The following is a 71,663-nucleotide window of genomic DNA, read 5'->3' as shown; positions in this document are numbered from 1 at the left end:
CCATGAGGTTTACATAACATACCTAGTTAGAACATGCTCTTTTAAATTCACAACAACTTTCATTAGACACAGAAACACTTTTACACCACCTTCTATATATTGTGCTTTTGATGTCGAAATTTACATCTTTTTTACACTGTATATTCCTTAGAACAGGGATTCCTGGCCTTAGACCAGGGGCCGGCCTTCGAGGGACGGGGTTGCCCAACCCAGCATTGAGTTTCCGGCCAGTGAGTGAAGGTTGCCGTGTACTGAGAGCCATTCACCATTGCTGGTGTCGCCCCTGAGCTCAGCCTCCTGTCAGATCAGAGGCGGCATTAGGCTCTCCTGGGAGTACAGACCCTTCTGTGAACTTCTTTGTGGTTCATGGAACCACATGTTAGGGGCCCGGCCCGGTAAAGAACAAATGCTCCTGGAAGGGTTCTTTGAAAAGAAGCAAGACCCAGTGACCCAGTGATGAGGCAACAGAGGGCTGTAAGACTTCTAAAAATAAAGCTGCACTTTAACTACTAAGTCCCCCTATTACAGGTTCGTTGCCATTGGAGATTCGTATTCTCTGAGTCTGTTTTATATTGTATATGGCGACTGCTGTGCGAAGAAACCTGGAAATGTTTAACACTGTTTTCCCACATGGAACAGTAGCACCCTTGATTAAAAGACAAACCTCTGCAAATCATTAGAGCCACACCTCATCAAATGTGTCTGCTCTGAGAGCCTCATTCTCATGGCTAACTGCATTGCTAAAAGCTAAGAAGTCCTTTACTAACGGTGAGAGGACTGATCTTGCCTGATGGCAAGGACATTTGTCATGGAGTTTAAGAGATGCTGCTGTTGAAAGGTGACATGTGTTCCTCTCCTGGGTAGCACAGTAACTAAAGGGACTGAGGGCCTGGCTTAGCCTCTCGGGGTCCAATTGTTAGGGTTAAGAGTCATCGTGCGCGCAATTCAGGTTACAAGTATACTAGTACAGGCAAAAGGCAGCAACTCTTGTTTTGGTGTGATATAATTTTAGGAGGATGGGGATGTGGAGATGTTAGTACACCTTTTATTGTCAACCAAAACCAAAGCTACAGGTCTATCCAAGTCTTTGAATGACTGCATATCAGAGAAACTGAATTGGTCATTTATTTGTTGTTGTTGTTGGTATATTCACAGATACAGCAACTGCCATGCCTGGAGAGCTTTTAGATTGTACCACTCTGGCCCAAGGTTGCTTTTGAACATGAATCGATGCACTGTGTCATCCATATAGAAATGCTGACTGGCCAACAAGAATCACTTGAACGTAACGATATTTTATAAGACATGGTTAAAATTAACAACACAGTAAACTAATGCCCTTAACTTGCATTTGTTGTACAGCTCTGTAGGAGATGGACACAGAGCACGTGTGAGTAGGACATGAAACTTGATTAGTTACGAGGCCAAGGGCTCAGCAGATCTCATCACTTCAGGAGAGAATGACAGCTGTGCTAAGTTAGCAGAGAAAGAGGCTGCAATTATGGGCCTAAAGAGAGAATGCTGAGGTTCTTGACGTGTCAAACATTAGCACTGGTTTTGAAAGAGACTGCCCTGGGCCTTCGTCTCCAGCTGGTGCATACTCACTGATCTCAGCTGCCAATAATCTGAACGTTACTTCCAACCCACAAAAGACCCCTGAGCTGGAGAGGAAGAGACCTTGGGCCCACCTGTGAATAAGCCAGGTGAATCAGTGTTGTCCTTGCTAGAGGAGGCTCAGCTGCTTGAAATCACACATGGTGCTGGCTTAACAGTGTGTCTGAGACAGCCCCGAGCCTCCGTGTGTCCTGGATTAAAGTGAAGGTGAAATGTCCTGCCGCGGCCACAACAGCACTGAAAAGCTGCTTCTGTTGCTGAGGTGCTAACTTCGTGAAGCGGGGTTTCCTGGAGTGACTGGAACTATACTTAGACGTGGCGTGGCTGGGGTGAGATCACACATCGGGGCCACTGTCTCCCGCCGCCCCCAGAAGAGACTGTGTAGGTGCAGGAGAAACAAGCTCGGGGCCTCAGCGCCCAGTGACGCTGCAGTGTGAGACAGTGCAGTGTGATCGTGATGGGAATGAAGCTACAATAAGCGGAATGAGCTGAGGTCACCTGAACCCCCTCCGCATCCGCGGTTTTCCTCCAGAAAACCAGTCTCTGATGCAAAAATGTTGGGCATTTCTGCCTTAGAAAATTATTGAAGCTATTATTATATTTAATCATTTTGTTTTTAAGCATTTTCACTAAAGAAAGAAGTGAGTGACGTGCCACCATTGCAGTGCCACGGAATCTTCAATTTGATTATGCACTTATTTTTACCAGTGAGTTTCAAACTTTCCTGTTTTCTTCTTACTAATTGGCACCTTTTTCTTCCAACTTGGATTTCCTTTAGCATTTCTTATAAGGCAGTGGTGGTGATGAATTCCCTCAGCTCTTACTGTTTTCTGGCTGTAAGATTTCAGCTGAAAAATCTGCTGATACCCACATTAGTGTTCGTGGCATAATTATTTTCTCTTGCAACTTAATATATGTATTAATGTAAAACTCATTAGAGACATTTGAGCATTTGTATCTTCTCTCAAATCTGAGAAGTTTTCCCAACGTGCAACGTAGTTAGTTGTTTAAGTTTTCTGATCTTTGCTATTTTTCTGGAGACATTATCTACATCTGTTTGATGGTATTCTATGGTGCCCGTAGGCTTTCTTCAATGTATGTGGTTTTCTTTCTGTTCTTCTGATTAGGTAATTGCAAATAAACTGTCTTCAAACTCTCTGTTCCTTTCCTTTACTTGATGGGATCTGTGTTTGACGCTCTGCATGGGATTCTCCAGTTCAGTCCTGGTGGTCTTTCACTCACGAATTTCTGTCGGATCTTTTCCATGCTGCTTATTTATTGTTGTACCTCTAATTTTGCTGTATATTGTTTTCATGATCTCATGTCCTTGTCCATATTTATGCCCAGGTAGCTAATTTAATTTCAGGTGTTTTTAGATCCTTCCTAGGTAGTTCATGTATTTTCATTTTTAGAGAGTCAGGTACTGGTGATTTAGTTCTTTTGGGAGTAGAAACTCAGTGGAGTTCATGTTGTGGATTTGCCAGTCGCCAGAATAGAGATGAAATTTAAACTGTGTGGTCCCAGGTGGTGTAACTGAAAGATTTATGCATACAGGAAACAGATTAACCATAATGAGTCTCAGCTCGGTTTCTTGAGCAGCTCCTTCTCTAAGAAGTCTACAAGTATACCTAAAAGTGTACCTTCGAGGGTCTTGCAGGAGACAGAAATCATAAGGTATTTGAACAGAGAAAATGTGATATAAGTAATTATTAACCAGTAAAGATGCTCAGCTACTAAAAGGAGTGAATATGATCTTTACTTATTTATTTTTACTTATTCAATACTGTGAATCAACCTCTGGACCTTAAATGAACATAAATTTTAACTGTCCAGAAATTGCATGTGCAAATTCCACCTAGACTGAGGGGAGGAATTGACGAAGGAAGCCCTTCCCTTAATGCTGATATTTAGATTGCTTTCAAGAGACTGTGACTACTGTAGAAAAAATGTGACCTGGAAATAGACATGGGGTGAGCAGAGAGGATGCTTCAGGGGTGGTGCCGTAGGGGAGGAGGTGAAGGGCTCCAGCAGCTGCAGCAAAGCCCTGGTGGGTAGTGTGGGGCTGGAGAGTGCAGACGGAGCTTCCAAAACCTCCAGCTACAGCTACTCCGAAATGCATGCCACTGGGGAGACCATGGTTCAAAAGCACAGCTGGAGCTCTTCTGTGAGGACCACCAGTGCTCCAGACTGACCAGTAAAGGAGGACCCCGACCCTGAAGACAAATCTTTCCTGCATTTACCACCTCACAGCATCACCCCGGTGCCCTCTATTGCAAAGCCTACCGTTCCACGAACTGGCATTGCAGAGCAGCACCTAGGACTCAGCTGCAGGATCATGAGGAGCACGTGGAAGGGTGGGTTTGCAGTGAAGAGACACAGACTGCTAGGCGGTGACTGGTGGAGGAGGCTGTGCGTAGGTACCCTGGTAGACAGCCTGGGCTGCACTCCCAGCTGACAAACCGCCAGCTCCATGAAGGATCCGTTTTGTTTGTCTGTCTCAGTTAAGCCTGTATGGTCCACTCCAGCAGACGTCTGACAACCACATAAGAGACTGCAATCCAGAAATACCTGGCTGAGCCTGGGCAATCGGAACCATGGGGGTAGTAGTGAGGGGCTGCCTTACGTTATCATGCTTTGAGACACTTTGGTATGTAGTGATAGACAAATGGGGCAGAGATATCTGCTACCTTTACAGGAGGATCCTCAAATGCCATTTCCAGAAGGCTCCAATGAGTTCAACCACATGCCATAGAGAAAATAAAGAAGTAGAGGCAGACTGGTAGGGGGAGGAGAGCGGGCACAGAAACTATACTGGCGTGAGAGAAGAGTGATTTAACGTCTTTTTTATGACCTCGCCTTCTGTTAGTTGTGTTCCTACTTCTCAGACAGCCCAGCCGTAACATTTGCTACCCGTATTGCCTTTCCTGTCATTTCCTCACAGGTCCGCGTCACGGCCGTCTTTTACTCTCGGCCTGCACCCCGAGGTAGTCAGCTCACCTCTCCCGCCGTGTGCAGGACTGTTTGCACGCTTACAACATCTACATTCTCTCCTTCGGTATCGCTTTTCTCTGAGCTGCAGATATCAAATCCAGTTCCCGTTTGACACTTGCACATGTTCATCCCTAATTACTTACGTCCAGGTGGAGTCATGAGATCCCCTTGCACACTTCTTCCTCTTTGCTTCCTCTAGTGAACGAGCCTGTGTGTACTTAGTCATCCCAACCAGAGCCCCGGAAACGGCCCTTTACACATCTGTCTTTCCCACCGTTCACATCTTGTCATTACCAAACCTGGGTTTACCCCACCGCCTACACCCCCCGAATGACTCTATTTTTTCCATTTCCACGGTCACTAGCCAGTCTAAATATTTTCATTTCTAGCCTCCTCTGCCATAGCATCTTCTGTATTCTTTTCCTCAACTGCCCTAGCTGTCATCCAGTCTGCAAGTGGACTGTCAGTGATTTCACTTTAAAAGTTACAAATATGAACGTATTTAAAAAAGCCCCAAAGTCTGTTAAAAGCCCCAAAGTCACTTTTCCTTGCTCCTTGTGTCAATCTTAGCATCTCTAACATGTCCCCAGTGGTCCCCAAGTTCTCCTCTATTTGTTTCATCCTGCCCATCTCTGGTTCCTTATATCCCTTTTCTGTTGCCATGCAGTAGCGTCCTTCCAGACAGCTCAGCTTCTTCTGGCTTGACGTACGTATCCTTGGAGGAGGGGACAGTAACCCGGTCCAGACCAGCTGTTCCCTTTCCTCATCCACAGGACGCCCTTTCTTCTCCGTGTGTGAACTCCGTGAGTGGCATTATTGTTTGCCTGCCCTGCCACATGAAATTGCCCACCAAGGCCAAGAGCCTGTCTGTGTCAGGGCTTGGGATGGCACCTAGCAATGATCATGGAGAAAAAGACGACTGGTGAATCGTTAAATAAATAAGGACCCAAAATAGCAAGGATTTAAATTTCATCATCAACTTGCTATTTCAGAATGTGAGGCCTATGCCCACTCAAGTAAATAAAAATTCAATTTTTCTCCGCAGTGGACAAGGAGAATTCTATTTATACTTAGTCATAGGAGCGTTGGAAAATACTCTCTTTGTGAAAGAACACATTCAGTGGTGGGAAACTGCTTTCTGCGGGGCTGGAAAAAAAGCTTTAATACAAAAGTATAAGCTTTTGGGCTTATAAAGTCATTACATCAACCTTTCCCCAAATAATTTACCCCATGTATGTGGAATAAATAGATTAAAAAATGAAAACATAAAGACCGACCTTGTGGTGGGGGAGAAGAACATCTGTCTCATTTTAGAAAAGCGTTCCCCGGGTTTCCTGTCTTCTCGCTGTCATCGTGGGGGGCGCCTGCCCCTCCTAGCAGTGAGCACGTGTTTGCTGTCACGTTTGATGAGCAGACAGAAGAGCAGGCAATCAGCATTCATGGATTAGCATGGGCCAGGCAGGTACTGGGTCTTTCTGCGCAAAATCTCATTTAGATCTTCGTAAAGGAAATTTTGATGAGTGATAATGAAGATTATTGTGATTGTCTCTTTGAAGTTGCTGGACTTCTCTGTCAGTTTCCCGTGGGGTTTGGATGAGCAGGGGGTACAGAGTGAGGAACGTGGTGGCCCCTGGTCACGTGGTTTGGGCTGAAGCAGAAGCCAAGTGTCCCCCTGGGGTAAGGCTGAGCTTGGTGTCAGGATGGCCCAGGAAGAAAAGGACTCTTGAGTTTCCAGTGACTCTGACCTGTATTAGTGCTACAGCATCACATTTGAAGGTAAACAGAGCCCTGAGCATTTCCACTCAGAAATGACGTTCTAGAATTTTTTCCTCACAATGAGCAAAGAGCTCTAGGCCTGCTCAGGCAGAATTGAAATAATTTGTTCAAGGTGTGTCGCTAATGAAGGGGTGAAACTGGAATTCAAACCCAGGTCTCCTGCATCAAGACCCACTCAGTGCTGCGGGTCTGAAGTCACCTCCAGTCACCGAGGGGAGCCATCCAAAGCGTCCCACTTTCTTGGGGCTCGCTTCAGAACGGTGGAACCTCAGGTCCTCCATAGTTTCCTTGTTTTGTCTGTGTGACTAGTTTATGTCTTCCAAGTGTCGTCGTTGTGGTGACGTGGGGAACAAACCTCAGAGGGCAGAGCAGAGCGCCAGAAGATGAGTTTAGGGACCTCTGAGACAGTACAAGGGCAAGGACGCTGTGTCAGGGCTGGACGATGGGGCCCGCTCTGGGTGGCTTTTAAAGTTTGCAGTGGTTCATAAGACAAGAATGAGTCCAAGAAAACTCCAAGGACTTCGGCTTGCACAACTCGAATGGGGAGTACTGCACATGGCAGCCCTTCCTCTGTAAGGCTTCCCTGAGTTTAGACACCACATCATCACTTTTTTATTCTGAATCGTAATGTTTAGTTTCTTTGTCCCTTACACCACTAGACTTTGTGTATGTGAAGTAGCCCTTGGTCCTGTTCACCACTCTAATACCTAACGTATGTTGCAAAAGCAGAGAAAAAAGAAATGGTTGCATTGGATTAAAAATTATAGAATAAATAAATATTTAAACCTTATAGAAATAATTTAAGAGATACAATGCCAATTAATTGGTGTTGAAAAGATGAAAGTTATGAACATTACCATAAGACAAAAAGGATAATAATTTTGGGAGTGAGGACCATGGCTAAAGCTACAAGCAGTGTATTTGGTTGATTGACTATGTCAATCTGAGGAGTCTGGAAGCTAAATCGGCCCAGCAGTTCCACACTCAGGGTGTAGAAGACCCCTCCTTGGGCGGGCGAGTGTTACACAGAAAACCAGGAAAGCGAGGGAGGGCTGCAGGCTTCGCCTCCAGCTTGGACCTTGTCTCCTGGCTTCCTCACAGAGCACAGACCCTGGCCTCCTTACAGATGCTTCAGCCTTCCTGGGTAGACGTCTGTCACAGACCCTTCAGCCTGCAGACAGGGACTTGCACGGACCCCGCAGTGAGCTCCAGACCTCCGACTGAAACCTCCGCTCTCCGCTGTCCAGAGGCCCTCTGCACGCATCCACGCCTGACTCTAAGGCTGACCATCGTAAGCCTGTCTGGTACTCTCTTATGCATGTGTAAATCTTGTGCCATATTTGCTTCTCTAGAAAAACACTGACTGGTTCAATTAATGAGCAAAATGTATGCATAATAAATATGTGAAAAGCTGTTCAACATCACTGGTCATTCGAGATGCAACTTAAAACAATGCTGAGATTCTGTCTCATACCAGAAAGAATCAACCAATAGCAAGAAATCAACCAGTAACAAATGCTGGTGAGGCTGTGGAGAAAGAGGGACTATTCTCCACTGCTGGGGGGGAGTGGAGACTTGTGGTATCAGGGGGAAATTAGTGTGAAGACTTCTCAAAAAACTAGGACTGGAGTTCCCATTCAACCCAGCTATTCCCCTTCTGGGTATCTTCCCAAAAGAATTGAAAACATCACACCACAGTGATATATGTGTGCCCATGTTTATAGCAGCACAGTTTGTAATAGCCAGATCTTGGACACAGCCCAAATGCCCATTAACTGAGGAATGGATAAAAAAGATGTGTTTTTTTTATACAATGGAGTCAGTCCTATTCAGCTTTTATTTATTTGTTTTTTTTAAATTTTATTTAAGGAGGAAAAAAAAGCAGAGAAAGGGTACAAGTTATACATATTTACAGAAAAAATAAACAGTAGGAAATCACTAGTTAATGGATTACATATTGTCATCCTAGAAATAATTGTTCAAGTCACAAAATTAAAGCTTGTAAAGTGGACATTCCAACAGTGAGACTGCAAACAGTTCCGTTCAATGATCCAATAAAACTCAGTGATATCATTTTCTATCTTATACATGCAGTTAGTCCTATTCAGCTTTAAAGAAGGATAAACCTGAGATATTTCTAGGTAATAGTTGCACCTTGGGACCATACTCTTAAGTAAAATAAATCAGACGCACATGAGTAAATATTGCATTATTCCTCTGGTATGAGAAACCAAAAGTGTCATTAAAGACCAAAATAGATATTATGAAATAGGAAGGAAATGTTCAAATGGGAAAGGGCACTGGGAAGGGGGAGAGAAAAAATGGAAAAAGAAGGGAAAAATGGAAACAAAGCTTTTCTAAATAAGAACAGGAAGAGGGGTGAAGAGAGGAGAGGGGCAGTGGGGAAGAAAGAGAATCGAGATACATCATGTCCAGGGACAAGGTGTGCATGATCCTCAGGTATCATGACGTTTACGTACCAGTAAAATTCATTAATTTTTTAAAAATTTAAAAGAGAACTTTCTCTACTATTTTTGCATCGATTCCACAGTCTAAAATTATCTCAAAATAAAACAGTAAAAACATATTTGCTCAATAATTCTTTTTGTGGTTCAGAGCCTTTGCACTGAACTGCATTTCCAGATCTTTTGTTTTACTTTTAATTCCCAGGTGGTGCAGGCTGGACTCAAACTTGTGATCTTTGTGCCTCGCAGGGTGCTGGGATGACATGGACACATATTTTAACTGAGATCATAAGATTGTCTCTTGTTTTTTTCTGACATTTTTGAATACCTTCAGTCAGATTATTTACATCAGTTTTTCCTTCTTCTCGTCTACATTTTCCTCGTTTTTCTTCTAACTTACAATCATGCTGTTTCCCACCCCGATGATAAATTGTCTGTATTTCAGCTGCCCCCTAATGCCTGCCCTGCAGAGCGGCTCTCCTGATGTACCTGCAACCGATTCCTGTACACGTGGAGATATCAAGCTAAGTGTTACTCTTCTCACCGGTACCCCCGAGTGCCTATTGGTTAAACCAAAGAAGCCGTATGTGTCTTTAGCTACGTATGAGACGTTTTAAAATAACAAAGCTAAATAAAATCTTAAACGCCGCCCAACATTCCCAAGTACAAACAAGTCGAGGCTGGTATCCTGACCTGCTTGATGCTGGCTTCCACCAAGGAATGCAGAGCATTTTCTGGTGATGAATTGTGGTGATTAAGCTTGGCACTTGGGCAAAGACTGTGGCTTATTTTTATGAAGGGATAAAATATTGAGGCCTGCTCTTGGGTACTTCATCCAACACTTACAATAAGCTGGCACCGGCAGGGGAGATGGAGTCTGTCTTCTGAATTCCATTTTCTTGCTTTCATTAAGAGTTCAAGCCATTCTTTTTTTTTTTTTTTTTTTTAGATTTTAGAATATCTTGATAGTCCAGTGGTGAACGATCAGAGAGGGCAGCAGAAGGGGAGGTCTTACCCCAGTCCAGCTCCCAGGTGGAGTTCAGTGAAATGCACAGGTGGGTTAGGAGTTGCTGGTTTCTCAGGATGAGCGGCTTGGGTCTTTTGCTCAGGAAGTGGCTTACAGCTCAGGCCAGCAGCCTGTTCCTTCTTGTTCTCCAGAAGACAGGCTGTGTTTCTTTCCTTCAAAGGGAATAGTTGGATCAGCCTACATTGAAAATTCTCCGGTAACCTGCCATAGACTAAGAACTCTTCAGTACAGTCAATATTTTTTAAATGCTAAAGATAGGAAATGATTTTTTAAAAAAAACTCAGTGAATTTGTTCCCCAGGGAAGACTTATTTTCTTCCCACCCCACACTGGTTTATACTAAGGAGTCCTTATCTTAAGAATGTTGACCATAGGAGTGAGCCAATGCAAGCTGACTCCAGACGGAAGAAATGGATACGGATTTCTCAGGACCCATCCGGTGCACCTACCTTTGATCTCACAGCAGTTGGGCATCCTGCATGCTTCTCAGAGATCAGTGTGTCAAGGGCTGTGTTTTCCTTTTGCTCTTGTCAGAGTAGAGGTATTTCAACCTGATAATTCCAAAGCAAACCCTCTCTTACATTTAGATAGGAAGTTAATATACCATCAGAGCAGAGTATATAGAAATAAAGGAAATCTATAAGAAACTACACAGGTGCATTTTAAAATCCAGTCCAAGCAGACTGAAGATAAATAAAAGACAACTGGTAATCTTGTTAAAAATACAGATTTCTTGGGTCTAGCAGCTGATATTACAAGTCAGAATTCCAACCCATAGCTCAGCAAGGAAATTGCCAACCTGAAGGATGCAGAGACTGAATTGCCTAGTGATTTATGACTTTGGAAAATATATTTTGTTTACTCAACCTGTCCTCCATTTCCCTTCATTTGTCTGTTTTTTCAGTGTACTCATGCTAAATTTCTCCGTAAATCCCTGCTGTGTGTGAGGAATGGAGCTACAGGATAGGTGTTCATAATTATATGTTACAGTAATGCATACTCCTGGCCTAAAGGGATCTCTGGTCAGAGAGGAAGATGTATAACGCTTCCGAGGTTGGTGAAGATTTTTAAAAACAAGTTAGTTTTGATCTGGGTTTTAAAGAATAAGTCTGAATTATCCAGGTGGAACAAAATTGGATAAAAAAGATTATTTGGGGAGAAAGTATGTGCCAAGACCCCAGAAACTCAAATTAACTACCCAGCCACCCACCCAACCAACCACTGAAACAACCACCTAGCCACCCATCCAACTAACCACAAAACCACTCACCCACCCAACAAACCACCCAACCCCAACCACCCACCCACTCAACGGATCACACAACCAACCAATCACTCAACCACCCACCCACCTAACCTCTCAACCCACCCAAACAGCCACCTAAACCACCCACCCATCCACGCAACCAACCATGCAGCCACTCACCCCACCCACCTGAACAACCACCTAACTGCCTACCCAAACAACCACCCACCCACTCAGCCAACCAACCACTCACCCACTCAACCACCCATTCACCCACCCAACCAACCATGATGCAACCATGATGCAAGGGCACAGGAGAGCGCTGTGTGGTGGAGAGTGAGGTTGGTGACTCAGGACAGGCCTCTCCATGAGGCGATCATGTGTCTCTGCCAGCGGCAGTCTTGGTTCAGACCTGTCACCCACATTCGGATTCATTTTATAGTGCTCTCTTTCCCCTCCCGAAAGGCAGTGCACCAGCACTGGCTAAAACACTGTATGGCTGTCCGCTTCCAGCGAATGCAGAGGGGTCTGTCGAGACACTGAATTGATCAGGTTTCTGGCTTGATGATCTCTGCAGTATAGAGAAAATAGATGGCATAGGGATAGGACTGGTGAGGAATAATGTTTGGAGAACAATTACATGAAGCAGATAGTCGCAGCAGGGGAGATCAGAAAGAAATGAATTCTGAAAATACTAGGAATTAGAGGGGCTTCATCACTTATCATGATCTTGGACAATTACTTAATGTTTTCTTCCTTTGCTTACAAAACATAAAAGTTTCCCCTCTAATCCTTACACTTTGGGAGGCTGAGGCAGGAGGATTGCAAGGTTGAGCCCAGTTTGGGGAATTTGGTGACTTAACAAGGCTGGGCATGTAGCTCAGCCAGGTGTTCAGATGCAGGGGCACGCGCCTTGGTTTTGTTGGCTCAGAAAGTAGGGCATCTTTGAAGGAAAATGTCTGTGTGTTTTGTATGTTTGAATGCGCTCCATCCTTCACCGTGATCCCCCCTCCATCTCATCTTGTCCTTCTCAATCCCTCTTTGATCCTTTTTCTCACTTTGGGCTTCTGTCTTCTGCATGACTGCCTCTCACGATGATCCCGGAGCCTGGAACTTCTGTGTGTGGTCTCAGGCTCTCTGAAAACCATCGCCTCCTCACCAAGGTGAGTCCTGTGTCTAAGTCCACGCCTTCCTGGAGGTGAGACACATTTTTCCCTCTCCTCTTCGTGTGGCTCACCTGTTAAACCGCTGGGCAAGCTGACTGCACCGATCTGAATTTCCATCTTCTCTAAGGACCGCTTTGTTTCTTCCAGCCCAGAGGCAGCTCCACCCTTCCCATCTCCCCAGCCCTGTAACACCAGTGACTGAAGTCCCTTTCTGTGGTTCTTTTTACTTCTGCACATCTGACCCTACTACCTAGATCAGTAAGTCCTGATCAGGAAATCTATGTCCTTCTTCTTGTTCTTCTACTATTCTTCTTCTTCTTCCTCTTCCTCTTCCTCTTCCTCTTCCTCTTCCTAAGGGTCTTGCAGTGCAGTTCAGGCTGGAATTGAGCTCTCTTTGTAGCCCAGGCTGGTCTCTCACTTGCAATGATCCTCCTGCCTCAACCTCCTGAGTGCTAGGATTATAAGCATATGCCACCACATCTGGCTTAGGAAATCTGTCTTAGATACTCTTATATCATTCATCAAATCTAGTATAAACTTTAAAGCAGAGTTAACTATGAAACATTTTAATTATATGAGAACTATGACCTTTTCTACATAATAAATACTTTCTAAAATACCATCCAGAGAAACATTATTAACCCTTGTCCTAGGCTTTTCTATTCTGGGTGGCTTCTGGGTATCACGACTGCCTGCTTTCTCCATTGGTCCTCTGTGGCCTTGTGGTGAGACTGTCTGAGAACTGGGGAGAGGTTATTTTCTCACGTAGAAAGTGGGGATCAGAAGCACTGGGTCATGCTGGTCCTCTGAGTTGTCATAAAGCCAAATAGAACAGAGTCTTACAGTTTTCACCAAATGCATTGTGTGACTACACACACGTTTCAGGCCAATTAATAAAATTTTAAAAATAGCTTCTCTGTAGTCAATATCCACCTGATATCCTTTCTAATTTGATCAACAGTGTCACTTCTCTAGCCTAATGAGTGTCCACCCTAAAATCCACAGATGACTTACATTCCTGGCTCACTTCTAAGTGAAAGTCCAAGAAGAAAAATTATCAAAGTCATTCTAGAAGTTTAGGATTCTAGATATTTTACTTTTTCTCAATTTTCAGAGATGACTGAGCCAGGCCATCACAGGTACTGGTGGGACAGTCAGTCTGGTGTACCTGCGTGGCTCCAATGTCTCCCTGGCACATCAGGCCCTGGTGCAGTGACAGTGTGGGGTTTTCAGAGGCAGGCAGGCCCTGAGAACTGCTTCGTCATTAATGCAACCAAGAGGCTGAATGGAATGTTTGGTGAGCATGTTGATTAGCTTTCTACTGCTGTGGCAAAACATATGAGATCAACTATTTACGAAGAGGAAAAGGTCATTTTGGCCCAGATTTCAAAGGTTCCAGTCCCTGGTTGCTTGGCCCTCTTTCTTGGGCCAGTGATGGGTCAGTGCCTTGTGGTGAAAGCATGTGGCAGAGGGTGTCTGTGCACCTGGTGACACCAGGAAGCAAAAGAAAGAGGAGCAGACTGGGGTCCCCGTATCCCCTTCAAGGCCACAGCCCCAGTATTGTAGCTCCCTTCCAAGGAGCCCCATTAGCTCAGGTCTTTGGAACAGCAGCCCGGAACAGACTGAGATACTTTTCATCTTTAACATTAGCCTACAATCATAAAAACACCGCAGCTTCTGCTTTTGTTTCCTCCTTTTTAAAACACTAGGTTTTTAGAACAATTTGACATTCATAGCAAAGAAATTTTCCATGAGCCTCTTGAGCCCCGATGCATAGCGCACCCTGTTGTCACCTCTCTGCACCCAATGACACACCTACTGCAAGCCATGAACCCACTCTGACGACTCTCCCAGTCACCCAGAGTCCCTCGCTGACACGAGGGTTCCCTTGGCACTTCGTGTCCCATGGATTTGGCAACATGGAATAACTTGCACCCAAAAGGATCAGTGCTGTGCGGAGTCCTGCACGGACTCCTGAAAGGAACTCTGTCTCCCCCTCCAGCCTGTGCCAACCAGGATTTTACTCGGGTTAAACACTTCATACATTTTTCAGAGTTTTGCCTGGCACAGGATGTTAGCTAGCTGGGATCAAGTGCTATGGAGCATTCCTTTGGACTGGCTTTTCTTCCCTTACATTACTAATATGCGTTGTTTGAGCTTCCTAACTTTTCCTGGTTTGCAAATGCATTCCCTTTTAGCACTGAATCGCATTTCATTGTCCAGATGTTCAGCCAATCACCCACCGAATGACTGCTCCCCACATTTTGGCAGTGAGGAATGAAGTTGCCATAAATATCCACGTGGAGGTTTCTGGTGTCGACGTAAGTTTTCAGCTCCTTTGGATAAATACTGAGGAGGGCAGTTGCTGGATCGTGTGGTAGGAATGTTTAGTTTGGTAAGAAGTTATCAAATTGTCTTTCAAAGAGGATGTACTATTTTGCCGTGAAGATTTCCTGTGGTGTCCTGTTCTGGATTTTCACCACTATAATAGGTGTGTGGTGAAATCTTATTTTTGTTTTGACTTGTGTTTCCCTGATGACCTAAGATTTGGACCACCACTTATGCTTATTTGCAGTCTCTGTCTTCTTTAGTAAGGTGCATCTTCAAACTTTGTCTCTTGTAAAATCCAGCTTGTGTTTCTCATGATTAGTTTTTTATGACTTCTTCCTTCATCTGGACAACAGCTCTCTATTAGATTTATCTTTTGCAAACGATGCTCCTAGGTCATGGTTTATTTCTTATTCACTTGACATTATCTCACACAGAGCAGAAGTTTTTCATTTTACTGAGGTCTGGCTTACTGATGATTTCTCTCATGGATCACGCCTTTCGTGCTGTATCTAAAAGGTCATTGTCAAACCCGGAGGCAGCTAGACTTTCTCCCCTGTTCTTTCTCAGGAGCCTTAGAGTTTCGCACTTTACAATAGGCCTTGCTCTGGTGTTGGCATGGTTGTCTCCCGAGGCTCCGGGGTGGGAGGTGTGGTCATCGGAGTGGTGGTAGAAGGTGGGGACCATGAGGAGGTCGCTCCTGGCCCCCTCTGTTCTCTGTCACTGTGGTGCAGTCAGATGAGGGTGTCCGCATCACAGTTAGTACTGTGCTTTTTGAGCTGTGAGCTTAATAAACCTGTTTTCTCTATAAGAACCTAGCCTAAGAAATTTTAGTATAGTAACGAAAATGGCTAATACTGGTCTATTCCTTATTTTTGTTAATTTTTGTGGAAGGTGTAGGAGCCCTGCCTAGATTTTTTACAATTATCAGCATCATCATTATTTTTACTGCTGCATGTGGAGATCCAGTTGTTCCAACCCCATTTACTGCAGACTATCTTTTCTCCATTTATTGCCTGTGCCTTTCGTCAACGGTCAGTTAATGTTATGGATTAAAATCTGGTGGTCAACTTAATGCCAGCTGGATTACATCAGCATGGTGCTGAGCATAGATGCTCTGCCTGAGGAAAGTTGCCAGCATAAATAGAGATGTAGAGAAGAAGAAGCTAGGCATTGAGGGCACTGTGGGTTCTCATACATGTTGCTGTTTGGGCCATTGGTTCTCCTGAAGAAGCTCTGGTCCTCACATCGAGCATCGCTTCCTGGCTCTGGAGGGGAAGACATGTGCTGCTTGGTCTCCGGGATGAACTCGTCACGCCGGCTTCCTGTCATGTACCCGACTGTGCTTGTCATCAGAGGAGCTCGGGCCTCCGTGTCACTGAGGACAGCTGTGGTTCCTTTCAGGACAGCCCTGGTCTTGTTGTGAGTGTGACTTCTGAGTTCCAGTGTAGAATCTTCAACTCACCAGGACAGCTCCTTCACCCCGCTGGCATGGACTTTCTGGCTTCCACTGCTGACCTTTGGGCTTCCCAGCAGGGATCCGTAAAAGAGACTGGTGTGAGTCCTTCTTGTGGGCTCTGGACCTCCAAGTGGACTCATGGAGGCATTGTCCTGAGCTCTGGGTCTTCATCTGGACTCATTTGGGACATTGCTGTGGCATCCAGGCCCGTGGCTGAATATTCTATGTCTTTAGTGTTGTGGGTAGGTTTCCTGCATTTTCTTGTGCTAACTCTGGGTAACCATCATAAAATAACATTACAAACTCCATGCTCTGATTTCGGTTGTTCTCTGCACAACCCCTGACTACAACAGCTGAGCCCCTATCTGTGTATCTGTTTCTGGATTCTCTGCTGCTCGGCTTACCTGTCTTCTTTGCACACCCACATTCTCCAGCCGCCGTCACTACACAGCAGGTCTTGAGGTCAGGCGATGTGCATTGTGAAGCTTTGTTTTTCCCCTCCATGTTGAGCCAGGTGTTTCAGAATTTTTTTCTTCCCCATATAAACTTCAAACTTATTGACAGCCCCAAAATAAGTGTCTGTGATTCTGACTGAGACTGCTTTGAATAAGTCAAGTTGAGAGGAACTGACATTTTTATCATATTGAGTCTTCCTAGCTATGCACACAGAATATCTCCTTTTATGTAATTCTTCTTTATTACATCTGAGCTTTATAGCTTTCCTCATACTGATATGTACAGATTACTGCTATATTTATCATTTTGGGGTGCTAGCTCAAACAGTATTATGTTTGTTATTTCCAAATCAATTTTATTGTTGGTATATGGCCAAGCATGTGATTTTTATATATTAATTCTTGCATTTTCAACACTGGTATAAGCATCTATTACTCTAAAAGTGATTGTATTGCTTTTTTTCTGATTTTCTACATAGTGAGATTGGTTAACAAAGGCACGACTGCATAACTTTTAATTCCTGTCTTGTTTTATTTCATTACCTAAGACTTCTAGAATGCTGAGGAAAGGCACGGGGAGGAGTGATATGCCAGCTCTGCTCCTGACCTTAGTGAAGCTTCTAGCTCGTCGCCGACATGCTGCTTTGCTATTGCAAATAATGCAAGGTAAACCAACAATTGAAGTATAACCTCCTCTTCTACTGGAGCTAGGATAGTGGGTGTGTAAGCACATTAACCTTCCTTTTATGTGATCTTTTTATACAAAGGAAAATATTAGCATGATAAAAAAGGAGCATATTTAGTCTACAAGGGATTGGATGAATAAGGAAAGTTTCTCTGAGAATATCACTTCGACCAGTTTGCAGAGCCAGCAGAAGTGCTTTCTAGGCAGAGAGAATGGTCCAGGAAAGGCTCCAAGGTGGAGAAAATCTTGACAAGTTCAAGAAACACAAAGAGGTCACTGTTGAGGCGTCTGAGAAACCTCTGTCCCTTCCTCTTGAATGGAAACCTGCTTGCTAAGCTTTGTTGGGCCTCAGTTGTGACATCTAACTCAGATCTCCTCCCCTCTGACATAGGCCAACCTCCATCCCTGGGGCCTGTATGCAAATCAGGTAATTATGCAACAAAGTGGTCTCATTTAGTGGAGGCAAGCATGTTAAATATTATCCACTTTCCTTTGAGTTTTATTTACAAATTGGAATCTTTGCCTTTGGTTTATAACCTCATGCAGATTTGAAGGTTTTGTAAACACCCTGCTTGGTTCTGATTTACTTATATTTAACTCATTACCATATCAGTCTTTTGCAGTAGTTTGAAGTTTCAGAAGCCTCATGGGATTTATTTGCTTAAGAAAACAATGGTTTAGCTTTTAAAAGCCCTTTTAACTTTTTCATCTTTAGAACTGGAAATTATGATTTCATAAATATAAATAAATGAAAAATCTCATTATAGCTCAATTTGCAACATAAAAATTCATAATGCTTGTGTAAGTTTCAAGTTAGCCAAATAGATTCACACATCCGTAATGCAGGCAAATCAAACCAGCAACATGGCAGTGGCTTCATTTATATAGTACAGGAGAGATGCACTCTGCTCCTCTCTTCTCTTTGCCTTAATGCAGGAAGTTACTGACTTTTAGAGACTTTTAAAAAATCATCATCAAATCTAAGTTACCATGTGGATACATGTTCTGAAGCCCACTTTATTGGTGAAGGTACTTTGTATTAAAAGTGATAGGTAACCCATTGAGGCTAGGCTTATGCAAAGGAGAAATTAGTTTATAGGACTGGAAAAGCCAAAGGTCTGAGCAGATTCAGGTCTAACAGGACACTGAGAGTGAGATTTAGAGTCTTGAACTGTCACAGAACTCTCGTCTTGCTGTCCCGAAGCACTGGGTACCTTCCTTGTTTCTATCTCAAGGTCAACAGGTTTTAAATGAGTTGAAGTCAAGTGCTTCCAGGTTCCCTGCAAGTCTGACGAGGGGTTCAGAGTGCGTGCACAGGTTCCTTGCTCAGTAATTAATTCCAAATGTCCCAGATTTCTGATTGGGCCAGGAGATCTCCCTGGAGACAAGCACTGGGCGTAGAGGACGTGGTCCTCTGACTGGCCCATCCTGTGGTGTAAGCTTCACTTGGAACTAAGGGTTTGAGTGAGTTTCACCCGACACCAGGACAGAGACAGAAATGACATTCCCTGCAATGTTTATTGGTGTGTGTTGGTTATTCAGATTAATGGGTTTCGCTCTGGCAGCACAGAACATACCCGAGTCTCCCCATCACCCCCTTCCCTACCCTCTCCCCGAATTTCACATTTTGGGGGATATCTATCTATCATCTATCTCAATCATATCCATGTACCCGTGTCTTCTATTACCCGCCCTGACACCCCTTCCTCCTTCCTGTACCTCCTCCCTCTTATCTAGTAATAGTCCTCTTTCTCCTTTCCTTTCATCCTTTTTAGGGTCCACAGTTTGGGGAGACCATGTGGTATTTGTCTTTCTGAGTCTGACTTATTTTGCTCAATTTGATGATTGAGGATTTTCCTGCAAATGACAAAATTTTGTTCTTTCTTACAGCTGAGTACTTCTCCACTGGGTATGGTTGCTGCATTCCTTTATCGGTTCATCTCTTGGTGGACTCCCAGGCTGGTTGCATGCCTCAGCCATTGCACATGGCGCCACTGTAAGCACGGTGGGTGGATATCCTTGTGGTATGCTGATGTAGCTCCTTCGGATATATCACAAGTGGTACAGTGCTTGTCTTAGTCTTTGGAAGAACCTCCACGTTGATTTCCACAGTGGCTGTACTGATTTAAATTCTCACAGTGCCGAAGGCTTCCTTTATGCCTTTCCAGAGTCCGTCCTTTTTGTATTCTTGATGATAGCCATTCTCACTGGGCTAAGAGGCATCTCAGTGTAGTTCGATTTGCATTTCTTTCATGGTTAAAGATGTTGAACATTTTCTCGTATACTTATTGGCCACTTGTACTTCCTCTTTGAGAACTATCTTTTCAATTCTTTTGCCCATTTACTGATTGGGCTATTTAATTTTTTTGGTTTTTTGAGGTCTTTGTGTTTTCTAAGTCTTAACCCTCTATACGAAATGAGGTATTTTTCCTAGAAGATAGTGAATATTGGATGGTGAAATGAAGAATGCAATAAACAAATCCAAATGACAGTGTCCAGACTGAAATGTTCACAAATAAATAAGTATCCATAGAGCACCGCTCATGCAACACTGGATCTCATAATGAGAAAAACAAAATCGCAGCCTGGATAGAAGTTGTGGCTTTGTCGTAAATCACCTAGTGGATGTGGCCAAATCCCTCTGCTTCTGTACCTCAGTATCCTCATTTCTACAAGGAGGGATTGAATTCAGTGTTCTTTCCAAGTTTTTTTCCAGCTCTGAAATGGTAATGATCCAAGCTTGCCAAACGAGAATGGGAAGATTCTCCTGGCTTAGGGTTTCATGGAAAAGCGAACGGAAGCAGGCCCAGGTGCAGGGCAGAAGGAGAAGCCAGTGGACCCCAAACCGTAGAGCAGAGGAAGCTCCAAGGAGCCTCCAGGGACGGAGGTCAAGTCCAGGACAGGACGTCTCCCTGTGAGCTGAGGAGCACCCTCCAGTCGCTGGGTCCCGCCTGGAGTCCACAAGCTGTAACCGTGGTGATAGTTGCCATAGAGAGGGATAAATAGACTGTTGTTTGGTGCAATTACTTGGTTCCTGCAAGAAAGTTTCACACTCAAAATAAATATTATATATGGCTCCCATTGGCAGTGCCTGATCCAGAAATAAGAACATACAGTGTATTTTCTGAGGTGTTAGAAGGGTTACAGTGATGCACGTCCATAATAGCCCAACAAGAATCCTTGAAAGTCATGTGGATTTTGGAATTCAAATTTTCTTTGGATTAAAAAAAACAGACACAAGATATATGCCAAATATTTTATTACCTACACAGAGGTACAATGCAGCACACTGTACTCATGCATATTTAGCAATATTTCTGCATTGAAATCTATGAGTTTTATTGAGAAATAAAGAACAAATCGTTTCTCTTTAGCACTAATTGGGTCAGATTTCTAGATTTTGCAGTTTAGTGGATAAAGAACTGTGGACTAGTCGGTACTAGAGTTAATTAAGATCAGAGAATCTTGGATAAGGGAGAGAGAGCGAGAGACAGACAAACACACATAGAGAGACAGATAGACCCTAAGTATCTGGATATCATTAAATAAGTTGAATTGGTTTAATTTATTAAAGTCATGATATATGCAATTTATCTTCTTCTCTTCTTGCTCTGTGGAAGTGGCTATTTCATAACTGTCCATGAAATGAAGATATGATTTCCATTTTGGGAATGATGGCTGTGTTCTCACCTCAGTGTCCCAGTCTTTCTAGCTGAATGGCTCACATTGACTCATGGATAACTCTATAGTGTTTGATGGACTGTGTACTCTCTGAATCTCCTTTTACTGATCTTCATCAAGCTGCCTTGATTGTAAATCTCAGGATGAACCTTATTGATTTCTTTCTTGGGCTACTTTCTTCCACTTGTTATTTTTGTGTTGGAATTTCTCTTCTTTTGCTCTTCTGTATATTTTTCATTGGCCAGTCTATAGACCCCACTTACTGTGCAAGTCAGCTTTCCTTCACTGTAACAAAATACCTGAGGTAATCAAAAAGAGGAAAGGTTTATCTTGGCTCACAATGTTGTAAGCTGTAGTCCATGGCCAGAGGACTTATTGAGTTTGGGCCTGTGGTAAGACAAAAATTCATGGCAGAGATGCTTTGCCAGGGAAGCTTCTCATCTCATGCCAGCTAGGAAGCAAAGAGAGAGCGTGAGAGCAGAGCCAGGGTTTCCAGTAACCTTTATAAGGACATTTGCCCAGTGATCCTACCCTGAGCTCCACCAGCTAAAGTTTCCATCACTTCCCAAAGTGCCACAGGCTGGGAATTATGCTTTCTTCTAATATGGGCCTTCAGAGACACTCACAATCCAAATTCCAGCGCCTACCTAGGTTTCCTGGCCCAGCATATACTTTGTGCTTGCATCTTCCCACCTATCTCTCTAATTGATAGGATTTTCTAATCAGGATCTATGGTTGGGAGACAGCTCTCAAATCAGTTGTGATAAGGAGTTTCAAATCAAATGTGTTCTATCCCCTTCCCTGCTCCCACCTCCTACACACACACCCAGAGAGAGAGAGAGAGAGAGAGAGAGAGAGAGAGAGAGAGAGAGCCTTAGTAAAAGGAGCCACCATCCATACTCAAGAAAGATTCTGGTCATTAACTTCTATCAATTATACCTAGTTTTCATCTTTCTTATGTATTTCTCCATTGTCGACTTTGTCACTGTCTTACTTTGAATTTCCGCCATCCTTTGGTGAGATCACACACTCCTAGGTTCTTCCCTCCGTCACCCTATTATCCATTCTCCCCATCCTGCTAATAAGACTTTCTTAAAAAGTCTAACCAAGTCAGGACTCAACTCTAATAAAACTATGGCTTTCCTCACCCTCAAGATTGCTAAACTCCCTAGATAAACACTGTACTACAGGATATCTGGCCCCTAATTTGTAGGCTAAGTTTTGGTTACCCTCCTGCCCCCTACCAAGTTACAGGAGATTATTTTTAGTACTTTCAACATGCTCAAACCTTATTTGCCTCATTCTTTGCACCTGGAAGTCTCATTCTCTAAAATTATGCATCCCTTCAAATACCTAATTAATTTATATTTATGATTCAAACTCAGGTTAACATCTGTTCCCCCAAGAAGCTTTTCTGGTTGTGCCCAGCTGGAATTAGTATCCTCACTGCACATGTATGGGGGTGATTTTGTGATCTATCAGAGCCTACTTTATAAGGATCTATCAGTGCTTTCTTTTACAGGATTTCAACTCTCTGTGAGCAGAGGCCAGGACGTTCATATCCTCTTTATCCACAATAACCCATAATATCTCTCAGGAAACATTCATTGAATGAAGGAATGAGTGAATATCCTTCCCCTCATCTCCCACCTATTAAGGTTCTGATGGAGCATTCAATATGCTTTTCTTTTCCTGAAGTGTAGCTCTTGACACATGAAGCCTGGAAAATGCTGCTGGGTTCTTTCTTGATTCACGCTACTGGTTGTCATTCAGGATAAGTGAGGTTACACTGCAGTGACAAAACATCCCTTATCTCAGAGCTCACGTGGCCCGAACCTATTGCATGGGATTCATGCAACATGAGCTGTCTCAGTCATTTTTTGGCTGCTGAGATATAATACCCAACGCGGGCAAATTAAAGGAAGAGAGGTTTATTTTGGTTAAGATTTCAGGTCATAGTCGGCTGGCTTGAAGGCTAGAGGGCACAGCACAGGGGCCTGGCGGAGCAGAGCTGCTCACCGCATGGAGAACAGGAAGAGAGTGCAGGGCGGGTGGGGGAGAGAGGAACCCTTCCAGATCATGCGCACTGTGACCCTGATTCCCACCAGACCCATGTCACAGCAAGTCAGCGGGAAGTCCCCGTGCTCACAGGAGATCCACACCATAACCCAGAGGTAGGAAACATTTGTAATATTTGACAGCCAATGGAATTTTAGATGTGAAGGCTTTCAGCTCACATTTCTACATTTAGGGCTCCACATTTATGAGGACAAGCACAGAGTTTAACATCATGAGTTAAAAAGCAACTTCTAAATCAATATCAATGTTTTCCGGTTTACAACTTCTACATCAGCCTCTGAAGCCTTAATTCTTTGAGCCTCTAAATCTTTTAAAATTGCATTACTTAACTGTATGCATTTATGGAGTACAGTGTGATAATGTGACCCATGCATACAATGTGTAATGGCCACAGCAGGGTAGTATTTCCATCTGTCCCACTACTGTTAAAAACTGTTGATTAATGAATGCAATTATATATATTTATAGGGTACAGTGTAACATTGAAACACGTGTATGCAACATACACTGATCAGTTTGGGAAAGTTAATGTTTCTGCCGCCTTTCATCACTTCCGGTTTGGAGGCTCCGGGATACTCACAGAGTACCAGTGCCTTGTGAAGACCGAGCCCCCATTCTCTGTAGAACACTGGAACCCCTTCACTCAGGCTGTCCGCTCTTTGGCGCCTGCTTCCCGCCACGTTCCCCTCCCTGCCCGCTGCCCAGCCTCTGAGTCTCTAAGTCTTGAACACTTCCCCTGAAAACCACAGTACTCCACCATCACAGGAATCCATCCCTTTCTGTCTTCCTCCCTCGCTTTCTCTCTCCTCCCAACCCCTGACCAGCTCATCTTACTGGCTTGTTACACTAGCTACTTCCTGTCCTCAATTTCTCTTCCTTTATTCATCTGTCATCTTGTTCCTGGAATAACCTGATAAAAGTAGTCCTTTGGGTCACGTTTCTGCAGCACGTTTCTGCAGAGTGAAATATTAAACCTTCAGTTTCTTACCAAGGCCCGTTACACTCTGTCCCCCTACACAGTGACCTTACATTCTCAGACTTCCCCTGTGAAGGGCCTCAGGTCTAGCTACAGACCCTCTGAGCGTCCTGCTTCCTGTCTGCACTGCTTCTATACAGATGTCATGAAACTGTACCCCAGAATCCCTGTCACATAGCTTCTGACAGCCAGCCAAGTCAGCCCTTAATATGACTGTGGCAATTTGGTAGAAACGCAGGCCACATCTTTGGATAGGCAGCAGTCCCGTGCTAACCTCAGGGTGGGAGGCCAGGCTGATCCTTCATTCTTCCAGATTTGCTGAGACTGAAGAGTCCACTAACGCACAGATGCCCGTCGTCCAGATTGCAAAATTAGACCCACATTCAGTTCTTTGCAATGAGTAACTGCAGTGAAACAGGCAAACAGAAACGCAAAGTGACAGTATCTTGCAGTTAGAAAGAATCTGCCTTTTTAGCTGCCAGGGTCTCCTCAGGGCTGACTGCATTTCTTGTTTAACATTAGAATTCGCAAAACCTTTCGGTTCCCTCTGGGTGGAGCAGTGCATTATAAATCCAACGTATTTGCAATTATTAAAACGGTCAGAGGATATTACACCATTCGCTGGCATGCTTGCTGAGAACAAGGGTGGTACACGGCTCTACCCTTTTTTTTTGCATTCTGATTTAAATTATTGGAAATGGGGCTATAAAGATGATGTTATACTGTATAAAGAATACTGGAGCTGGGTGTGGCAGAACGCTCTTGTCATCCGAGCGCTTGGGAAGCTGACATGGGATGATTGCCATGAATTCCAGGCCAGCCCGGGCTGCACAGCAAATGCTATCTCAAAAAAAAAAAGTCCCGGACAAGGGCCTGCAAACCTAGCTTCCGAGACCTCTTTGGACAAGTGTTGTCATCCCTGAGCATCAGGTTATTTCTCAGTCATATGTGAATGTCTGCCTTCTTAGGGGACAGTAATAAATTTAAAAAAAATTGTGCAAGTGCTTTGTGTCCACTGATGGCTTTATTTCTCCATGTAACTTATACAGACACAATACGAGCTATGCGAATCAGCTAAGAAGAAACTTATCCCATTATGTATCTGCTGAAAATGTTGCTCACGAATCAAAGTGAGTTCCCAAGAGATAATGATTATTTATACTCAGAGGCAGCTGCCACTAAAGGTATAAAAACACTTTCTGCTATTTATTATTTTTGTTTTTGGCATTCCTGAAGAGAAGGAAGGCATATAGAGGGAAAGGGATTTCATATAACAAAGGAAATCTGAGGTCTATGACAATTTCAAGGGTGAAGGATAATAAAATTTCTTTCACCTGGGATAAAAGGCAGAATTATCTGGGCTAATATCTGTGTAACCAGAATGAAAGAAAGGCTCAGCCATTGCTATGGGTGATACATTGTGTCAACTTGAGACATTTAGAAGTTAACTGAGAGATTCAGCAGGGGCCCAGGATCTTTACTTTGTAAATATCCTCAGTCTGTGTGAGAGGAGGGCCCAGTGGTAGTGTGAGTGCTGCACCCACCCTGGGGGCAAAGGGTGGTCTGTGTACAATGTAAGCGAGGACAAGAGTGTTACTCCTCACCTCCCTCTCTGCTCTGGCTGCCTTTGCTGGCTGCTGCCTTGAAGTGTTGCCCCAGTGCCAGGCCACCCTGCCTTGGAGCCAGCTGATTATGGACTGAAACCTCCACAAACAGTGAGCTAAATAAACCTTTCCTTCCTTAATTTTGGGTGTCAGGTGTTTTGTCCCAGTAACAAATGACTAAGTAACTAGAGTAACTAAGACAGCCACCTTTGTAGAGAAGTCATGGGTTACAATCTGGTTGGTTTGGTGAAAATAATGAACCCCAAAAGATGACAGTGGCACCTCTTACAATAAATTTCTTTGCTCAGTGAGAGCACAGCATGCTCAGGTTGACTCAGAGATGGGACGACTTCTCCACACCTCAGCAGTAGGCCAAGATGGGAAACTGGCTCTCAAAACTGTCTGGTCCTGGAATCATCTGATCACAGGAGGAAAAGAGCTGTGACCTCCCACTCAGAAGGCAGAGACAAAAGGAAAGCCGGCCGCAGTGTGCAGATTTTCTTTTTCTTTCTGCACGAAATGAATTATGAATTGCACATGCATTCTGCTGGTCAGCACGAGCGCTGCGAAGATTTCTCAGGAATCAGTGGAGAGCGGTGTCCAACCTTAATGGAAGGAGGAACAGTGTTATACATGGAGCCCGGTTTGTATTTTCCAAAATTCTATTTTAATTACCGATGAAAAATATTGAAAGGGGTTGGAAATGTGCCCCTTGGTTGTAGCACCTTGAGTGTCTCAAGGATGTGAAAGGCACCAGTGTTTTCGTCCCCTATCCACACCGCGCCCCATCACACCCTGCAGAAACACGTTCTGAGTACATTCTGATTACATTATTGCTTTTAATGATTAAGCCTTGGCCGGTGCCTTCAAAGGGGTCACAGGCCTCAGCGCATTCTTAGAACAGCATGTTACACATGGCCTTAGAATTCGGGAAGGAGACAAGAGGGACAACAGTTCTGTAGTTTCCCACCCTTAAGCAGCTGCCTGTAAAATCTACAGTGTACTCCGCGCGCCCTCTCCTGGTTAAATGTAAGAACAGCTAAAAGAACGGCCTTGGACATCTCCGTGAGCGCTGCTGACCTTTGACTAATCTGAACTTAATAAACATGGAAATGACTCAGCGATCGAAAGAGAAAAGTCAGGAGGCAGGTAGACAATTCTCGCATGTGACTCTGTGATATGAATATAAGCCCCGAATCATGGATTCCATGGAAAGCACCCTCAGGCTGGACTGAAGTATTGCTCTGTGGTCACTGCATGAGAAAGTTTGATCAACTGCTATCTATCAAGAGTGACCAGAGCTTGTGTGGGTGTTGGGCGGGTTCAGCTTGGGATGCATGAGCTTTGTGACAGACCCGAATGGAACACACTGGTGGTGTGTTTGGGCTCTTTCATCTTTACACCTCACAGCCTGGAGTCCTTTGGGGTACTCCAGGAGAAGATGCAGACTGGGACCTAACCGAAGACCCACTGAGGACATTCTGGTTTTCTACTGTAAAAAATGCAATATTAGTTGACCAAAGTTATAACTGTGATAAAGCCTAGAGGGTGTGGATCTGCCACGGGTGCAGAATGAGGCCTTTAAAAGCCCTTTGGATCTGGGATAGTCCACTGATTGGATCAGTGTGAGGAAGATGCACTCAAGGATACGGGATCCAGACAGCTGGGGGTTCCAGACAGAAGACCCGCCAGGGTGTGGGTGGCACCAGCGGAGCAGCTGGCTGCCTGCATGTTCTAAAAGGGAACGGAGGGAAGAGGTCTTGCTTCCGTTTCCTCTGAGGAGCTCTAGCATTTACCGTGAATGTTGGCTCCTGGCTTCCAGCTCCCAGGGAATGGGAGGACCCTTCGGCCTCCTGAGATGGACTTGCAGGGCCGCTGCTGTGAGCTCCAGGCCTCCGACTGGATCCTTAGGGTCTCCGGGGTGCAGTTGGCCCTTTTCCATTTTTCCACCCCTGACTCTGCAGGCAGCTGTTGTAAGTCAGTCTGATAAATTCTAATACTGTGTTACCTCAATTCATGAACTTGATTTGTTCCACCATTCTGGTTACAAACCATGTTGGATGAAAACCAAATCAAATTCAGTGGTTTGGTTCAAGGTTGACTTTATGGGCAAATTTGATTTGGTTTTGGTGGACTTTGGTTTGTGACCAGAATCATGGAGAGAACTGAGTTCATACAATGTGGTACTGTATATCTGTATCTCTTGCATTAAATTGGCTTCTCTAGTGAGCACTGATACAGTCCCCAAATTTCTGGTCGCTTGGACCAGCCTGCTTGGGCTTGAAAGTCAGCTGTGCTCTTGACTGTTACCTGAACAAGATCCCTACCCTTCGGGCACAATTTCCCCATCTACAGAATGGCCATCCCAATAGATGCCTCGGGTCACTGTGAAAATTAAATATCATGCTTGTGAAATTCTTAGGCTAGTGACTAACACATAATAAATGCTCAACAAATGCTAGTTTCTGATTTCAATCTGTAGTCAAAAGGGGAGGGATAAGCTATTCATCACAGGGAACATAAAATCATTTCTTGTCATCCATGGCCTAGTATTTGGATGGCAGAACTAGATTGATTTCAAAGGGCCCTATTGATCTCTGTTCATCTCTCCAGATTTGCCTTATACTTTCTTTCCTGACTGAGAGTCACACAACACACAAGTGGGGATTTGTGTTGCTGCTGTTTTGAAGTGAATTGTTTTTAAGTTTTGTTTTTATCGTCACATAGCTGTGTAAGTTTATGTTATACAGTGTGATATTTTGACATAAGCTTATAAGATGTAATGATCAAATCAAAGTTATTAGTGTATCTGTTATGGCTTGTGTCTTGATGTCTCCCCAATCCTCATGCAGTTATAGGTGGAGTTTTTTGGAGTTGGCTGGATCTAGAATGTGATGCTGGGGTTAGGGATGTGATGCTGGGGTTAGGGATGTGATGCTGGGGTTAGGGATGTGATGCTGGGGTTAGGGATGTGATACTGGGGTTAAGGATGTGATGTTGGGGTTAGGGATGTGAGGCTGGCGTTAGGGATGTGAGGCTGGGGTTAGGGATGTGATGCTGGGGTTAGGGATGTGATGCTGGGGTTAAGGATGTGATGCTGGGGTTAGGGATGTGAGGCTGGCGTTAGGGATGTGAGGCTGGGGTTAGGGATGTGAGGCTGGGGTTAGGGATGTGATGCTGGGGTTAGGGATGTGATGCTGGGGTTAGGGATGTGAGGCTGGGGTTAGGGATGTGAGGCTGGGGTTAGGGATGTGATGCTGGGGTTAGGGATGTGATGATGGGGTTAGGGATGTGATGATGGGGTTAGGGATGTGATGCTGGGGTTAGGGATGTGATGCTGGGGTTAGGGATGTGATGATGGGGTTAGGGATGTGATGATGGGGTAGGGATGTGAGGCTGGGGTTAGGGATGTGAGGCTGGGGTTAGGGATGTGATGCTGGGGTTAGGGATGTGAGGCTGGGGTTAGGGATGTGAGGCTGGGGTTAGGGATGTGAGGCTGGGGTTAGGGATGTGAGGCTGGGGTTAGGGATGTGATGCTGGGGTTAGGGATGTGAGGCTGGGGTTAGGGATGTGAGGCTGGGGTTAGGGATGTGATGCTGGGGTTAGGGATGTGACTGGCGTTAGGGATGTGAGGCTGGGGTTACAGATGTGATGATGGGGTTAGGGATGTGAGGCTGGGGTTACAGATGTGGGGGTTGGGGATGATGGGGTTAGGGATGTGAGGCTGGGGTTAGGGATGTGATGCTGGGGTTAGGGATGTGAGGCTGGCGTTAGGGATGTGAGGCTGGGGTTAGGGATGTGATGCTGGGACTGATTCACAGTTCGATGCTAGGATTAAGAGTGCTCCACCCTGGTGTGAGCACTGCCCTCGGGAAGGTAGCCTAGATGGAACATAAGGGACATTAAGAGGACCACTGTTGCTGCTTGCTGCAGGTCACTAGCTGCTTGCTCCTGCTTTGCTGCCTTCTGCCCACCATGAACTGTTTCTCCACGGTGATGCCCCTCTGCATGCCTCTATGGACTGAAACCTCTTCAAACTGTGAGAAACAGTGAGCCTTTCCTCCTTTTACTTTGGATGCTGAATATTTTATCTCAGCATTGAGAAAATAAGCTAATATCTGTCATCTCAAATTTTTATCATTTATGACATGTTCAAAATTCTCTTTTCTATTTCTTTTGCAATATATTATACATCATCTGTCACTCTGATCATGCATTTCTGCGCTAGAGCACCAGGCCTTAGTCCACTTGTCCAGACGTCACCTGTACCTATTGACCAGCTTCTCCTAATTTCCTCCTTCTTCTTATCCTCCCCTGCCTCTGGTAACAATCGTTTTCCTCTCTAAAATAAATCTTCATTTAATAATGTTCAGGGTGAGTATCTAATGAATACCTTACATATCAGAAGTGATTTGAATTTTATGGATTAGTGGGAAATTGTGTGAAAGACAGTATGCAGCCCTCCCACGTTAGCTGATGATGGATAGGAAGGGAAAGCTTCCTGATTCAGACTGAAGGGAAACATACCCTTAAATGGCCAAGGAGTGACAAGCACCCCTCAAGGACTTCCTCACTACGGAGTCCAGCATGTTTGCCCCCATATTTACCTTCCTTTCATCTAGCACCCATACCCTGGAGCAGGGGATCTTCCTGCTAATCTGTTAGCGAATATTAAAGGGGAGTCACTTCTGGACATTCTTCACTTCAGAAATCAAAAAAAAGATTGTTGTTAGACTCGTGTTGCATCTATCAGATCCCAGAACACCTTGGGAGTTGATGTGAGGATTGCAAGAGTCAGCTGGTAGAAAGAGAAAGAATAGTGATCTTAGAACTGGGACCTGCCACCTCCACTTGCTTGCAGATTAACAGCTACATGCTCCTGAATGAAGCACTTGAGTTCTCAAATGAGATCTCAGTATAGGCAAGGTAATTGGACAAACTCTTCTGGAAAAACTGGGAAACCAGCATTCATAGTCCTTGAGTCAGAAAAGTAACAACAAAGTCTAAAGGTGAAAAAAATTATGAGAGGATCACAGCGTGGGGAAGTCAGTTTGGAGACGTCTTGAGTCTTTTAGAATCACCCCCGCTGTCCTCCGCAGGACACAGAGGGTCTGCATCACAGGACCCCACTGACAGCTGTGGCCTCAGCTCTATGTCCTGTCTTCCCCTCGACAAAACAGCTGCACAGGAGCACACTGCTTCTCCCCAAATGTGTGCTTTCTTTTTCTTTCAAGGTTTGAGAATACAGTCCTTCTGCCCAGGATGCAGTCTCTGCTTCTCAGTTGACACTAATCCATCCTTCAGATTTCATCTGTCCTCCCCACCAAAGTCTCTGATGCCCTGCTTCGGGACCAGATGAGTTAGCCTTTCCCCGACCCCTCCTAACACCCTGTGAGATGAACTCCTTCTGCATTGTTTATTTACATGCAAACCTCCCTCTGGGAGGACAGTCGCCATGCTGTTTTCGTCATCCTACCCCCATGTCTTGTGCCATGCCTGGTCTAAATTAGATTCTCAATACATATCTTGAGTCATTGAAGAAAGACTCCTGTAATTTCTCTAGGAATTGTGCATCACTTCCGCTGGAGGTTAAAGTTCTGATTTCATGATAACGATGAAGTTACCCTTCAAGCAGTCAAGAAATTCCAACTCTGAAAGTCCTGAAGTCAGCTACCAACATAGAACTCTACTATTGTTTTTATAATAACTTCTGCCAATGTCTTGTGTATCATATCTGAATATACCAGCTTCCCCAAAGCAAGCTGATATTAGCTGAAGTGTAAGGCAGTGATGTATTAAAACAGGTTGTATTCCAAAAGCAGTTGTGCCAAATACATGACTGATGAATTCGGAGTAGCTGACAACACGAAGATTCTTGATTCACAGAGTTCTTTAAGCTTCTTAGAGAGCTTCATGTTCATTGTGCTATTAGACTTTCATAAGAGTCCCTTCCAGGCAGGGATTATATTTTACAGTCTTATCAAGAAAGAAATGACTTCCTGGTAGTTTTCTTAAATTTATCCAGAAATTAAGAAGATGCCCAATTTAACTGTAAACATTTTTAACTTGGATCTTTTACCTGAACTTAGACTTTTATATCCTACTAACTTTTCAACATGGATGTTTAAAGAATTGTAAACTTCAGTACAAACTTACATCTTGTAAAGTCTGAATTGTGTCCACCAAAATGTTATGTTAAATTCTACCCTCCCCCAAGCTGGTAAATGTGACCTTGTTTTAAAATAGACTCTTCATGGATGCCACCAAGTTTAGAAAAGTGTGGATCCTAATGCAATTCAATTGGTGTCCTTATAAGAAGAGTTTCAGACATGCAGATAGAATGCTCCAGAGGCAGAGATGGCGCCATATGGCTGCAAGTCAAGGGATGCCAAGGTTTGCAGACCAACATTGGAAGTTCAGAAGAAACAAGGAAGGGTTCAAAGTCTCCAAGGGAGCCTAATTGTGAGTACACTTTGATTTCAGACTTCTGCCCTCTACCACTGTGAGAGAATGGATTTGTTATTTTAAACCATCAGAGTGGCCTGTGCTCTTTGTTAGAGCAGCTGTTATGGTTTATGTTCAGATGCCTCCCCCAAGCCTCATGCAATCATAGACATGGCCAAATCTAGTGTTTGTGATTGGTTTGTTGTTTGGCACTTGGACTGGTGTTGTGAGTGCCACACCGCCCAGGGGTGGAGCCAGCACACAGTGTAATGATGGGAAGAAGGCATGTCTTTCTCTTCTTGCTGTTTGTGCTTGATGTTTGTGGTGGCCGTAAACTGCTGCCCCTCAGCCTTGTCATTTTGCCTTGGAGCCAGCTGAGTATGGACTGAAACCTCCAAACTGGAAGAAATAAACCTTCCATTCCCTGACTTTGGGCATCTCCCTTGTCTCAACAAGGGAGAAAAGTAACTAAGACAGCAGCCCTAGAAAACCAACACAGCATTCAAACTGTAATTGCTAACTCCTTTCCAAGCCATCTCCTCCCATAATGCAGTAAATACAGCGGCAGCTTCCAGCTCCATCTTCATCCTGATTCCTGTCTTTCACCCACACTCTGAACCTGACCCCGCAGTGCATTCTATTGGCTTTGCTCTCACAATCTGCCAAGACTCCCACCCTTGCTGCCACCTACATTGTGGCCACTGGGGTGCCCTGTTTGAGTATCAGGAGCCCTGTTTGAGTATCTCTACTCCTGCCCCATCCCCCAGCAGCCTGTTCTCAACCCAGCAGCCAGAATTACCCTATTAAACTGTAAGTCAGGTCATGTCCTCTGCCCCATTACCCCTGAGAGCTTCCTAGCCAGCTCAGAGACAGGCTGGGTCCTTCCATTGGATTGTGAGGTTTCATAGGAGCTGTAGCTCCCAGGACTGCCTCCTACCTGGTCTCAGCCCACTTCTCCACCTGAGTCTCTCTGGAGACACTGCTCTCCTCGATGAACCTCAACTACACAATTGCACTTTCACCTGAACCCCTGTAAGGGGTTTTGCTTCAGCCTGAAGAGCTTTTTCCCAGACCCATTCATGGTCCCTTCCCTCAATGGTAGGATTCTGCTTCTTACCTCTCAGTTATGCTTTCCTTCCCTACCTTATTGTGGCTGTCTCTTACTGCAGCTCAGTGCTTGGAACCCCACCCTTCTCCTTTCACAGCACCCACACCTGCTCGGGGCACACAGCTTTCCTTCGCTGCTCACATCTCCTCTCTATACTCTCCAGGGCACAAGCCCCCACAAACACCTCACACTTCTCTGTTCTGGTGTCTCCTTCCCAAAAGCTTCACTCTTCAGGCTTGTGGGGTCACCACTGACACAGGACAGCACAGTCAGGGTAATTAAGTGACTTTCCTCCAGTCCCACAGCTGGTAAGAGAAATGCTTTCCCTTACTTACATGCTCACTTATCATCATACTGAATGTACCTCAGAAGCCATACCTTCGGGGGTGTTACACTTTCCTAATTCACATTGAAAGTATGTGAGGTATGGATAAAAAATATAGTTGAATGTCTCAATTTAAGATTTTATTACAGTAAAGACACATTACCATTAGTTTCCTCAAAATACTACCTCTTGCTTCAAACACACTTATCCCACGTGGTTGTCACTTTCTGAAACCATTCTGGAAGTCCTGTTTTGTGAGTCTCTTAGTTTCATGTCCTGGATGCCTTCATGCTCTGAATGGATTCAAAACGTTTCCCTTTCATGGTCATTTTGACTTTGGAGAAGAGCCAGATATCACAGGGAGCTAGATCCTGTGAATAAGGTAGATGAGGACACACCAGATGTTTTTGTGACAGGAACTGCTGTAATTAGATAACAAATGAGGTAGGACTGTCATGGAAATATGATAGCAAACCAAATGGAAGACCCTTTGCAGTGAGGAGTCAGAAGGCCATTGTTTATTACGCTAGCGGGCTGATGATGGACCAAGTTCAAATCACCAGCCAGGAGTCAGCTTAGAGTTTAAATACAGTTTGCAAGCAGGCGTGCAAGGCTGATAGCAGGTTATCACATAACTGGTTACATGAATCAAGTCCTATGCTGTCAGGCAGGTCAGTCAGAGGGATTGTCATAAGGCGGGAGAAACTAGGGAGCTAGCTAGTGCTGAGCAGGTAGTCGTAACTATCCGTGGCTTTGACTGGTTTATCTCAGTTGGACAGTCCTTGAAAACTGACCGAGTATATGCCAGGCAGTCCAGATGGAAGTGGTCAGAATGAGTCGGGCCAGACTACCTGTAAGTTGCAGCAGACACAGTCAATGAAGCTGGATCTAACAGTCTATGTGATGGCCGGGTGAGCACACCTTGTCTTCACTGAGCATCAGACTTTGATTTTTTACTTTCCTGTCACGTGATCATAAAATACAGTAAATTTTTTAAGGTTGAAAAAACATATTATGTAATGACACAGCCATTAAACTCCCCTCAAAATACTCCCCTTCACTTTGAACATGCTCATCATTAACAAATGTGACTTTTACTCTATTTTTTAAACTTGATTCCTCACCATATCTTCCAATCATCTCTGGGTGTAAATTATGGACTATGTTTTGGAGGAAAAATCAGGAACAGAGAACCGTGAGTGCAGGTGTGAGATTCAGGATTGAGCTCAGTTCCCAGGTTCACCACAGTGGTTAAGATGGCCAGGAAGATCAGGGAGGCCGAGGAAGCACCGGAGAGGAACAAGTCATCTGACCCTCTTCTAGGGCTTCAGCCTGACTGAAGTTTGAGCAATACACTTGGACTTTGAGAGTTTTACAAAGTACATGTGTTCCCAAGATGCTTCCTGCACCCCCGATTCTGGCACCCTCTTTCATGAGCAGATTATGCTGCCACACGAGCCACAGTCTCAGTGAGAAAGCTATGAAGTGTGGGTGAAGGGGAGACTTTCATGACCTAGAATTCCAGGTTGTGGGGTGTGGAGAGGTGGAAAGTCACAGCCCATGTGTGACATCTGTCTATAGCTCGGACTAGAGAGTGCTCTAAAATCAGTCCCAGGGATGCTTAAGAAGCAGCCAGGATCATTCAGGAAAAGGCTTGTGCAATGGGAGGTAGCGAAGCAGCCTGCAGCCTGGTGGTCCATCCAGAGTAGCAGCCTGGACCTTGACAAGCAGGAGGTAGCTCACCTTTTCCCTGCTGGGCAGGTGTGGTCCAAGGCCTTAGGGTGAAAAACAGAATCCTTGGTTAGGACAAAAACATTCCAAGAGGTGACTGCTACCCTCAACAATTAAGGCTCAACCTTCTGCTAAAAACCTTCTTTGGGGGGTAAGAAAGGACAATGCTTGGGTAAATATGTAAAATCTAGGGAAACTGAAGCAAACACAGAGACTGAGCCTGGCAATGTGGAGCCCGCCTGCAGGGGTTTAGATGCTGGCTCCCTCACAGCTGGGCAGGTGGCCTTGGGTGCGTCTTTAGGGATATTGTGATCCCCTGATCTTTAAAACAAGACAGTCTCAGCTTGCTCTGATGGATATGTGAGCTAGCCAACACAAATGCTTAGATTTCAAATGCTTCGAATACCGCCTGGCACACAGGAAACACTGAATAAGTACTTTTAAAAATAAAATAGAGTATAATTCTCATCTGCACTCCCTGTTCACCATTTCTTCCATAGACTGACCTTGCCATCTGCTTCGAAAGAAAGTGGACTCTCTGATGGCTCATGAGACTCTGTCCACAGACATGGTAGAGAGAGAACTCTTCCATATATGATAAGTCTAGGAGCTCTGTCAATGTTGTATCAAGCTGTTAGCTGAATTTCAAAGAGAGTGGTATAAAAAATAGATGACCAAAAGGATTACCAAATGAATACTTTATTAGAGTCATAACACTTATAAAATAAATTTCTTTTCATCATGAAGGTACCGGATTTTCAAGACCAACCAATACTTTTTCATTTTTACAATGAAGATATGTAAATAAATTCTTAAATGCCATAAATTTTGTTCAAGTGCTTTGTCACTCAACTCACAAATCTAGAATGCAATTAATCTATAAATCTTAACTATTCACAGTTAGGAGGGTTTTAGGTTTTGTTTTTAATCTAAAAGTAGTCCATTTATAAAAGTGCCACCAATACACTTTAATGAAATCATTTAATTTAATGCCACCAAGCATGGCATATAACACCTTGGAAAAAAATAAAATCTCACACTTAAATTCTAGCAGGCTACCTTTAACTGATTCCAAGTAGAATGCATGATATATCTTTATGGCACATTTATGACTTTGTAATAGAGGCTTAGGTAAATGGTATGGATCTAGAAAAATCAAGGACGTCAGCTTCATAAAAAAGATAAGACATGATTACAGGGTTGTCAGACCGGTTTCCTCACAACCACACACGAAAACACGTCTCCTGTCTTTACAGTCCTATCACAAACCAAGGTCTGGTGAGATTTCTCTTTGCAGGGGAGTCTGAGGCAGAAGTCACGTGCTCGGTGGGCGCTGCTCTGTGTTTGATGAAGTCTGACAGCCCAGGTTGCACATGCACTCTGAGGAGCCAATGCAGCCTAGCTAGGGGCCGAAAGGATGGACGTGGCCAGGCAGCCCCCTTGTGGTGACAAGCAAGCACCTTGTGGGTAGATAGACAGGCTTAGTTAGAGCTGGGGCCGAACCTCACCAGGTCTCTCTTGGGGCCTTCTGGTACCCTCGCATGGCCACAGTCTCTACGGATGGGCTAGAATTATTCCCTAGTATCCAGAGACTGTTTGTAGGCTGTTGTTTTAAAACTGACTTTGTCTATCCCCAAACCATAAAACACGAGAGAGATATCTGGGCATTTATCAGAATATGTAAGAATCTACAGCTTTATGTTTATATTTAATAGTCTATTCAAATTTAACTCAGAAAATAATGCAAAATAATTAGAGCTAAAAAAGTTAACGCTTCAGAGAGTGCTATTTGGAAAAGCATCACATACATAAATATTTATGCATTCATGCAGAGGGTAAACAATGGAAGTCTAAGCATGAATCAAAGGGAGACGTAAGTAGCTAGGCTGCAGTCCCAGTGCTGATTGAGGGCCTCTGGAGACCCTGCTTCAAGAACTCTCAGAGGAGAGTGCTGCTCAGCTGTGAGATCATTAGTTTGATTAAGCCATGAATGAGAGTTCACTTCCTAAATTACTTTTTCCTATACCAAAGACTGCTGGAATTAGCTTGAGAACTTATACACCCTTCCCAGGATATTTGACCATTAGCAAAAGGCATATGATTATTGCATGAGACTAAACATGTGGCTTGTCTAATTAGGCTTATAAACTTTCACAACCATTCAATAAAATATAGAATACATTAATTAGGTTTCACACCGGCAGTTAACAAACACTGACCTATGCGCCAAATCTAGCCTGCCTTGGTTTTGGAAATAAAGCTTTTTTAGAACACAGACATATTCATTCATTCATTCATCATCTATAGCTGCTTTCATTTTTTTTTTTTTTTTTTTTTTTTTGGTACTGGAATCGTACTCAGGACCTTGCACTTGCCAGGCAGGCACTTGTGCCACTGAGCTATGTCCTCAGCTTCGCTGCTATCGTGTTACAATTGCAGCACTGAAGAGCTGGGACAGAGGCAGTGTGGTCCATGAGCCTAAAGATGCACCATCTGGCACTTGTAGAAGAGGCACCCCATCTCTATTTTACATTAAAAGGTGGCATTCAGTGGAGGCCCACTCGAAATGTGCAGTTTTAGGTCATTCCAGTTGGCTATTAAGATTCAGGTACCTTTGTGACCACATGAAACAACAGTGCTTATTCATGAAGAGTATGTGGGTATTCTGTGGACATAATGAAAAATTTCCTAGAAAGAAAGATAGGAAGAATGACAGAAAAATGAAAGGATATTTCTCTATTTAACATCATAATAAAATTAAAATTCCACTCATAAACAAGAAACTCCACTTCGATTTTTCCCTCTGCACTGAACAACTTCTGGAATGCCGTTACACCTGCGCGAAATGTAACCCAAAGTGATCAGACACAAAAGGAGACAAAGGAAACTTTGCGTGGCGTGGTTAGTTCCCAGGAGTGTCATGGTCGCCATCTCCGTAAGGCCAGCCCCAAACTGCAGCCATAACAAGCTGTTGTCATAAAGGCAAAAATCTACGAGAAAAGAAACAAAAAACCAACATCAGATTCATCATACTGACTTCAAGAGAACTCATTTCTAAGCGGCAGCTGTGTGGAGTTTGACTAATCTAGCCAAAGACACTCTAACACTTACACATTCATGCTCCATCGATCTGTTTTCATGGCTTATGCTTTGTTTTATCCCCGTCTACCACTGTCTCTTCCTCAAAACATTCTAGACCCCAAAGGTGCTCTCATCTGTGAACAGCCCTATGCTGAACCTCTGCCTACATACTGGGTTCCCTTATTAAGAATTTATGAACCCCCAGGCAATGTATTAAAAATCTGAGTTTTCTACTCATATAGTAGCAAAGATAGGAACCAGAAAGCCTGAGGATGTATCAGATCATTTCTATGACGTTAGAACTCAGTGACAAAACACAGATAAATCATCCCTGGCTCTTCTAAAGGAAGCACTCCTCATGTGCTAACCTGTCCTCTATTTTAAATGATTGTCCTTAGGGGCAAAGAGGGGTTCTTTAGTACCTCATACATGTCCATCACTGTATTTGGTGCCCAGAAGCAAATGGTAGGTACTGTGGTCACAGTTAGGGGTTTCTCATTCTCCTGTCTCTGTAGCTCTGTGTCTGTGTCTCGCTCTGTGCTGGGGCTTGAACCCTGTACCCATGCCTGCTAGGCAAGTGCTTTATATTGAATTTACCCCAAGTCTTGGTGCAGGGATTTCTAACAGGGAACCACAGCTCTGGCAAGATGTACCAAATTCACTTATGGAACATTTCCACCCTTTACTTACAAGTTGCTGTTCTCCTTCCCTTCCTGCCAGTGCTCTGACACATTTCTAATTTTCTCTGATATATTTCTAATTTACAGATTGTCCTCTGAATGAGACTGCTTTTGCTATCTATTATTAGTTAAGTGGAATCTTCCTGTTAAAAGAAAAAGAGGAGGGATCAATATCGTGCCATCCATGAGTGGCTGATGCTTTGGGAGCTCTGAAAACTCAGAAACAAGAGCTCCCTCTAGGTGGGTCCTTGGGGGTGTCTGTGAATAACCAGTAGCTGCTCCCAAAAGCATGGAGTTTACTACAGCAGTTCCGCAGGCAGAGAGGGAAGGAAAGGACAGCAGGCCCAGAGGCATGGGACTGCACCGGATTCCTGGGAAACCAGGCTCTCAGCCAAAGGCTGTGCTGGTGGGAAATTAGGGACCTCGGCCGATCTTCACATTCGTGGCCATCTGCCATTCCTGGAGAAGTAGGAACTAGGGTGACAACTAGCAGGTCCATTTGGGTAACAGAAATATAGCCAGCACCTGGCAAAGGAGGGGCTGAAAGTGAGAAAGGAGCCAGTGGGAACTGGTGAGTAACAGGCAGAGGAAAAAAAAAAAAAAAAGAACTCCAAGTCCCTGCACTTTACAAAACTGTTAAATCGAGTACTTTCCTAATTGTGGTCTTTGGATCACAAGGACTCCAAGCATTTAATTCCATTCTCAGGGAGGATGAGTTGCACAGAGGTGGCTTCAGGAAAACAGAGGCCAGGTGACACCAAAGCCCACCTCCCTGACCTTCAGCTGGGGAACGTGTGCCTGCGTCTTCTCCACGTATTAGGTTTTGAGTAAGATTTCTCTGAGAAACATGGTTTTATTTTTTATAAAAGAAAGTGTTAAAATCCCCAGCCTAAAGCACACTAAAGCCTCAGCTATTTCCAGTGGCTTGGCAAGGCTGTCTGTCACCATGCTGCAGTATCCACAGTGCCACCGTTACCGTAGGACGTCCCTGGGACGGCACAGGCCCAGGCAGGTGTGGATGATGACACGGGCAGCAGCACAGGTTACCTGGGCAGCACATGAAGGTCAGTATCTTGCTATTTAGCCTATTCGATATCAAGGCATTTCAGAGAGTAATTTTGACTTGTTCTATAAGAACAAAATACTAGTTCTTCAAATTACCCAGTCAATGCAAAATGACGGATTCTTTGCAGTACGTCAATTACAGAGGATAAACATTTCGGAAGGTGCCTCCCGGAATGCAGCCACGTCACCGGGCGCTGCTGAGACAAGGGCTGCAGCCTGGCCTGCCAGCTCTCAGGTACCTTCCCCAGCAGCAGCACTGAGCCGATTCATCCTGTGACCATGTAGATCCAAAGTGTCCCCAAGAGTCTCATGTGTGGGAGGACATGGGGAGGCCATAGCTGATTTGCTGTCAGGAGAAGGGGCGTGACTGGAGTGGGGTTCACTGGGGGTATCCTTGTCCCTGGGTCCCCTCCTCACCCCTGCTGCTTCCCTCCATGGGGTCCTTCCACCGTACCTTTCCTGCCTTGGAACCATGGCTTGAATCCTCTAAAAACCAGGGCCAAACTCAACCTCCCTCCTTTAAGCTGCGGGTATTAGGTATTTTGCTCCACCTACTAGACAGTGACTAAGACGCATCCCAACCCCAACCTCTTGGAAACTACCTGCCAAAAGGCAGGCCTGGGCAAGCATCCACTCAGTTAAAAGGAATCGAAAGAGGTACCGAGTACTAGAGAGCACATGGAGCAAATCTCTCTCACTGAACCTGCACATTCAAAGAGGTGAACCGCACAATGACCCTGTCTCCACAGCAGATTTTGCTGTGCAAGCAAGCAGGGCTATGGACTCACTGTCATCTGACAGGACATTGATTCAGTCACGCCCAGTGCCAGGGTGGGGACAGCACTGGCCCACTAAGCTCTATGAGGTCAATCGCTATAATACGATAGTGGTTATGGTTGGGGAGAGGATCGAGGCTGGGGCAGTTTCCTCCGCACCCCTGGCGTGGGGAGGGAGGGCTGGGGAGGTGATCTCCCACACTTACGGTGGCCGCCACGTTTATACTGTACTGGTGTTCATTCAGGAGTGGCTGCTCAGTCTGGGAAACGTTGCAGTGCAGATCATGAAGGGCGGTAGCCGCTGCCTCCAGGAGAGAGGCTCCAAAGTAGAAGACGAACACTACGAAATGGTAGGCAAAGTCCTGGGGAAGGACAGACAGACGTCTGCAGTTACATGAAAAGGATTTTTCTTTGTTTTTTTTTTTTTTTCCTGTTCCTTATTTTAAAGGACAGAGTTTAAGTTCAGGATGATCAGAAATGTAACTGACCAATATTAAGTCTAGTCATCGTTTATTTTGGCTGCTTTAGCAATGTCAGGCTATTAGAATCCAGCTGAAAATTGATGGACCCATTTTATTTGATAAAAGGGAAAACTTCTGAGGTATTCAATTTTATAATAAAATGCATGAGTTTGGTTTTTGAATGAAGATGCATAGAGACTGGCATTAATTAACATACTGTTTAAAATTCAAGTAAAATAGCATTTAAATTACATCCTATTTTACAGCTACCTGTGTTTTTTAAATATTTTATTTCTGAGAGGTTATTTTTATCATTAGAACATCTTATATGCTGAAAGATAAAACAGCCTTATTAAATCATAGAATTCGAAGACATATGTCCTGTAGCACTAAAAATAACAGAAACAGTGATTTATTGGGTTATTCTGAACATGTTGGAATCAACATGAAAGTAAGTATTAAAATTCCTTCTGCCTGACAGGGATTAACACTATCCACACGCTGCTATATTTAAGGCTTCCACGGACCGTGTACTTCAGGTGCCTTTCTGCTTCCTTGCAACCCTGACTTGTTATCTCCACTTCAGAGTTTCCTTTCTTTTTAGTTAATGTCCCCAAATTGCAATGAACTTTTGGAAGGCAGCTCGATCACATGCCTACCTGGTTCCAGAGTCTACATACTGCTCTAAACACTGATTGACCAACAGAAACCGGGCGCATTGTGTATCCTGAAGCAAGCACACACAGGTCCACGGGTGGAAGCAGGTCGCTTCCGTGTCCAGCTCTGGGAAACACTGCTGCAGTGACGTGCGGTGCAGACAGCTCTCTGACACACACATGTCACTTCCTTCAGACACGTACTTGGGGGTGGGAGTGCTGGATCTCAGCGTGGTTCCATTTTTGAGTTTTTGAGAACCTCCGCACTGCTTTCCATGATAACTCTGTCAATGCACACTCTCCATAAGGCCGTTGGAGGGTTCCCTTCTAGTCTACTTTCTTTCCACTCCATCGCGCTGTGTCCATCTGCACGGCACAAGCAGAGGCCGTGCTGCACCCTTTGTCACAGCCCACAGGACTGTGCTGATGATGCCAGGAGAAACAGCCAGGCCAGACCTCACTAGGCAGGGTTGGGTACCATGAATGGTGTTTTCTCTTAGACACCTCTCATTTGTAAACCAACGACTTCAGAAGATTCAAACATCTACCTACAGGAAAGACATTCAGGTACATGTGGTATTCAGTGACCACTAGTTCGAGGTCGGTATCCACATTTACTATATTCACAGTGGGGATGTAATTTGTTAAGTTGGGTGTCATGCTGCTGGGAGACTCTGACCCCCAGGGGATCCATCTGCCCGAGAGGACAATCATGCAGCTACCTGTGGTGGTTCAAGCCACTGCCCTGTTCAATGTCAGTACTTTTAGGGGTGAAATGTAATAGCACAATGTACTGATGAGGGGAAACTGAGAAGGTACCTTCTTGACCACCAGGGCCTCATTTCGCTCAGGATGCTCAGTTCCGAGCCGAAAGCAGCCCTTTTGCTCCTCTCTGGACAGCAGCCTCTCTGGCTGCAGTTTGGGTCTTCAGAAGAAGCGCCCGGTGCCCCAGGTTCTGGTGGGTTTGGGGTGTGCTGCAGGCTTTAGCCAAGGCCACATCGTCCAGGTGGCACTGACACACAGCAGGGAGGGTACTTACGCCCAGCACAAGGTCTTAAAGGACAGACTGCACTCTGGAGCATCTCATGGATTTGGCCAAGCCCTCATCACCATGGGAGACTTTCTGCCTTACTGTCCTTCCTTCCGCACTGTCCTCTACAGGTGACACCTTCTCCCTTCTCCTAAAAAAAGCCATGGGCCAGAAGACTTCTTATGCTTCTAAAACCGTTTTAAGGGCTGCTTCCTAGGGGCCCGAGAAGACGCACACGGAGGCAGCATCGGTCCTCTTGCTGAGCTTCCTTGCTCCTCCTCGATCATCACAGTCCTATGCGTGCATGGACCCTGCAGGGACTCCTGCATGGCCACTGTCCATCACAGTGCACTTCCTGCAGCCATTCTTGGGGCTAGGCGGGTACTGTGGCCGTATCCCTGATCTCTGAGAACACGGCTACTGGCACTGACAGCTGGCCATCCATCCTGGAGGCTGTGCTCCAATTCCTGTGTGAGAAGCGGGTGAGGTCCCCGAGGGCCCCTCACTGCCCAGTCAGCCTCAGGTCAGCCTCAATCTGTGTGTTCAGCTTGGCGGTTCTTCACATCTGGGCATCAGGGCCACACGGATAGCTGGTCCACCACAGAGGGTCCCCACCCGAGCGCCCACCCAGTGGCCTGGGCGGAGCCTGTGGATCGGCGTTTCTGATGTGTTTCCAGGTGCTGCTGACACTCTGTTCAGCAATCGCTGTCCTTGGCATTAGAAGAGGACCCTGGTCCCCTTCTGAGGCTCCTTCCCACGCCCTGCTCCTCTCCCCACTTCGCAGGGCTCACACCCCAGAGCACTGCCCCCTTGTCCTCTTCGCCTTGCCATGGCAGCCTCAGCCTGCAACAGAGCTTGGATGATCAAGCATTGCCTGCCTGACCACCTCCCACATTCTTGTCGCCAGTCCTGCCTTCCTCTTCTCTTGGGTCAAACTTTCACTGACCTGACCAGTTAATGACAACAGCTTTGTCATGCGTAGGAGGATCCTGGTTACCTCCCTGCAGCATGAAGAGGGACAGTGACCACTCTGAGCTCAGGTCCCCACAAGATGACAATGAGAACACTGCCATCGGGAAAGAACTGGCCTCAGGCCAAAGAAGGAAATAGATGTGGGGCAGAAGACACAGCTCAGGGCATTTACATCATTACATGATGTTCACAAGAGGAAACTGATCAAGTATGTGCCAGGCAGACACCTGAGGGACAAAGGGAAACACGTTTAACTGCACAGGATTTCTAAAATACACACGATACATACACATACCATGTCCCATGATGAAGGCAGTCATGTATAACAAACATGTGCTAATAAAATAGCTCATCTTTCCTAGCATACCTTCTCTAGAGAAGGGGTAATATGTAAATATGGAATGTTTGCCTTCAAAGCAGGCAAAACAACATTATTTCCTCTACACACACACACACACACACACACACACACACACACAACACACACACTACAATACGTCAAGGCTAAAATTTCCTTTTCTCCAGATTAGAATGGGGTAAGGTTTTAGCATTTAATATACATTATTTCATACTGCATTTTTCTCCCACCAGTTATACGAAATCTAGATAGCTTGGGGAGAAATACTGAACACATATATTACTATGAATGTAAATTTAACCAAATGAACAACAACAAAAATAAGACATACTATCACCAGGATACACGGAATTCTTGAAGAAAGTAGATTATTGATCTAAATGCAGTCTTGCTTCCCTCAAGCATGGCAGAAGGTAGCATGAAATTATGATCAAAGGGGAAAATTCATTTTAAGCAATTATCATTTTCCAGTTCCAGATTGCAGGAATTGAAAACTGTTACCAGCTGGAGATGACTCCATGATAAGCACAGCTCAAAAATCTTGGTTAAGAGTACACGAGAACTACTACAAAACCTATCAAAAGCTGGTCCTGACATGGCACACGGATGTGGAGAATCACATAATAAAGGGGGGAGAAGGGAGCCTCCTCTGCACAGCAGCAGCATGTAATAAACTCCAGGAAGGCAGGCCTGGCTCCTTGGAAGCGCGCCCACAGACCGGGCGCTCCATGCTGCCGCAGCCTCACGCCATGCAGTATGTGTGGCTGCTACTGGAAAAACAGCTTTGACTCAAAAATCTAACATCTGAAATGATCCCAGGTCCAAACCTCCTGGACAGTAAAGTCAATGCAAATATTCCAAAATCTAAAACATCCCAAGTGTGTCCTGTGCTACTTTTTCCCCAAACATGGACTATTTAGAAAAGCAAATAACAACAACAACAACAACAACAACAACAAAAAAAAATAAGCACAGACTAAGACAGACAGGAGGGTCTTCCCAATTTCAACTGTTACCTAGTGGTGTGTGATTAAAACAACAAAAACCCTCACTTTTTGTTTCCTGAACATTGGATACAATGCTGTGAGAAGTGCAAATGTGGGAAAACTAATAAATGACTAATTTATTGCAATCAGTATCAAAGATAAGGCTCCATACAAGCAAAAGGGGGAAATGCAAAGGAAATGCAAAAGGAATATGTCTAATAAAACCAGGAGTGATATCTGAAAAATATTTACACATTAGGGAGGCAGGTGCACAAGCCAGTTAGAAAGAATACCAGGCATTGCTAGGCCCTGGACTGTGTGTGTCCAGGTCTTCACCCTCCACTTGCTGGGCTAACAGGAGACCCAGAAAGGCCCACGGGAGGGGCCAAGCTGGGGTGTGGCACAACCCCGAGAGGCTGCATGCAGGGGTGGTAACTATTGGGACTACTGAGGCACACACAGGGCCCCTGTGGTACAAACTGGCCCAGTATCATCTTTGGGCCTTATACTAAGGAAACCTGGTTTTGCTTCTCAGTGCTAGGGTTCCACTGATTCATTCTCAAATGTCATTATGGAAAAGCCACACATTTAGGAAAAAGGAGATTACACATCTGTGTGTAATCCAGTTAGGGACCCTTGGTCTTTATCACATGACCAAGTCATTTTCTCATCATTAATGAGAAATTGGGCTGAAAAATGTAGCAACCAATATATCTGCAACCTAACAGAAACAGAAGGGTTTTCAAAGTTCCAAAATATAAGGCTCCATGTATGAAGAATTTAGAACTGCTGTTTCTGTGCATTACAGGGGCACAGGGCTAAGATAACCCATCATCCCTTATTCTTTAATGGCGTTTGGTCTTATGGTTACCATTTCTTAAAAGAAACAATTAAAATTCTGAGAGGTTAACTATTTTGCCCAAGGCTTACAGCTAAGGGGACCTAAACCCCAGGCTGTGAAAGGCTGTAACCACCGGGCCCTGCACTGGCTTAAAGGGCAATCACGTTTGCTAGATCTCACTGTGGCTATCATTCAGCATTAACATTCTCTTTATGTTCTATAAAACAGAGATACTTTCCTCCAACACCTATGCGACAACTGCTGAATAAAATATTGCTCTACTCAAAGGAACTTATCTAAGCCTGACTGAAGGTCTGATCTCGGCAGACCTCGAACACCAGTGTGATCAGAACCTCAGGGGGCTCTTCCTGGACTCTACCACTGCACTGTCTACCATGGTGTGGAAGTCATGCTCCAGCGGGCCTTGCAGAAATGGTCCCCAGGATGGAGGACGCTGAGTGAGAGAGGGCCCAGCCGTGATCTGGGACCACAGGAACTAAGGTGAGCTGGTTTAATAGTATCACATTTTAAAAACTGTACTGATCACAAATTTATTTTCCAAACTTAAGAACTTCTTCAGGACAGGGATTCATCATAAAACATTTTTTGTAAGTATTCGGAGAGCAGAATATATAGCTAGCTGTCTTCTGACACAAGAACATATAGTCTGCTCCCTGTTTCCCAGGACCTCCCATCCACGGATTCATCCATGGTGCATCAAAAAAAGCAGGGAAAAAATCATGTCTCTACTGAAGTCGTACAGATTATTTTTGTCTTTATTTCCTACATATACAACTGTACAGTATAAAAACCATTTGCATTGCATTCATATCTGTTAGGTACTATAAGTAACCTACAGATGACTTAAAGTATCCGATAGGATTGCATCAGTTATAGGCACATATTGTATTATTTTAGATAAGGGACCTGAGATCCGACAGACTCTGGGATACCAGCATACGGGCATCTCAGACACGATGCCCTTCAGATGCCAAGGGCTGACTCTATACAGTTAAATATTCGTTGCAGAAATCAGTGGAAAATTTCAAGACCCATGTGACAATGTTTAGCTCCCAAAAGGCTGTTCCATTGTTCAGTAATTATAATGCCACGTGCCTGTTGTATGAAATGGAAGTTTTTACATAAAAGCTACCTAATTAGAAGAGGAGTCACACAATGATTTCTCAGCTCCATCAGCACAGGAATTTCACAAATGGGGCCCAGCTGTGTGGTGAGGCGAACGCAGAGCACGGCACAGACCCCTGCGTTCTGACCTGTCCTTCCCCCGGGAAGCAGCGAACAGGACAGGGACTCTGGCATCTCTGAGCTGAATGAGACACTGACAGGCTTCTTACATTTCCTTGTGAAAAACAAAACAAAATCTCTTACCAGGAAGTTCCAGTTGGTTTCAATCTGAGTCACCATGCCAGAGAGGAAGAGGCCCAGGAAGGCCAGGGAGAAGAAGAAGGCGGTCACGGACACGAACATGACCCATCCTTGCAGCAGAGGTAGGGGGACGTTGGAGGAGGCGACCAGAATCCAGACGAGACCCCCGAGCAGCTGAAAACGAAAGAGAACACAGGTTTGCTCGCAGACACCCTGGTGCTGGGAAATTAAACGCACTCGCGTCCACCTCATGAAGTCCTATACACATTCCACCACCCCCCAGGCTGTCACTTCTCTTCCATCCCGGGAGAGCTGTGCTACGTGGAGGCAATGCGACTCCATGCCCACGTCCCCCGTTGTACTCGTGCCCTCTGTCCACGAACATGCCCAGTGGCTGCTCCTCATCTAACACCGTGGTCCTCGGGCCCCACCACCTGTCACTCAGCTGAGGCGGGTTCTGCCGGTCTTCATTTCTACCAGCCGCCTGCTCCCTGCTTCCCCCTCCTAGTTACTCTGTAAACCACCGCCAGCTGGATGCTTCACGTTTATCAGTGAAGAGCAGCTGTACTCTCCGATGTGCACATCCAATGGTCATTTTCCTGTGTCCTGCCATTTGTGCACGAGACAGTACTGGCTATGCTTGCAATGAGAGGTTCAGCTGTTGCCCAAGACAGAAAGCAGTGAGAGCCAGCTGTGCCTATCACAGCCCATGCTGCACACCGGCGCATGTACTAAGATGACTTTGAGAGTTATAAATACCAACTGCAAGTTGGCTGCGCTGGGTGGGGTCCCAATCATCACAGAACTCAGTCTGCTGTAGGAAAGGGACAGCGTGGCAAGGGATTGCAATACCGCTTCACAGACATCACAGTGAGGTCAACACTGGGCACGTTGGGTCCCTACAGCAACGGGTCCAGATCCAGACTGGAGAGGTGAGGGAACTCTCTGGAGAAGCAGCAATCCCAAGGGCGAGGATGCCCCTGTTCTGGGCAGGACATGGGATCCCTGAGGGGGCCCCTGCCCAGTGCAGAGGAGGGCTCAGCAGGACCGCAGTGCCAGGTGGGACCCGCAGGAGCTGTGCCCCAAGCCTGGGCTGAGCATTCCGCTGGTCAGGCCAAGGAGATGGGGGAAGCCCATGCCTAGGGCTTCCCAGGGACCATGGGAGAAGCCCAGGCCCACTCTGAGCAGGAAGAAGCATGATCAAGGGGTGCACTGAGGGTTTTCTGTGGCCAGAGTGTGAGAGTGGGTGGGGAGGACAGTACGCAGGCCTGGGGACACCAGGTGACCTTTACAACAGCAGAGCACAAATCAGACTCCAGGTCCCTAAGGACCGGAGCAGCAGGATGAAGGTGATGGGAGGTGGGAGAGGACAGGAAGAAACGGGTAAGGGAAATGCTGGCTCTCTGAGGTGGGTACCCGGGAGGGGGACACGGAGAGGATTCAGGTTCCAGACATCTGGCGGTCATTCTCGCCGCACCCCCCAGGTCTTTGGAATCTGACCGTCCTTCATCGAGGCCTGTACCCTTGTCTCCCAGGCAAGATGCTCCACTGCTCAAAGACAAAGCTCTTTCAAGTCTGAGTGGTCCTGCGTGCTGGTGTTAAGTGTGTGCGCACAGGTGTGCACGTGTGTAAGAAACTCCACTTGGACCTCACCAGCCCACGAGCTAAAGATCTTCCCTGAGTTCCAGCTCACGCTTGCTCACTTCTCACTCCCCAACTCGGGATTTGCTGGCACCACGGGAGGAGAGGAGACATGGGACTGACCAGACGGACCCGCCACCCCACTCCCAGCCCACCCTGCAGCACCTGCTTCCCAGGCCTCCACATTTGCGACTCTACACAGTGACAGACCTGCAGCGTAAGTAACCCTTGCCTATCTGCCGGGCTAGGTGAGTTTGGAACACAGCAGGCAGGAGGCACACCTGCCCTGAGGAATTTCAGTCAATCACTCAATCAGCCAATGGGTCATCAATCTCTCCACACAAAAGGTTCGCAAATATTTCCTTAGTGAACACACTATTGTTCATGTGAGAACAATGTAAGTTTCAACAATACAGACCAGAGACCAACAGTCACCTCTGTCTCGCTTCTTAACTATCTTAGATAATATCCAAAACCCAAACTGCAAAAGTCACTGAAAGTTAAAAAAGCAACTTTTCATTCAGGTTAAAAAAAATGGCATCCTGATAATTAAGTATCAACCTAATAAATGTCTAGTTGGGGCAGGGTACCTCAAGCCCTACTTCCAAGTAAGTTAATAACCCAGAGAATTTTATAAAGTAACTCTAGTGAACCTTAGTGCGGATTAAAAATATTAGCTGCTGCCTTACTTAAAAGGAATAAATTTGCTCCTCATAGAATATCATCTACTTTTAAAGATTTATGATATTACGGTGATGCTATTGTTTTAAATATAGCTTAAGAAATTATTAAGTATCAATTCAAGAATCGTTTACGGGGGATCTGCAAACAACCTGCATTACTTTAAATATGGTTCAATAATACACCCTATTATTAAGTATCTATTGATTCAAGAATCATTTACTGGGAACTCTAACAGCGGGTGGTGTTTACTAGGGGCAGGAGGATTAAATAGCTGAAATAATGCTTCGGAATTATCACAGCTTGGAGTAAACACGGACTGGACTTCAAACCAGCCAGTCCCAAAGGTACTGCTAGGACCTTAGCACACTTGAGAAAAATACACAGAAAAGCAGGCTCGATCTCAAGAGCTCTAAAAAAAGGAGGCGACATCGCACACTGGGGATGCAGGAGCAGATTTCGGGGACGGCTACAGAAAGCTGGGCAACGCGGCTCTGTGAGGCTGGGAGAGGGCGGAGCCAGGGCAGGGAGGGAGGCAGGACCCAGACCAGCTGGGCCGGGCGGGCTGCAGGCTGCGCCCAGGGTTACAGCCCTCCCCAGTGCTCCAAGGTGCATGGACCCCTCACTTTTCCCCCAGGTCAGAGGGTCTATAACACCGAGGAGGTGCCGCACACCAGAGGTGAGCAGGGGACAGGGCCCGCCCACTTAGGAGCCTCCTCCACATCCGGGGAGCCAGGGCTGCTGCGTCGTCACCAGGCCTTTCAAATTTTATTTTTTCCTCAGGCTGGCTTCTCACAGCACTCTTCCTGCCTCAGCCTCCTGCATGCTGGGATCACAGGCATGTGTTACCATGCCCTGCAGTCACGGTGCATTTGTCACCATCGTTTCCTCTTCACCCATGCTCCCTTTCCTCCCCACCTCCCAGCCGGCTGCAGCTGACACCTGGAGTGCTCTCCCCGCATTCTGGGCGGCGGAGAACTCGGGAGTACTCAGCAGACAGGGATTTACCAGCAGCCCTGTTTAACAGAAAGGCCTCTGGAAGGAGTCCAGAGGTTCAAGGTGAAAAGCAGGCACCAAATGGTTAAAATGGGAGCAGAACAGTTGATAAGGTATCCTAGCAACCACAGAGCTGTGGCATCCAGAGGAAAGGCGTTTGGTGCCAAGTCCTGCCCACGTCCTCCTCATCCCGGATAGATCTGGGTCCTCCTTCTGACCCCCCATCCGCCAGGCCTCCTTTCTTTAGTCTCCAGAAGAGCCTGAGGATTACATGTGACACAGCCCTGTGCACCTCCAGGTGAAATTTTTTAAAGGAACTAAATCAGAGCTCACAACTGCAAATCTCCAGCTCCACCTAAAAGGCTTCTCAGGGAAAGGAAAAGCTAAAAGCCTCTCAGAAGCAGGCGCAGTAATCTGCCTTCCCCTGTGACTTGGTTTCCCCTCATCTCCCAGCCCAGCTTCAGATGTGCCTGGCGCAGGCCAGTACTTAATAGCTCCGGAGCTGCAGATTATGAACTGCAGTTATGACGTTGTTACCTGTCCCTAAAACGACCCACCTCCTTGTGGATTAGCAAATAGTTGTCGCCTGAGTTTGTCCACTGTAGATAAGAAGTGTAATGACTTCCCTGTCTCCACACTAGGAAACCATGGAAACCTTCCCTCCACTGGCACACTACTCTGAACCCTCAGTCGAAGCTGAACTGTGTTTTTGATGGAATCTGTGGACTGATAAAAATACAAAGCCCTGGGAGCAATGGTCTTGGGGAGCAGGCGACTTCGGCAGTGAAGAATAAATTTCTCAACTTGTCTCCTACTTGGAAGGTCTGTTTCTGTTCCCAAGGGATGCCTTTTGCAAATATCCCCTTTCCTTTTCAAATCTCAATTATTTAATGATCTGCCTTTTGGCATACACCTGACAGCTTAGCCGATAATTTGCCAACCACCCTTTGACACCTTCCTCTTAATTTGTCCTTTTTCTTGTAATAATTAAACAGGCTGATTCCTGCTGTGACCTGTTTTCAGTTATTACTGGAAAAAGAATAGAGAAAAATAAGCGAACCTGAAGGGGTCAAACACTAAACTACCCTAAGTAAAAAATTACTCCGGTCTGTAGACATTTCTGTATGTGCCGTGTAAGCCACTCTGGTTCTCCTCTGCCTGTGCTATGGACACTTCATCGCTGCTGCAGGGGCCTATCGGATGCAGAAAACCTCGAATCCTCCTCTGACAGACAGAGTTTGAGCAGGAGGTGAGGCTGATGACAGCAGAAATATCAGCAACATCTACTGAGCTCTTGTGTTCCAAGCACTGTTCCAAGAGTTTTCTCTATACCAATCTAATCTTCATAAACCCTGAGATACGATGATTCCTACTTTACAGATAAACTAATGGGGCCACATAGCCTAAATTATACAGTTAACAAATGTTAGACCTGTGGTTTGAACCTATTAAGTGGCTTCCAAAGCCTGTGCTTTGAATATTCTGTTCTGCCTCATTCAAGGTTTAGTACTTACTCCAGAGAAGGGCTTTTATCCATTTTCCAGGCGGTCCCCTAAAATCATATAACACTGGGCAGATGAATATACATGCAGCTTTCTGAGGACCCAGCCCTAACTTTCATGACAGTGCCAAAAGGGTGTGTAGCCTCTCTAAAGGTGGGAACACCTTATCTGCATGTGAAGCTCCTGATTTTAGGGGATGCTCGCTATTGGGCACCTGCTCATGAAACAGTACGGTCATGGAAGTGTTCAGCATACTTAGAAATCCATCGTGTAGGAAGGATGGGCTGTAAGCGGTGCCATTTTACACACAGCTAGTATTTTTGGAAGAGTTTTTAAAAATTGGAAACACTGCAATGAATAGATGCAGCATAGTAACCGCAGCTCACAGAAGGGGGAGCGCATGCCCAGGTCGCTGCAGTCCAGGGGGAACGTAGGGGAGAGCCCTGCTGCCCCCTGCCCAGTCAGTCTGGTTCCCCCTTCTGACTGCCTGTCTTTGCCCTCCAGGCACTTCACAGAGAAAACTGGCCATCTCTGCCCACACTTCTCTGCCTTGTGTATGTCCACTACTCTTTGCTACCTAACTAAAGGGCAGCACATTGTACTCCAGAGAGACTTCCCTGCTGGACACTAGCCCTCAGTGGGTCCACATGCATCCACAACCGGTTGGAAAGCACGGATTCACGTGCTTTCTACCCACTAGGTTGTGAGGCCAGGCTCACAGACACTGCCTTAAATATCTCTGTGAGCCCAGAATGCAGGTCAGTGTGGTCTACAAACGAGGCACTGCATCCTCCTTGAAATGAGCCCAAGGCAACCAGCATGTGTATGGAATGAGTCCACCTGAAAACCCTCCAGGAGTGCAGCTTGGCATGCTGGGAACTCACTCCTGTCTGTCGCTCAGCGGGTCCCTGGAATCTGAGGGGGGTTCGTGAAGGCAGAGCATGTCCTTATCCTGGTTTCAAGTTTCTGTTAACAACCACCACTGCCTACCACAGGGTCTTAGGAGGCTGCCATGCAAAGTTACCATCCCATGGCTGCATGTCCATGGGATGGTGCTCAGCTTTATTCTTTTGGTTCCAAATTTACCCCAGTGATTATCATTGCTGGGACTTCTGAGCAGAATGAACCCCGCTCCCTTGGGCCCCTCTCTTCTCATCCCCCTCTTCCCTGTAACCATGCTGTGCTCTACCTGCTCTGGCCCTGGGCTAACCCTGGCACAGACTCAAGTCAAAAGTCAGCAAAGGTTGCTTTCTTTTAACTGGAGAAAGGAGAGATGGATTCTGGGAAGTGATGAGAGAAAGGGCCTCTAGAAGTAGCCTAGGAACAAAATAAAGTATTTGAAAGTTAAGGTTCACTTTCAAGGTTTACATGTGACGTAAGCCTGAGGGTGTACGCAGAGGTATGCCTTCTTGCTGTCCATCTGACCCAAGCTTCCACTTCAGTTTCTTAAACACCCAGGATGCCAACCTTGAGATGCCAAGCACGCGTCATTCAGGAGAAACGTGCTCTGTCCTCATAGGCTTGTTTATAATTTCCTCTGATTTTCGAAATCCTCTTTTCTTGTTTGTAGGTAACCGGTTGTCAAGTAGGTTAAAAGCATTCCTGCATACCAGGGCCAGGAGTTTGGCAAGCGGCCTAGGAATCCCCGTCTCTTTTCTTTCATTCTGCCACCTTCCTCCTGAAAGTTATTCTACAGAAGTCGGAGCCCCAGGGGTGGTTGTGAGGAGAAGACACGGCCCTCCTATGAAATGCTCGGGATGCTCGGGAAATTCAGGTTGGACTGCAGCCACCTGGAGAGAATGATGACACTTTGAGCAGGACCATATCCACACCAGGCTGTCTCTGTCCACAGCAGCAGTTCTTACAGTGTTACCTGATGTGAGATTTGGTGTGCGCTTAGAGCAATCACAAAGTATCTCACGCGCATGGTGCTCCGTTGGCCGGTTCCTGCGGTCCGTCCTTCCTTGGTCTTTTGAAGTCAGTCAGACCGACTCAGGCAGGCCCTGTCCCCAGCTCTCTTGCGCTGTACAAAGCAAAGCTCTCCTTGCTCTTTTCCTTGGTAGCTCAAGGTCAATCTTTTCAGCAAGTGGTCTGAAGCTTTCCAAATTTCAGTTCTTTGTAGTTTCACAGGGACAAATGATTGCTGATGCTAAAGTTTTGGCAGGAGCATTGCCTCATTTTCTCTTATGAAAATTTAAATGCTCTTTTACAAGTGGGTGGAGATTTTAACACACACACAAATGAAAACTCTTACTGGATGAAACACCATGGAGAGAGGCAAACCTGTCCCTAACCTCTCTTGCCCACCGGAAACAATGTCCTTGTGTGATTAAAAAAAAAAAATCTATTTTCTAGTTGAGAAAACTAGGCATCAGATTATTGTGTGTTTGTTCACATTTGAAGGCTTTGGTGGAAAAGCTGAACCCCTTTCAAGGACACGTGACGTCTGCACGATGGCACCTGTGCCCATGCAGCTCCTCCCACTGCCCTGTCCCTGAACATTCATTCTCTGCCTTTATTCCTCTCGGTTATGTCTTCTATTTAAATCAAATCTAGTCTGATTTGGGAGCATCAGTCTTTGTATCCTTAGATGGCCTCCTAATCCTTACACTTCTCTCATTTTCTCTCTTCCTTCTTTGATTCTCTTTCAGGTTCTCACTGATCTCTCTGCATTAAATCTCTTTTTTCCTGCCCTGGGTATTGAACCCAGGACCTTTGCACCAGCCTATACTTCAGTTCTGTTTCGTTTTTTGAGACTGGGTCTCAGTAAGTTGCCAGGCTGGGCTTGAACCTGTGATCCTCCAGCCTCAGCCTCTCAGAGGGTTGAGATTGCAGGCATGCTGCACACACCTGGCTTTGCTTTACTACCAGACTTCACAGGAGATGAGAACCTGACTGAGTTTATCTCCATCCTTCAGCAGCTCCCCTTCCGAGATGGAGTAAATGCAAGCCCCAGCATGGCGTTTCTCAGCAAAGCGTGACCTGGATCTGTCCACTGTTTTCTCTTCTGCCACCTTGCAAGGGCTCAGGTTAAAGTTCTCACAGCTGCCACACCTCTCATGCCACGGTCATTCCTGCCTCTGAGGTTTCCCAGTGGTTTTGTCTATGGAGCCCCTGTGCCTGCTCCTGAGGCTGGACTCAAACATCACCACCTCGTGAATGCTGCCTGACCGGGTCTCCCCTCCGGGAGCCGCATGTTCTCTTCCTTGCTTTCCACAAGCTTTTCAGGAATCTACTGCATCACTTCATATACAGCACTGTAAATCTTTCTCTCTTTACAATCCACCTTGCAGCAGGTCCTTCTCCAGGCAAGAACGACATTGCCCATGCTGTTCCCGGCACATAAAAGGAGGCCTGGATACCTGTTAATGATGCCACTATGGCAAATAAATGAAAATTATTTGTGGCATCCAAACCTTACACTTAGAAGCAAGTGAGAGTCCTGCAGTGTCTCTCATGACGAGAGACATGAATGAATGGGAAGTTTCCTAAACACCAAAGGTACGAAATATACTGAATAATCTTCTTATATCTTTTGGTGATTAATACACTGCATTAATTTTTAATGCATTTTACACGATCAGCTCATTGAGAACAGGAAGCCTGAATCTCTTCTTTGGCGCAATAGTAATGAAGCTCCATGGAATTTTCTTCTAGACCACGCTGGAAAATACTTCAGCTTCAGTCGCTGTCCCTCCTGTAACTCCTCCTCCCCGAATGGGAGCTCTTCCCTGCACATCCTTGTCCTCTCAGCTCAGGTTTCAGGGCTCTCGGGTGAGGAAGGAGCAAGCCTCCTCCTCCCCGGAACTGTCCCTTGTGCCCAGAGGCATTACATGAACATCGCCTGATGACTGATTTGGAAACCATTCGGGAAACACGGAGATTTTGAAATTTATAATTTCGGAAGTGATGTTTTTCCATCCTAAACTAAAAGACTTGGCCTTGGCTTTGCAGTGTTAACTTTAGTAGGAAACTCTCAGCATGTGTTGGTGACTATACCTAAGGCCAAAGGGCCAGCAATTTTGGCATCTAGAACAAATTCCCCCCAAGTAAAAGAAACAAACAACATGTATGTGAGAAAGAGATAGTCTCCAGCTGCTGAGAATGTACACACTGCTTCATCTGTTTGGGTTTTATATCTGTTCAACAAACAGCTTCCACCTGAGAGACTGTGAATGCAGTACAAGCGCAGACCGGGGCTGAACTCTGAACAAAGTTAACTGACTTGGGGGCGGAACTCTGAGACCCTGGTCTCATGCTCTCGGCCTCCCATTGATAGTCCGGTCTGTCTTCACTGGCAGCAGCCCTCACATGGTAAATCTCCAGGGCATGCACGAAAGCCGTCAAGGATGGATCCTGCAGGCAGATGGATCTGAATGGAAGATGACTATGGAGGAGCTTAGATATCCAGAAACACTTGCAGGGGCCAAAGTCATTGGCTCCCAGGCTGGGATCACCAAGCACTTGGGATATGGCGGGGCAGCTCTTGCATTTAATTTACAGGGTGAAGAATTTCTGAAGGGGACCCATGGCTATGACTCAGGGTCAGGAAATCAGACAGAAGTGGGAGAGCTGGGAGCACAGATGCTTCGAAGTGGTCACTTAGCTCTCACCTGGGCACCTCTCAGACTGGACAACTGAAATGGTAGTGGACCCAGGTGGCCTCGCCCTTGGCTTTCTCAAATGTACAGTCCAACATCTCCAACCAGTCCAGAGGCTCCCGGGGGGGGGGGGGCAGTGAGTCTGCAGGTCAATGGTTTCATTTGAATGTCTTAATCCTTTTCATGGAGAGGAGACTGTTGGGATCTTGACAGCAAAGAACAGAGCACACGGAGGCCTAGGATCCAAACTCACAAAGACGTTTGGCCAAAGAAGTGGAAAGCGAACTGAACGGCCCTGGAAGGTGATGCTGTTCTAGGTAACTAAGAGTCTGAGACTTGTGTCCAGGGGCAGCAACCAGAGGGGAAGAAAAGATGTGCGAGCAGATTGTATCTTGGGCTGAGCCTGGCTCCTCCCCTGGCATGGGCGGCAGCAGAAATTCTAGCAAATCCAGAACTCACGTTATCTTAATTAAGCTCACTGGGACATTTGAGGTACACCAGATGATCACATTCATCACAAGGAATCTGTACCCATATAGGATACATCTTGAGGTGATTTTTCCCCATTCCCCTCCCCTCTCTCCAACCCCCTTCTCCTTTGCCACACAGAGTCTGGAGGAAGGGCTCCCAGTCACGACTCTATCTTCAAATCTCCAGGGTAACTTGTAAAAAAAAATACAAAAATTAGCAGACTCTGGGTACGCCCCCAGAGATTCTGATTGAACTGATGCAGGGTGGCGACAGTATTTTAAAAAGCTGCCAAGTTTTTAAGTATAGTACATGTTGAGAACCAATAACTTGGCTACAGGAAAAAGAGAGAGAGACGGGCATAGCAGGGAAGGAAAATGGAATAATTCACTTTCACTTCCCCCACTAGGACTTAGCACTGTTTCCTGAAATAATTTGCACCATAACTTCAGGTGGCTCTTAAGACAGCATTCGATTCCATAGCACAGATACGCTTCCGTTGCACACATAAAAAGTTTACATATACACACAAACGCATCTCAACATACACACATGTATATCTGGATAGGTATTAGAAACACAGGAACATTCATTCTGGCAAGCTTGAGATTTCCTGAACATTACTGCTTAAGAGGAGGCTACTTTATTAATGATGTTTAGGAAGGCTGTCTACATGCGCATTCTGGAAACTCCAGCACAGGGAGGATGTGGCTAGGAACGTAGCAAAAGCTTCTCAAAGAGACAGGCAAACACGTGGGACTGAAGATGAAAACTCCTCTGCAGAGGTTCCTGTCCTAAAGGGATCTCTCTGCCTCCCGCAGCCGAGAGCTGGTCCAGTGCCGTTCTCTCCTGCAGGCCTGCAGCTTATTCCAAGCTCGGGGAGGCTTCTCCATGGGGCGTCAACCCAAATCACCCTCTTTGGTGCTCATGGTCTCTGTCTGATCACGGATGCCACAGGCTTAAGTGGGTTTCTTCTTTTGGATTCCAGTCTGGAGCTTACCTTCAGTGAGGGTGGCTGGGCGTTAGCATACCCGACGGAGAAAAGCAATGCTTATAAGGTGTTCTGGCCTCTCAGGCACCAAAGTGACATCCAAGTGACCCAAATCCCGGTTATGCAAACCCAAAGGAGGGGAATGTGTGGAGTAACCTAACCAAGCAAACAAACCTGCCACAGAGCCAAGGCCTTGCTAACTTTTTGCTCCGAATTAGCCGTTCTCAGGGCGAGATGCAACCCCGGTTGCCCAACTTCTATTTGTGCATTTTCCCCTTGCCTACAAAAAGCTTCGAAAGCTTCCAACTTAAAAAAAAAAAAAAAAAATTCTGTGAACAAGTTCAAGAGTTGCAAGCCCAAGAAGGCTGCAAGAGGAGGGCCTGGCGACCCTACCTGCCTTCACCAGGGCCCTGAGCACCGAGCTGAGCGGGTTGGAAATTCTGCAGGAGCCTGGAAACCCGGGAGGTGCCGGGGCCAGGAGAAAGTAGGCGAAGCCCCGCGTCCACCTTTCCCCGTCGTCCTCCGCACGCCCACTGGATTAGAGCGTGCCACCTGCCTCGTCCGGCCCGCTTCTGCCCGCCCGCACAGTCCCGATCCAAAGGGCACCGAGGGTGGCGAGGGCGAGCGGGAGGCGCAGTGGAGCCAGGCCCGGCTCCTCCTCCCGCTCGGCCCCGCCTCGCCCCGCCCGCCCCCTCCCGGAGGCCTCGGGCCCCGGGCACCTGCGCGCCACCCCCACGATGGCAGGGTGGCCGCGGAGCCCGCGCGTCCCGCCAGGTGCCCGGCCCGGGCAGCGGGGCCCGCAGCAGGTGCCCTGTAACAGGTGCCGGGCGAGCGGGCCGGAGCGGGCCGCCGGGAGGGGGCGCAGGAGCCGAGGCGGAGGCGGCGGGCGCGCGGGCACCACCCCCGCCCGGGGCGGCGCCGCCACCTGTGCTCGGTCCCCAAGCCCGGAGCGGCCCGGCCGCCGCGCCACTTACGATCTCCAGGCAGACGAAGGCGCCCGAGTAGGTCCGCAGGATGTCGGGGCCGGAGGGCAGGGTGATCCGGGGCGACGGGAAGGACACGGCGGGGTTCGGGGGCGGCACGGACGCCCCGCCGGCCGACATGCTGCTGCGGCTGCTGCGTCTCCGCGCCGCCGCCTCGGGCTCCGCCGCCGCCTCCCGGTCGCGAGGGGGCGGGGCTAGGGGCGGGGCGTGGGCTCGGGGCGGGGCCAGAGACCCCGCCCCGTGACGTGGGCCCAGGTGCGCGGGCCAGGTGCGCGGGCCAGGTGCCCAGGTGCAGCCGCGCCCTGCTGACCTCGCGGGTCCGCGCGGCCGCCGGGGTCCCCGGGGCGTCCCCTCTCCCTCCTGCTCCTGCCCCCTCCGCCCCTCCTGCCTCGCACCTGTCCCGCCCCCCCTTTCCGCGGTGTCCCCGAGGGCAGGGCGTGGGGCTGACTCCAGAGGTAAACTCTGGGTCACAGCCGCCCTGGGAAGTGGGTTTCTAATGGAATTTTTTATCGTATATTTAATTTTTTTTTTTTTTAAGAACGAGTGGCAATCACCCTCACTGATAACGCTGCCAGTAGAGAACGTGAGCTTCTCTGAGGCCCGAGCGCTCTCTGAAGCTAAATTCTGGAGCTGCTCAGACGCAGGTGTTCCCGGGTGGGACCCGGCCTCACACGCCCTCCGCGGGCTCAGTGCACCGAGCTGCACACGGGCTCTCCTGCCTCCAGAACCTCCCTCTAATTCGCTTTTCCTTGGCTGTCCTTCTTGCAAGGTGTAGTCTAGGAAGGAAGAATGGTATCTTTAATTTTTTTTTAATTATAGAACATATAAAACATTTACAAGAATTAGGCAGTATAATCATAAACATCCACAAAATGCCGCTGGGCAGCGTCGCCCTGGCTTCTGGTGACTGGGAATCATCACCTGTGGGCGGGGATCCCGGCTGCTGTGAACCCCAAGAGCGGCTCCTCTGATGTGAAATGGGCCATGGTTGCCTAAGTTGGCCCCTGTACACCACGAAAAGTAAGCGCTCCTTCAGTGACAGCCGATGACAATTTTTCCATTTTTTTGTACACGTCATGTTATGCTATAGACGCGAGATGCTGCGTAGGTTAAGTCCAGATTCTACCTAACTCTTTATTCCATCTGCCAAACTTCTCGTCCCTGCCTTACAAACACGATCTCTTCATAAAAGGAGTCTACATGGGTCCCCACTTGACCTTTGGTTTGCATGCAACATTTTGTCAGTGAAATAAAGGAGATAAGATTAATTTTGTCAAAGATCAGCAGAAGGAAAACTACACACAAGCACAGGTGTCCATCAGGTTAGCTGATGTCAGGAGACATCCTCCACTGGAATCCGGATCTTGGCTATCAAGCTGAGTCTCTGGAAGCTGTGTAACTCCACGCACTGGCCGGCAGGTTTTACTTAGCCGCGCCTGTATTATTTTAATAACCAAAACTCACAGGCGTCGTGATGGCATCAAGGTAAAAACCACAAAGCAGGGCGGGGGTGAGGCCTGTTGTGTATGCCGTCAGCTGCCCCACTTAATCCTCACTTCTGCTGTTCAATAGGAAATTTTGTGTTTTCCGTATTTATTTGATCAACAAACCTTTCTGTATTCAAACCCTCATTGGCAGGGAGTGGTCTGTTTTATTTTCTCCGCAGAGTTCTCAGTAAGCTCCTGAAGAATGCTCAAAGGGAGACAGGTTGTGACAATGTGAGTACCCTGGATGTGTTCGGAGGATTCTAGGGGATGAACAGGGAACCACTCGGAATTTCCTGACACGCTGATCACCCAGAAATGCTTCCAGTGAGCTTGTGCTAAAAACTGTTTCCGAGGGGACGGTTTTCACTGGGTCCCCTCCGTGCCCGCCTAGCTACACACATCCCTGGCCCACACCCGCCTTGGCCCCTTTACCTCCTTCCACAACCACCAGCAGAGTGAAAAAGGTCCTCCTGGAGTCCTCTTCCACTGCAGCATACCTGCTTGGAAATGAACCTTTCTCTAGAGAGGTTTGCCCCTCTCAAGAGCCCTCCCAACACCTCATTGGTCTGGATTTTTTATTTTCAGCAGCTCTGGAATGGATGGAAGAAAGTCCCTCCCCCAGGCACCACTCTGTCCTTTTCCGTGTAAGTGACTGTGAGCTCTTACCGGATTCATGCGTCTGTTCTTCTCCCCTCCACTTCTGTGGTTCACCAACCTCCAGCCCATGGACCTCCCACTACACCCCTTTTATTGGGATGACAATGTCATTACACTTTCCACAACGGTTTGCTGCCCGTGTGAGCCCAAATCGCATGTGGATCCACTTAGTTAGTGGGCATTTTGTTCTGGCCATTCTCTCTGAAGCCCACCTCCTGTCCCTTTATTTCTCTTTCACCAGGTCTTTGGGCTCCAGATGTTTGCCCCTTCGCTGTCTCTCCTTGACCCTGTCCTAATTTTCCTGGCTTTCCCAGCCAGCTGGTGCTCATAGGGAGGTGCCTGTGTAGCCCCCCCCATGTTATCTGCCTTGTTCTCTGCTGTTAATGCACCTCTGCTGCTCTTTTCAGCTTGGGTTTGATCTTGCATCTACCTCTGCTCTCTGGGGCTCTACTGCTACATTCTCCAAGACTGCTTGAGGGACATCGGAACCGAGACTCGTTCTCTATCATGTTAGGAGACGTGATTGGGCTTTCGGGACCCTCAGCCGGCCTTTGCCTGGATCTCCCACCACTTTCCTGGTTATTTCCCACTGCTTCTCTCACTGTCTCCACCACTGCGTTTGGTGCAAGTGGACATGTGGAACAAAATAAATCTAGACCATGCCAGTCTTCCCTTCTTTCTTTTATTTTGCAAGACGTTTTAGAACTTCTAACCAGTAATACTTGTTTCATTGAAAACTCTGCCATTAATCCAGTTACCAAGACAAACACCTGGGTGTTTCCCTCAGCGCCTCCTCTCCATGCTACAGATTTAATCACTTTCAGGCGCTGGCAACATGCCTGTGTACTCGCGGTGTGTATTCTCCAGGATGTAACCCTTCCCTCCACCCCCCACTCGTCTTACATCACAGGGCACTGCCCCTACCCACAGTGACTCCTTTACCATCTCGCTTCCCTCTCTCGTGTACTCCACCCTGCCTTAAGAATGACTTTAAACACGACACTCACTTCTGGAGGAACAGGCACCCTGAACTACCTACTTTTCTTAGCATCAATTCCTAACACCGTGGTCCAGAGTAGCCCAATGGTGGTGATCTGATGCACACGTGCCTCCGTGGGCATGGAGGGCTCAGTCGGTGCGTGAGCCAAATCGTTCCGGCATTGTCCCAGCCTCTGAGCACTGGATACCAGTTCACATTGAGGCAGTGCTGGCACTTTGTGCCAAGTAAGTTTTGTGCTGCAGTTTGGATACTAGGTGTCTAAGTTTCTCCAGTGCTGCAGTGGAAACGTATCCTTGCTTTCAGCCAGACTTGATGGGTGGTTTCTTTGGGAGACAGGCACAGTTCTCTCCCATAGCCTTTTCCAGCCCCCTCCATATTATATCCTGGCTGTGTGTTCCTATTTCCTGCTATGCTTGCCGCAATGGAGGGCCGTTATCTTACTGAACAGAAGTGGTATTTTTACTTGGCTCGCATCTCTTATCTCTTATCGTATAAAGGGATGTTAAAGTGAAAGTTTCAGTAGAGGAATCAAGAAATGATGGACATCAGATACCAGTGTGAGCCAGGAATCAGACCATCAGAACTTTTAAAGTGACAAATTAGATAATCTATCAATCCCTCGCTTCACTGAGAATATGAAAATGTCAGGAATGAGAGAATTTGAAAGGGGAGCGGGAGCACAGGAATCACACTTCATTCTTCCCCGTCCCATCCTCTCTTCCTCGTGGGAGGAGGAAGTTGACCTTTATTCCCGTGACATACTAGCAGCTCAAGTAATAGCAGCTGACCAAATGAGCCCTGTATCTAAATTTCTCGGCTTTATCACTGAGACTTTCTGCCTGTTTCGTTAAACTTTTATGTTTTTTTCCACACAAGTTGAGCCCCATCCCAGCTTTCCCGTGTCAACCCTTTCTGGTTCCTTTAGGAAATCCACCCCCTAATCTTCCTTCCTTTCTCTTGAGCTTTCAATGTGACTTTACACTTAGCCTTGTATGGACACAAACAAATTTCACATCACCAAAAATGCCTTATTTCTGCCCAAACTAGAACAACAAAAATGTGTTATTCTGGATTTACCTTCTCTGCATGAAGCACCCTAGACTCCAGAGTAAGTATGTGAAACAATGATTTTTCAGGTGCTGCCCATTAGAACAGCAATCCCTTGCAGACGGGAAAGTAGTAGTGACAGTCCTGTGACTTCCCCGCTTGGAGAGTGATTCCAGAGCCCGAGGAAGGGTGGCCCTGGGGGAAACCTACAGCCTCCATGAGCTGTGGGGAAGCTGGGACTCCCAGAGTCCAAGGGAGCTGGAGTTCACTGAGAACCAGAGAGAAAGGAGTTACATGCTGATGAAGACGGGTAGGCCAGCAGAGGGTCCTCTTAAATCTTCAGCTGAGTGCTGATCAGCATGTGAGAGTAAGTAAGTAACTTACCCAAGGCCATGAGGCAGCAGTCCAAAGGAGCAGAGGAACAGTTCCAGGAGTTCACACTGAGCTGAGACAGTGCTGTCCCCACCAGCCAGAGTGTTCTGCTGTTCAGAGTGGTCTTGCCTCGGTTCTGAGGTGAAGTCAGTGTTATGAAGGTGGCTGCTTTCGCCCTCTCTTACAAAGCTTTATAAAGAGCATCACAGGGCCAACAGGCTCCAATGAATCACAGAACAACACTCAAGAATACCATAACAGTACAAAAGGGTCCAGAGATGAACAAGATAAAGTCCACAATGTCTGGCATCCAATTTAAAATTACCAGGCATACAAAGAAGCAGGAATTGTGACATGTAATGAGGATAAAATCAATCACTATAAATAACCCCAGAAATAACCCAGGTGATTTTTCATTAAGAAAAATATTAGAATAATAATAAATGTATTTTGTACATCAATGATTGAGTGCATGTAGAAACATAGAAGATATTTTTAATAATCCAGGTTGAACATAGTAATCTACTTTCACACTGAATTTTAGTGAGCTGAGGATTTTATACACAGAAAAAATCTTTATAAATTAAAATAAAATAAAGACTTCTCGGATATAGGAAGTACTGACTAAATTGATAACCACAGGAAATGGTAAAGGGTATATTTTGGGCAAACAATGTGGATGTTAGCTGGGAAGCTACATCAACGCAAAGAAAAACATGGCCAAGAGGGATCAAATGTGGGCAAATACAAAATACCTAACATTCTAAAAATATATGTAAATTATTATTGTTTGACAATTACAACAAAGCACTGTAAAATTTAAAGTTAAAATATAACGATAGTATCACAAAGGTCTTGAAATGAAAATACACAAAGTGTTTTAAAGTCCTTCCATTTTACTTACAGTTATCAAATTGTACATGAAATCAGTGTGTGAAAAATTAAAAGCAAATGCTATAAATTCAAAAGAAATCACAAAGAAAAAGGACCTACAGCGAATAAGCCAACAGAAGAGATATACAGGAATCACAAAGGAGATACATTTGATCCACAACATGTTATGCCAAACAGAAAAGGGGTGCAGAGTACACATAGAACAAATAAGAAATAAATAGATGCTAGAAATAAACCCAGTAATCACATTAAATATAAACTGCCTAAAATCTTTAATTCTAAGGCAAGATATTATCAGACTCCATAAAAATCACCACCCAACAGTACACTGCCCACAAGAAACTTACTTTATATACAAAGACCCCAGAATTAAATGTAAATGGATGTAGATATTTGATTTTTGCCATGAGAAGAATAAAAGAAAAGATGAAAGGTACCACTAATATCAGACTAAACACAGAGATACATTGCTAAGAAAGTGACCAAGAATAGAGTGTCATTGCATAATGATTTCAGTCTATTTACTCAGTCTTAACAACAGTGCTCAAAATTCCCAAATGCATTTTATAAAAAATAACTGGTGAAAAAATACTAGAACACAAAAGTACAGAAATCCACAATTGGAATCAAAGTTCCCATCAACTCCCTTAGTATTTGATAAGCAGAAAGAGCATCAGTGATGACCCAGGTGTTAACAGCACCAGGCTGCTCCCTGTCTTCAGGCGGGCCTCCCAGAGGCAGACCCTGCGATGGACCCCTGAGCCTGTGATCATGAAGAACTATCTGTGCAGAGCTTGGAAGGGCAAGGAGTGAAAAAAGATGGGGATGCAGAGGAAGCCAGCAAGGAAGGCTGAATCTCAGGCAGAAGTTTGCCCCCAACCCGGCAGGAAGTTCCAGCTCAGTGTGGCATCATAGGAGCAAAGATTCCCAGTGTGCACCGGACTCACTGGGAAAGGTACGAGGGAGGGAGAACAAGGGGGGAAGCACAAACTCCAAGCTCTTCCTGCTCGGTGCTCCAGGTTGCTGCTGAAACCCACCGCAGGTGGTGGGGATGGAACCCTTGCGGAGTGCACAGAAGCAGTGAAGAGGAATTTAAGGCACCTGCTTCATTCCCTAATCTACCTCCCTCCCCTCTGAGTTCAGACCTCTATTTCCGTTTACCTCTCGGAACACACCTGTGCTTAAGCTCAATCTGTCCTACAGGATGTGGAACCTCACCCTGCACCCTGGTTTCCTTCTGTTCTTTGGTACCGCCATCAGTCTTTAATTTCACTCAAAGTTTCTTTTTCCTAGTATATTTCTTTTGTCCAGCCTCTAAATCTTTGCAGTCCTGCCTCTTTGACAGCTCATATGTCGGTCCCTTTCATTCATTTTCCTAGTTAGAAAAATGCCCGAGGAGTTATATTTGAGTTTCAAACATCTGCCTTTGCTATGTCTCTCCTTTCTTTTCTCTGGTAAATTTTAAGTCACTCTGTCCCACTCACTTTCTCAAAGCATAACCTTATCTGTCATTGTGTCATAATTAAATGACAAACAACAACTTGTTGTACCTCGTAACTCTGCATGTTTCAAATATTCTGCCTTTGTTCATCTTTCCATTTGTCTTAAACAATCCCTCCCTCGGGTTTTGAATATTCAAATTTGATCTCTTTTTAAGATTCTGCCTGACCAATGACCTCTGCTCTCTATGTTGACTTCTATTTTCCAGCGTTTTTCGCATTCTTGCTTTTTAATGATCATTCATTATTTCACATATATAATGTTATATTTTTTCAGAAGGAAGAGACTTTCTTAGTTTGAACAAGTCACTTAATCTCCATAAAGTGAAGTTATTTTCTTTTTTTATCCACATTTGAAATTATTCAGATGCAAAGTGAAATAAAAGATGTGATTTTAATCATAAAATGCTCCCAAAGGTGGTGTCGTTAGACCTTTTTCTGCTGAGAGTCATGTTGTGGTTTTCCTCTGTGACTGTGACTTGTGACTGTCCCTGTGCCCTCTTCCTTCCGTCCTCTCCCCCATCATGTCACAGTGCTCTGCACACTTTCACTCATTTCAGTAGGCAGACTTGTTTTTTATTATGTGACAAGCATGTCCGCAGTATAGGTGTACAACTCAACAAGCTTCTAGTGTGCTGAGGAGAGCAGTCATCGGATTTATTTAAAATTGTGCTCCACGGTATAAAGGGCAGGGAACTTTTATCAGTCAGAATTCTGAGTTTCAATGGACAGAAATTGATTCTGGCAGAAATACATTTTACCAAGAAAAAAATATAGCAGTTCACAGACTTGGTAGAAAGGTTGGAAACCAAGTTGATAAAGCCGAACAATAGCAAGTACACAGCGAAATCCATGCCCCTATTAGGCTGCAGAGCTAGTCTAGTGAGGAGCTGCGGCTGGCTCCTCTACCTGCAAGCTCTTCACTGTCCTCCTGGCGTGCAGAACTGGATCCAGGGGCTTCCCATCAGCACCAGTGCCATCGCCACCTCCAGGATTCTCCGAAGGACATTGTTGGCCCATTCTTGCCGTTGTCTTGAGCATAGACCTTCTCCCCTGCGCCACTGTTGGTCCCTAGCTTGTCCTTCATAGCAGGAAGGAGGTGGACCTAGCATGCTAAGCCTCGCTCCACATTTGTAGTCTAGCAGAAAGGACAGCTGGGAGCATGGGTGTCTATGTTTAGACCTCCGTGGTGAAAGGAGGACTCTATCACTCACTGTAACTTCCACTTAATGAAAATTGACCAAATAAAGACAGTATTGTGGGGAGCTAGAAACGAGCTTGACAAAAGTCCTCTTTGTGTGCAGGGTATAAGAATAAATAACGGCTCCTTACCCCAATATGGGACACGGGGAAAGCTTTGATGAGTGACTGAATCATAGCCCCAAAGGGTAGATCGAAGCTGATCTGAGGGATGAAGGAGGGGAGATGTTAGAAACACAGTGAAGAGTGCACGCAGAGGTTCACTCCAGGAAAAACTCCACGCTGAGGAACAGAGCAAATCAGCGTCCTTTGAGCCACGGTCAGGGAGTCATGTGAAGGTCTGGCTTCCAGAGCCTGGATGTTCATGATTAAGGTTGCAGACTTTATCTTATGAACTAAGAGCAGTGCCATGTGTGAGCAGGGGAGTGGACTTCAGGAGCAGACGCTGCAGAGAGAACTCAGTGCTCTTGGAGGAGCAGACTGGAACTTAAATGCTGACACAGGGGATGGGAAAGCGGGATGGTGAGAAGTCAGTCTACACACTTTGGAAGGAATGAATGGTCTTGGCTAATTTGGGTGATCATGCTGCTCCCCAAGACTCATACTTTACCCACAACATGTGGGTTATTTTCTTGTTTTTTATTTACCTTTGACATTATTATGAAGCAAATGAAGTAAAAGCCATGATTTTAATATGGTGCTGCAATAAATATTTAGTGAGTCTTCACTTATTTTGCTAAGCACGGTAGAAGATTCTTTAAAAAGTACCAAACTCACTGGGAAATGTTCCAGCTCCACGTTTATAAGCCAGTTATTCTTACTGGCTCTCATATTTTAACCCCACCCCTGTGGGAGGCAATGCTATTCTGTGTTTGTTTTGGTGGTTGTTTAAATTTATCCAACAAAAGTGACTCTAGAATCCCATAAAATAAAGAAATGGCTTGGTCATTGTAAAGGTAATAAGGAAAAGTATTGTCATTCCTTTTACAGAAGAAAATACATTTCAAATGATAATTTACCCTGACTCCTTTCTCATACCAAAAGAGAGGGAAAGAAAAAAAGTACTGCCTCCCAGAAATCGTACTATCTCTTTTCTTTTGATCTGAGACATAACCAGATTTGATCTTACTAGAAAATTACCTAGGCAAGATATGGCCTCTTAAGCTAATTTTCTTCTAATTATCCGTGAAGACATGGCCCATGGAAAGATTATAGCAGAGATCTGTAGATTGTGAGGCAAGTTTTTCAGAATATATATATATATATATATATATATATATATATATATTAAGAGCAATTTCAGACTCAGACAAAGCTGAGCTGAAGACACATAGTTGTCTCATGATTCCACCTCCTCCCAGGAAAACCGTCCACACTGTTAACACCCCTGAGCAGAATGGTGTGTGTTTCTGACAGATGTTAAATGTACACCTATATTATTGCCTAAAGTCTGCAGCGTGCATTGGGTTCATTTGTGGTATTGGGCACCTGATGGGTTTGGACAAATGATACAATGTTTCTCATCTAAAAACCCTTCTGTCTCTTCATCCCGTCTCCCCCGGCCCCTGGTAACCACTGATACCTTTCTCCATCCATAGTTTTGTCTTTCCTAGTAGTTACACGGTTGAAGCCTTTACATAGCAGTATGATTTCCTTGACAGGTCAGTTCTTTGTAGTGAGTGCAGAATAAGATCTTATTGTTTAGGTTGTGGTTTTTAAGGAGAAAAACAGATGTCTAAATAATACAGCTTTTGAAGCCATGAGAAGTTACTGAAAAATAACAAATGTATACTACCTTGTGCCTCCATGTCTACAACAAACATTAGCTATTATTCATGGTGTTTTTCTTTGCATTTGGCAGCAGTTATAGAAAAAAATATCTATTGCCTCCTAGGGTGAGCCAATCTCAACAAAGGCCAGATTGGTTCAATACATAATCATATCTGGCAAAAGCCCAATGAGGTGACCCCAACCATAAACCCTGACGAAGCCACAACTTCTGTGGCTAATGTGACATATGACATAACTGAAATGACAAGGCATAGGCCCCAGTGTCCAGTGCGTGGCTGTGGTTCCCCACTCAGGAGCACTAACACGGCAGGGTACAGAGGGGACCGAGTTTCTGGTGTATGTACCTGGGAGGGGCCAGTGCTTCTCTAATCCTGCAGCTCACGGCCCAGGGCCTCAGCTCTTCTGACGGCCCTTCTACCACAAATGAGCAAGCGGCAACCTAGAGGTCTGCTACTAATTCTGTTCCAACAGCGCTTCCCGGTGAGTGCTGTTCCCGACAACCTCTGTGTGTGTGTGTGTGTGTGTGTAGGTGTGAGTATGAACGTGCATTCTAGCCCTCACTAATGTTAATCGTACTTCATTGTAAAGTGCTCTAATGGTTTCAGAAAAATTAGACTTAGTTAAAATGATGTAAGGTAAATGTGCAAATCAGAGTTTCTCTTTTTTAAATGATTCTTCCCTTTCCACGCTGGCTAATCACCCCACACAGCCTGCTCAGCACCCAGCAGAATGATTGTGCTGGGTTTCACTGTCTGTCTGCTGCTTTAGGTTCTCTTGCTTTGATTGAGTCTCATCTCAAACTCCTAGCCAGTCTTAACTCCTCTCTGTAAAGCTTCCCCAGAGTGAAACCCACTGAGACCACATCTGTTTGTTTTTTTTCTGCAGACTCACTTTCATGTGCTTAAACAGCAGCCAGAGCCCAAAGGCCACCACCCAGGCACAGGATGCACACCGCAAGGTTGGTTCTCAATAATGACCTCTATCCTGTGGTCTCCTCATCCTTGTCTGAAAAACCATCTAGGCTGAAGGGTCTCTAACTGATAGTAAGTACTGCGGAACAAATATTTCCACCCGGTCATTGTCCAGTTACCAACGCAGGGTCTCCGAGGTGGATTATGAGGAGGTGTGTAGGAGTGTAAGTCCACCACAGAGTGGGCAGAAGACCATAAATACTATCACATGATAAAGAACTGTGGAGTCTGAGTATTGATTGCCTCTGTTTTTCATCTCCCCAAGTCCATTAATTTTAATTTGAGTAACATCTCTTCATAATGAGCAGCTGGAATGTCACTTAAATTTGACAGTAAACGCTCATGGGCTGGTTCAGGGGAGCCCAAGGACACCCCTACTTCCACCCCACCATTTGTCTGGGAGGCAAGAGGAGTGGGAGGAACAGGGAAGGAGTAGGCCAGGAGCAGCTCATGGTGGACTTCACCCCAGGCTGAGGTTTCCTTGAAGTTACCTGTATCAAGACCCATGTCCCAACACACACACACACACACACACACACACACACACATGCGCACACACACACACAGTTACACACGTGGGAAGCAGCAGTTCCACAGCCCATCACTGAAATCCCCAGATGGATTCCTCCTGTACTTTAGGACTCCGCTGCCCGCTGACACCGCCGTGGTGGCTGGAATGAGGGCGAATGTGACCATTTGTGCTCTGTGTCAGCCCCAAGTCACATCACAAAGTGCAGTGGTGCTGGTCTGGGTGACACTTGGCTTCCAAGAATAGATTTCAAAACAGATGACCAGAATTTGTTTTAAGTTCACATTTTAATGTTTTCTACACATTCAAATTAAAATGTATTTCTTCCAAATGAACACATGAGATCCTGCTCTGACCTGTCTTTACCTTCAAATATTCACTTTCCTTCTGTTCCTAAAGCAACGGGGCCTTGCTTTAGGAAATCAGGGACCCTCACACGGAGGAGGCCAGGATTCCTAGAACGCTGACTTGAAGCCGCAGTACTGAACAAATGTACCTGTCTTCGGGGAGCTTTCTCTGCAGCCCCTTCGTGTGCATTGTCTTTAGCTGTGTTTGGCATTTGCAAGCTAGTTTATGGGTTGTATAATCAGTAGAAACCGACTTCTTTTTAATTAAACATATTGCAGTTCAATAATTTGTCCGCCACGTACTCATTAAGTGGGATCATCCATCATTGTCTTCCAAACACTGCCTTGTTTCCTACCCTTAAACCGGGCTCAGGCTCCTCCCCGCACAGAGCAGGTTAAGCTTTCTCTGCAAACACACCCTCATTTGTACATTAATGAGCTTTATATATTTTTTGAGTAACCAATATTATCCAGAGAAACAGTTCCAACTTTTTTTTAGTATTGACATGACACTTTAGCTCCTGTATTTTATAGAAACTGGTTTTTCAGCTATTA

At 45.8% G+C, this 71,663-nt stretch overlaps 1 protein-coding gene and 3 long non-coding RNA genes across 4 annotated transcripts; 3 read left to right on the top strand and 1 right to left on the bottom strand.

Annotated features, from left to right (window-relative positions):
• The first annotated feature begins 1,696 nt into the window (after nt 1-1,696).
• On the top strand, nt 1,697-20,701 carry LOC134477798 (uncharacterized). Its single transcript, XR_010049991.1, has 3 exons — nt 1,697-2,321; nt 17,075-17,192; nt 19,102-20,701. It is a non-coding gene; the product is annotated as an uncharacterized LOC134477798 (long non-coding RNA).
• Nucleotides 20,702-35,842: 15,141 nt separating this feature from the next.
• On the bottom strand, nt 35,843-59,509 carry Mal2 (mal, T cell differentiation protein 2). Its single transcript, XM_063257665.1, has 4 exons — nt 59,306-59,509; nt 47,455-47,625; nt 40,968-41,123; nt 35,843-38,149 (listed from the first exon to the last, which is right to left on the bottom strand). Exons 1-4 carry the CDS (start codon nt 59,432-59,434, stop codon nt 38,078-38,080), a joined length of 528 nt encoding a protein of 175 aa, XP_063113735.1. The 5' UTR covers nt 59,435-59,509; the 3' UTR covers nt 35,843-38,077.
• Nucleotides 47,885-51,583, top strand: LOC134477939 (uncharacterized). The gene is made up of 3 exons (XR_010050261.1): nt 47,885-48,383; nt 48,987-49,309; nt 51,411-51,583. It is a non-coding gene; the product is annotated as an uncharacterized LOC134477939 (long non-coding RNA).
• A 39-nt stretch (nt 59,510-59,548) lies between the features above and the next one.
• Nucleotides 59,549-62,126, top strand: LOC134477940 (uncharacterized). Its single transcript, XR_010050262.1, has 3 exons — nt 59,549-61,032; nt 61,387-61,445; nt 61,866-62,126. It is a non-coding gene; the product is annotated as an uncharacterized LOC134477940 (long non-coding RNA).
• Nucleotides 62,127-71,663: the final 9,537 nt, after the last annotated feature.

This window comes from Cavia porcellus, unplaced genomic scaffold (genome assembly GCF_034190915.1).
Source record: "Cavia porcellus strain 051 isolate PalLab524CR breed Dunkin Hartley unplaced genomic scaffold, mCavPor4.1 scaffold_10, whole genome shotgun sequence".
NCBI classification, from domain to species: Eukaryota; Metazoa; Chordata; class Mammalia; order Rodentia; family Caviidae; genus Cavia; species Cavia porcellus.
This window is presented reverse-complemented; position numbering and strand designations above follow the sequence as displayed.

Coding starts and splice junctions, on each gene's coding strand:
- Mal2 (XM_063257665.1), bottom strand. CDS start 59,434: ATGTCGGCCGGCGGGGCGTCCGTGCCGCCCCCGAACCCCGCCGTGTCC. Junction 47,626..59,305: donor CCTTCGTCTGCCTGGAGATC/GTAAGTGGCGCG, acceptor TTTCGTTTTCAG/CTGCTCGGGGGTCTCGTCTG. Junction 38,150..40,967: donor GTATAAACGTGGCGGCCACC/GTAAGTGTGGGA, acceptor CTTTTCTCGTAG/ATTTTTGCCTTTATGACAAC.